The 72,089-nt window shown below is 36.5% G+C and overlaps 2 pseudogenes; both read right to left on the bottom strand.

Moving 5' to 3' along the window:
- Nucleotides 1-38,282: 38,282 nt before the first annotated feature.
- Nucleotides 38,283-39,424, bottom strand: LOC110292405 (serine/threonine-protein phosphatase PP1-gamma catalytic subunit-like; annotated as a pseudogene).
- Nucleotides 39,425-51,032: 11,608 nt separating this feature from the next.
- LOC115030862 (heterogeneous nuclear ribonucleoprotein H2-like) lies at nt 51,033-51,526 on the bottom strand (annotated as a pseudogene).
- Between the last annotated feature and the right edge of the window lie 20,563 nt (nt 51,527-72,089).

The raw sequence follows: 72,089 nt of genomic DNA, 5'->3' as shown, positions 1-72,089 counted from the left end.
TTGAGAGTTGGGGAAGTAGAGTTCACCTTCTTCCTTCCCCCAGGGAAGATAATTGGTGGTTATCAAATTGTCAAATGATCACCACTGAAAAAATATTCATACAAAATGAAGTATATTGACCAAGTTGGTATATTGGTTTTATATATATATATATATATATATATATATATATATATATATATTTGAATGAGACAATAATCAAAGAAAAAAGAGGCTATGAATATTTTAAAAAGAACAATGTGTGGTTGTTTATGGGAATGCTTTAAAAGAGGAAAGTAAATGGGAGAATGATATAATTAAATAAAAAAATTAAATAAATAAATAAATAATATAAATAAAATAATAAAATAAAATTTTCTACTATTGTCAAATTTATCCTCTAATAACCATCATGCAAACACAATTGACATAACACATAATTAAAAGTATAATATTTATTCTGGAATCTTGAGATATGAAATTACTCTAATTTTACAGAAAAGTAGAACAAAAAAGAAAAGAACAGAAAGGAAAAAAGATAAGTAAACTGATATTTGACCTATGGAAAGTATAGTAATTTATCTAATTAGTACTATGTAAATCTTAAAATGCCATACCCTCAGAAGCATTTTCTTCATATATTAATTTAAATAGGACTACTTAATCAGGACAACACTATTAAAAGCAATGTTAATTTTTATATAGTATTAAAAGTAGCAATTTTCTTCAAAAGAAAGCACAGATTCATTAAAGAATTCTTCTGTAATACATTCAAAATTAATGCCTTTTATAAAAACAAATTGGTTACCTTCTAGGATTTTTAGAGCTTCACACTTTATATTTAATTTTATAAACTAAAATTTCCTCTATTGGTGAGATAATTTTAAAAGCATTGTACTTAGGAGAAAGAAATATTTTAAATCTTGTGCCAAGTACAGGTTTATTCTTCAGGGAACTACTCTAGACCAATGCAAAGCAATTTATGGCTTGCTCTAAAGATTTGAATGGAAATTTCTACAAGGAAGCCAATGCACAAGAATAACAGCTGTATTGAAGAACTCTCAACATTAGTAATCATCAGGTTAATGCATTTAAAAGTTCCAATTGATGTCATCTTAACTCCTTTCCTAGGGGAAAGCAAACTAATTGGTTATCCATATCAACTACTTATGACTGAAAATATATCCATACAAATAACATTTTCTGCAACAAACTGGATGTGTTTTTTGTAGATTATATATGTGGATTACTTGCCTGTACATGATTATAATTATGTTTTTATAAGAGTATATAAGTCTATCTCTTGCCTTCTTGCTCTGGCTCTGTCCTGTTGTCCCTTACCCTCTCTCTTATCCTCTGCATGTGCTCATGGCCAGCCTCTACTCCTCTACTACTCTCTAGTCTCTCGCTGCCTTTCTCTGTCTCTGCTACCCTCCCAACTTCCCTTCCCATGCTCCAAATAAACTCTATTCTATACTAAAAAAAACAACCAAACAAGTATATATGTATATAGAATATATACATGTGCAACATATGTATTCACATGTATAAAATATATGAACAAATATACATATATTGCACACACACACACACTATATATATATGCAGATGTTAAATGTTTGCCACAACGTACACAAACGAGCTACTAATAACAACTATACACCACTGGTGATGGTGTCATGTTACAGCTGCTATGGAAAGAAACTATATGGAATATCTGCTTCAATTCTACAGAGAATTAACATCACAGTGAATCGATTTGATACACCATTTACAGTTTTAGATTTTTATCTCAAAGAACTCAAGTTAGAATTTTAAAAAGCTTTTCATATTCATTGCAACTTGAATTTGAAAAGGTATTTGTGTATGTAGATGTTCTCACTCCATACATACATATGGACATATAATCTATGAATATATTGTATGTGTGTGCATTAAAGAATACAGAATAATATTTGGTTTTCAAAAAGAAGGAAGTTTTGAAATATCTCTTATTAGAGTTAACCAAAGGACAATATGCTAAGTAAAATAAACTAGTCAGAAGAAACATATTTGTAATTCCTTTTATAGTGTTTATCAAAATCACCAACTTCATTAAAGCAAAGGAGGTAATGGTGATTTCAAGAAATTTGCCATTGAAAGGTGGAAATACAAATTATTTCTAAATATACAGAAACCTGAAATTACAAAATTAAAATAAGTTCTGGAAATGTGCTACATAATATTGTGTTGGTTATATTGTAGCAAAAATAAAGTCTGTTATAGTCTTTAAAATATAGACTTTCAAATCAAAGATTGAGAGCAGATTACATTTATAACCTTCTTAATAAAGAGAAATACAACTGGGAAATTTTACAAAGGAAGTACATTAACCCTATGGCATAAAATGAAGACTCATTTGTCATTAAAGGACTATAGCCGACTATTTAACAATGATCAGACTTTTCAAATTAACCTCCCCTATGTTAAGAAAAATATTTATTACATCAGGGATGGTGATTACCCCAGTTGTTCTTACATAATTTTTATTTCTTTTACACTCCATATTTTATTCCCTCCTCTCAATTCACTCTCTGATTGTTCCACATACCATACCTCCTACCCACACCCCTGTCTCCAGATGGATGTCCCTACCCCCCACCCCACCTTACCTCTAAATTCCATGGGGTCTCCAATCTCTTAAGGTTTGGGTGCATCATCTCTGAATGAACACAGATCCAGAAATCCTCTACTGTATGTGTGTTGGGGGCCTCATATCAGCTGGGATATTCTGTCTGTTTGATGGTCCAGCATTTGAAGCTCTCAGAGGTCCAGATTCTTGAGACTGCTGGTTCTCCTTTAGGATCACCCTTTTCCTCAGCTTCTTTCAGCCTTTCTTAATTCAACAACAGGGTTCAGCTGCTTCTGTCTATGGGTTGGGTGCAAATATCTGCATCTGACTCTTTCAGCTGCTTGTTTGGTCTTTCTGGGGGCAATCATGATAGGTCTGTTTTTGAGTGTGCTCCAAAGTCTTGGTAATAGTGCCAGGCCTTCGGACCTCCTTTGTGCTAGATCACACTTTGGGCCTTTCCCTGGACCTTCTTTTCCTCAGGCTCCTCTCTATTTTCATCCCTGTAATTCTTTTCCAACTAAGGAATCTCAAATGGCTGAGAAGCACTTAAAGAAATGTTGAAAGTCCTTAGTCATCAGAAAGGTGCAAGTCAAATCAACCCTGAGATTCTACCCTACACCAGTCAGAATGGCTAAGAACAAAACCTCAGGTGACAATACATGTTGGAGAGGATGTGGAGAAAGAGGAAGACTCCTCCATTGTTGGTGGGTTTGAAGACTGGTACAAAAACTCTGGAAATCATTCTGGAGATTCCTTGGAAAATTGGAAATAGATCTACTTGATGATCCAGCTATACTGCTCTTTGATTTACAGCCAAAAGATGCCCCATCATGCCACAGGGAGACATTTTCCATTATGTTTATAGTGGCCTTATTTGCGATAGCCAGAAGCTGGAAACAACCTAGATGTGCCACAACAGAAGAATGGATACAGAAATTGTGGTTCATTTACACAATGAGATGCTTCTTAGCTATTAAGAATGAGGACTTCCTGATTTTTGCAGGCAAGTGGAGGGAACTAAAAATTTCATTCTGAGTGAGATAACTCAGATGCAAAAGGATGTGCATGGGATATACTCACTAATAAGTGGATATTAGCCATAAAAGTACAAGTGCCTAAGATACATTCCACAGAACTCAAAAAGTTCAACAAGCTGAAGTGCCCAAGTGAGGATGCCTCAGTAGCACTTGGGCAAAAGAAGAAAGCCTTCACAAGTGGGGAGGGAGGGAGGGACCTGGGAGACAAAGTTGGCAGGGTGGGGAGGTGGGGGAAGAGGGGAACCTCATCTGATATTGAGGGAAGGAAAAGGACTGAAGTACTGACTGCCAGCAGAAAGAATGGAAACAGGCAACCTTGGGAAATAGGAGGTTGGTGGAACCCTCCAGAATGCACCAGAGACATGGAAGGTTAAAGAGATTCTCAGGACACAAAGATGAACCACCCAACAGCAGGGAGAGGAAACTCATAGAGCCTACTTCCAGCTCAAAGACAGAATATTAAATGAGGGTTGGAGTTGCCATCCAACATTCACATCTCTAACACATAATTGTTTCCCAGATATTCTTTTATTGGTGAAAATATTTTTTGCTATACCATTTTTTGTTTTGTTTGTTTGGTTTTGTTATTCCAGCTAAATTTAAGAATTGGTCTTTCTAAATATAAGAATTGAGGTGGAATTTTGATGAGCATTGCATTGAATCTGTAGATAGCTTTTGGCAAGATGGCCATTTTTATTATATTAATCCATCCAATCTATGAGCATGGGAAACCTTTCCATCTTCTGATATTTTCAATTTCTCTTTTCAGAGACGTGAAATTCTTTTCTTTTTAAACTTTATTTTTATTAGTTTTTTTAAAATGTTTTTATTGGGTATTTATTTCATTTACATTTCCAATGCTCTACCCCACCCACTCGTCCATGCACCCACTCCCACTTCTTGGCCCTGGCATTCCCCTGTACTGAGGCAGGTAAAGTTTGCAAGACCAATGGGCATCACTTTCCACTGATGGCCTACTAGGCTATCTTCTGATATATATGCAGCTAGAGACATGAGCTCCGGGAGGTAGTGGTTAGTTCATATTGTTGTTCCACCTATAGGGTTGCAGATCCCTTTAGCTCCTTGGGTACTTTCTCTAGCTCCTCCATTGGGGGCCTGTGATCCATCCAATAGCTGACTGTGAGCGTCCACTTCTGTGTTAGCTAGGCCCCAGCATAGTCTCACAAGAGACAGCTCTATCTGGGTCCTTTCAGCAAAATCTTGCTAGTATATGCAATGGTGTCAGCGTTTGGAGGCTGATTATGGGATGGATCTCTCAGTATGGCAGTCTCTAGATGGTCCATCCTTTTGTCTCAACTCCAAACTTTGTCTCTGTAACTCCTTCAATGGGTGTTTTGTTCCCAATTCTAAGAAGAGGCAAAGTATCCTCACTTTGGTATTCGTTCTTCTTGAGTTTCATGCGTTTAGCAAATTGTATCTTGTATCTTGGGTATTCTAAGATTCTGGGCTAATATCCACTTATCAGTGAGTACATATCATGTGAGTTCTTTGGTGATTGGGTTACCTTACTCAGGATGATGCCCTCCAGGTCCATCCATTTGCCTAGGAATTTCATAAATTCATTCTTTTTAATAGCTGAGTAATACTCCATTGTGTAAATGTCCAACATTTTCTGTATCCATACCTCTGTTGATGGGCATCTGGGTTCTTTCCAGCTTCTGGCTATTATAAATAAGGCTGCTACGAACATAATGAATCATGTATCCTTCTTACCGGTTGGAACATCTTCTGGATATATGCCCAGGAGAGGTATTGCTGGATCCTCCAGTAGTAATATCTCCAATTTTCTGAGGAACTACAAGACTGACTTCCAGAGTGGTTGTACAAGCTTGCAATCCCACCAACAATGGAGGAGTGTTCCTCTTTCTCCACATGCTCACCAGCATCTGCTGTCACCTGAATTTTTTTATCTTACCCATTCTGACTGGTGTGAGATGGAATCTCAGGGTTGTTTTGATTTCCATTTCCCTGATGATTAAGGGTGCTGAACATTTTTTCAGGTGCTTCTCAGCCATTCTATATTCCACATGTGAGAACTCTTTGTTTAGCTCTGAGCCCCATTTCTTAATGGGTTTATTTGATTTTCTGGAGTCTACCTTCTTGAGTTCTTTATATATACTGGATATTAGTACCCTATCTGATTTAGGATAGGTACAGACACTTTCCAAATCTGTTGGTGGTGTTTTTGTCTTATTGACAGTGTCTTTTGCCTTACAGAAGCTTTGCAATTTTATGAGGTCCCATTTGTTGATTCTTGATCTTACAGCACAAGCCATTGCAGTTTTATTCAAAAATTTTTCCCCTGTACCTATATCTTTGAGGCTTTTCCCCACTTTTCCCCACTGTTTCAGTGGCTCTGGCTTTATGTGGAGTTCCTTAATCCTCTTAGATTTGAACGTAGTACAAGGAGATAGGAATGGATCAATTCACATTCTTCTACATGATAACTGCCAGTTGTGCCAGCACCATTTGTTGAAAGTGCTCTTTTTTCCACTGGATGGTTTTAGCTCCCTTGACAAAGATCAAGTGACCATAGGTGTGTGGGTTCACTTCTGGGTTTTCAATTCTATTCTATTGGTCTACTTGTCTGTTGCTATAGCAGTACCAAGCAGTTTTTATCACAATTGCTCTGTAGTACAGCTTTAGGTTGGGCATCGTGATTCCACCAGAGGTTCTTTTATCCTTGAGAAGAGTTTTTGCTATCCTAGGTTTTTTGTATTCCAGATGAATCTGCTGATTGCCCTTTCTAATTCGTTGAAGAATTGATTTGGAATTTTGATGGGGATTGCATTGAATATGTAGATTGCTTTTGGCAAGATAGCCATTTTTACTATATTGATCCTGCCAATCCATGTGCATGGGAGATCTTTCCATCTTCTGAGATCTTCTTTAATTTCTTTCTTCAGAGACATGAAGTTCTTATCATACAGATCTTTCACTTCCTTAGAGTCAAGCCTAGGTATTTTATATTATTTGTGACTATTGAGAAGGGTGTTGTTTCCCTGATTTCTTTCTCAGCCTGTATTTCTTTTGTGTAGAGAAAGGCCATTGATTTGTTTGAGTTAATTTTATATCCAGCTACTTCACTGAATCTGTTTATCCGCTTTAGGAGTTTTCTGGTGTAATTTTTGGGGTCACTTATATGTACTATCATATCACCTGCAAAAAAGTGATATTTTGACTTCTTCCTTTCCAATTTGTATCCCCTTGATCTCCTTTTGTTGTTGAATTGCTCTGGGTAGGACTTCAAGTACAAAGTTGAATAGTTAGGGAGAAAGTGGGCAGCCTGGTCTAGTCCCTGATTTTAGTGGGATTGCTTCCAGCTTCTCACCATTTTATTTGATATTGGCTCCTGGATTGCTTTAGATTGCTTTTATCATGTATAGATATGGGCCTTGAATTCCTAATCTTTCCAAGAGTTTTATCATGAATGGGTGATGGATTTCATAAAATGCTTTCACAGCATCTAACGAGATGATCATGTGATTTTGGTCTTTGAGTTTGTTTATATAATGGATTACATTGATGGATTTTCGTATATTAAACCATCCCTGGATCCCAGGAATGAAACCTCCTTGATCAGGATGGATGATTGATTTGATGTGTTCTTGTATTCAATTAGCGAGAATTTTATTGACTATTTTTGCATCAGGGAAATTGCTCTGAAGTTCTCTATCTTTGTTAGGTCTTTCTGTAGTTTAGGTATCAGAGTAATTGTGGCTTCATAGAATGAGTTGGATAGAGTACTTTCTGCTTCTATTTTGTGGAATAGTTTGTGAAGAACTGGAATTAGATCTTCTTTGAAGGTGTGATAGAACTCTGCACTAAACCCATCTGGTCCTGGACTTTTTTTGGTTGGGAGACTATTAATGACTGCTTCTATTTCTTTAGGAGATATAGGACTGTTTAGATAATTAATCTTATCCTGATTTAAATTTGGTACCTGGTATCTGTCTAGAAATTTGTCTATTTCATCTAGGTTCTCCAGTTTTTTTTTTTTTTTTTTTTTTTTGAGTATAGCCTTTTGTAGAAGGATCTGATTGTGGTTTGGATTTATTCAGGATCTGTTGTTATGTCTCCCTTTTCATTTCTCATTTTGTTAATTAGGATCCTGTCCCTGTGCCCTTTGGTGAGTCTGGCTCAGTGTTTATCTATCTTGTTGATTTTCTTAAAGAACTAGCTCCTTGTTTGGTTGATTATTTGAATAGCTCTTCTTGTTTCCACTTGGTTGGTTTTGCCACTGAGTTTGATTATTTCTGGCTGACTACTCCTTTGGGTGAATTTGATTCCTTTTGTTCTAGAGCTTTTAGGTGTGTTTTCAAGCTGCTAATGTGACCTCTCTCTAGTTTCTTATGGAGGCACTCAGAGCTATGAGTTTCCCTCTTAGAAATGCTTTCATTGTGTCCCATAAGTTTGGGTATGTTATGACTTCATTTTCATTAAATTCTAAAAAGTCCTTAATTTCTTTCTTTATTCCTTCCTTGACCAAGGTATTATTGAGAAGAGTATTGTTCACTTTCCACATGAATGTTGGCTTTCTGTTATGTACTTTGTTATTGAAAATCCGTCTTAGTCCATGGTGATCTGATAAGATGCATGGGACAATTTCAATATTTTTGTATCTGTTGAGGCTTGTTTTGTGACTAATTATATCGTCAATTTTGGAGAAGGTACCATGAGATGCTGAGACGAAAGTATATCCTTTTGTTTTAGGATAAAATGTTCTGTAGATATCTGTTAGATCCATTTGTTTCATAACTTCTGTTAGTTTCACTGTGTCCCTGTTTATTTTCTGTTTCCATTATTTGTGCATTGATGAAAGCGGTGTGTTGAAGTCTCCCAATATTATTTTGTGAAGTGCAATGTGTGCTTTGACCTTTACTAAAGTTTCTTTAATGAATGTGGCTGCCCTTGCATTTGGAGAATAGATATTCAGAATTGAGAGTTCCTCTTGGAAGATTTTACCTTTGATGAGTATGAACTGTCCCTCCTTGTCTTTTTTGATAACTTTGAGTTGGAAGTCGATTTTATTAGATATTAGAATGGCTACTCCAGCTTGTTTCTTCAGACCACTTGCTTGGAAAATTGTTTTCCAGCCTTTCATTCTGAGGTAGTGTCTGTCTTTTTCCCTGAGATGGGTTTTCTGTAAGCAGCAGAATGTTGGGTCCTGTTTGTGTAGCCAGTCTGTTTGTCTATGTCCTTTTATTGGGGAATTGAGTCCATTGATATTAAGAGATATTAAGGAAAAGTAATTGTTGCTTCCTATTATTTTTGTTTGTAGAGTTGGCATTCTGTTCTAGTGGCTCTCTTCTTTTATGTTTGTTGAAGGATTACTTTCTTGCTATCTAGGGCGTGGGTTTTCATCCTTGTATTTTTTTTTTCTGTTATTATCCTTTGAAGGGCTGGATTAGTGGAATGATAATGTGTGAATTTGGTTTTGTCACGGAATACTTTGGTTTTTTCATCTATGGTAATTGAAAGTTTGGCTGGGTATAGTAGCCTGGGCTGGCATTGGTGTTTTCTTAGTGTCTGTATAACATCTATCCAGGATCTTCTGGCTTTCATAGTCTCTGGTGAAAAATCTGGTGTAATTCTGATTAGTCTGCCTTTATATGTTACTTGACCCTTTTCCCTTACTGCTTTTAATATTAATTTTTTATTTAGTGCATTTGTTGTTGTAATTATTATGTGTCGGGAGGAATTTTTTTTCTGGACCATTCTATTTGGAGTTCTGTAGGCTTCTTGTATGTTCAAGGACATCTCTTTCTTTAGGTTTGGGAAGTTTTCTTCTATAATTTTGTTGAAGATATTTGCTGATCCTATGAGTTGAAAATCTTCATTCTCATCCACTCCTATTATCTGTAGGTTTGGTCTTCTCATTGTGTCCTGGATTTCCTGAATATTTTCACTTAGTATCTTTTTGCGTTTTGCATTTGCTTTGATTGTTCTGCTGATGTGCTCTATGGAATCTTCTGCACCTGAGATTCTCTCTTCCATCTCTTGTATCTGTTGCTGATGCTTGAAGCTATGTTTCCAGATTTCTTTCCTAGTGTTTGTATTCCAAGTGTTTCCTCGCTTTGGGTTTTCTTTATTGTGTCTACTTCCCTTTTTAGGTCTTATATGGTTTTGTTCAATTCCATCATCTGTTTGGTTGTGTTTTCCTGGTTTTCTTTAAGGACTTCTACCTGTTAGGTTGTGTTTTCCTATTTTCCTTTAAGGACTTCTACCTGTTTGGCTGTGTTTTTCCTATTTTTCTTTAAGCACTTCTGTTTGGTTGTGTTTTCCTGTTTTTCTTTAAGGACTTGTACCTCTTTAGCAGTGTTCTGCTGTATTTTTTTAAGTGAGTTATTAAAGTCTTTCTCGATGTCCTCTACCAGCATCATGAAATATGATTTTAAATCCAATTCTTGCTTATCAGGTGTGTTGGGGTATCCACGACTGGCTGAGTTGGGAGTGCTGGATTCTGATGATGGTGAGTGGTCTTGGTTTCTGTTAGTAAGATTCTCAAGTTTGCCTTTAGCCATCTGGTAATCTCCGGAGTTAGTTGTTATAGTTGTGTCTGGTTAGAGCTTGTTCCTCCCCTGATATTGTTAACCTCTATCAGCAGACGTGGGAGACTAGCTCTCTCCTCTGAGTTTCAGTGGTCAGAGCACTTTCTGCAGGCAAGCTTTCCTCTTACAGGGAAGGTGCACAGATATCTGGCATTCAGACCTCCCTCCTGAGAGAAGATGAAGGCCTGAAAAAGAACCTGTCCCAGAAGCCGTTAGTTTCTGTAGTCCACACTCTCACATGCACAGACTAGTCTCAGAGGGATCCAGGAACCAAGATGTCTTCCCCAGTTGCTCCTGCATAGCCCTCCCGGGCAGAACGGACACTTCTCCTCTGGTAGGGAAGGTGCCCAGATGTCTGGAGCCCGAAATGGAGTCTGTCTCAAAAGCTGTCAACTAGGGACCTTGGGGGTGTCTGCCAACTCTGTGCCTAGGTGACCCAGTGCTGGCACTGATTGGAACGGTCTTGTGACCCTGGTCAGCGTTTCCTGCTTTCCTAATGCTGTCTCAGGTCCTACGCGATTGGCTTGGAACAGAAGTTGTGTTCCACTCACTGGTGGTCCTAAGATCTCATGGAGAGTCCTCTAGGGGACCTTGGGGGTGTCTGCTGACTCCATACCCAAGGTGACCTGGTGCTGGCACCAACCAGAAGGGATTTGTCTTGAAATTCTTGAATATAGAACTTTCACTAGTTTGGTTAGAGTCACACCAAAATATTTTATTTTGTTTGTGACTATTGTGAAAGGTACAGTTTCTTTTTCATCCTGTTTGTCCTTTGGGTGTAGGAAGGCTACTGCTTTCTTTGAGTTAATTTTACCCCCAGCCTATTTGCTGAGGTTGTTTATCAGTTTTAGCAGTTTGCTGGTTGAATTTTGGGGGTCATTTAAGTACACTATCATATCATCTACTAATAGTGATATTTTGACTTCTTCCTTTCCAATTTGTATCCCTTTGACCTCCTTCTATTTGCTCTAGCTAGAACTTTAAGTAGTATATTGAATACATAGGGAGAGAATGAGCAGTCTTGTCTAGTCCCTGAATTTACTGTGATTGCTTCAAGTTTCTTTCCATTTAGTTTGAAGTTGGCTACTGGTTTGCTGTATATTGCTTTTACTATGTTTAGGTATGGTCTTTGAATTCCTGATCTTTCCAAGACTTAACATAAAGGGATGTTGAATTTTGTCAAATGCTTGTTCAGCATTTGACAAACAATCAATGAGGTTTTTTTTCTTTGTATTTGTTTATGCAGTGAATTATGTTGATGGTTTTCCCTATATTGAACCATCCCTGCATCCCTGGAATAAAGCCTACTTAATCATTTTGATTTATTCCTGTTAGGTTTTTGAGAATTTTATTGAGTATTTTTACATTGATATTCGTAAGGGAAATTAGACTCAAGTACTCATTCTTTGTTGGGTCTTTGTTGGGTCTTTGTGTGGTTTTGGTTTTAGCACAACTGTGGTTTCATAGAATGAATTGGGTAGTGTTCCTTCTGTTTCTATGTTGTGGAATAGTTTGAAGAGTATTGGTATTAGGCCTTCTTTGAAGGTGTGATAGAATTCTGCACTAGATTAGTTAGGGAAGCAGAAACCGACCTGAGTAGGGCCACAGGCCTCATCCGGCCGGACCAGCACTGAGGTAGCTAGAGCGCAGGGTCGGCTGACACCCGCCAGCTACCCACGACCCCCGCCACAGGATTTTGAGATTGCTGGTGAGTGGAACACAGCTTCTGCTCCAGTCCAATCACACGGGACCTGAGACTGCTTTGGTTGGGGAGGCAGAAATCCGGCCTCAGTAGGGCCACAAGCCTCTTCCGGTCAGAAAAGCACCAGGGTAGCTAGGGTGCAGGGTCGGCTGACACTCGCCAGTTACCCACAACACCCACCACAAGATTTTAAGACTTCTGGTGAGTGGAACACAGCTTCTGCTCCAATCCAATTGCGCGTGGGACCTCAGACTGCATCAGTTAGGGAAGCAGAAAACCGGCCTGAGTAGGACCACAGGCCTCTTCTGGCTGGACCAGCACCAGGGTACCTCCAGCTACCCACGACCCCCGCCACAGGATTTTGAGACTGCTGGTGAGTGGAACACAGCTTCTTCTCCAATCTTTAAACAGTGACAACGACAACAACTAACCCCAGAGATTACCAGATGGCGAAAGGTAAACATAATAATCTTACTAACAGAAACCAAGACCACTCACCATCATCAGAACCCAGCACTCCCACTTCGCCCAGTCCAGGGCACCCCAACACACCGGAAAAGCTAGACACGGATCTAAAAGCATATCTCATGATGATGGTAGAGGACTTCAAGAAGGACTTTAATAACACACTTACAGAAATACAAAGGAACACTGGTAAACAGGTAGAAGACAATAAAGAGGAAGCACAAAAATCCCTTAAAGAATTGCAGGAGAACACTGCTAAAGAGTTACAAATCCTTAAAGAAAAACAGGATAACATAATCAAACAGATAGAAGTCCTTACAGAAAAACAGGAAAACACATCCAAACAGATGATGGAAATGAACAAAACCATACTAGACCTAAAAAGGGAAGTAGACACAATAAGGAAAACCCAAAATGAGGCAACACTGGAGATAGAAACCCTAGGAAAGAAATCTGGAACCATAGATACAAGCATCAGCAACAGAATACAAGAGATGGAAGAGAGAATCTCAGGTGCAGAAGATTCAATAGAGAACATCGGCACAACAATGAAGGAAAATGTAAAACGCAAAAAGATCCTAACTCAAAACATCCAAGAAATACAGGACACAATGAGAAGGACAAACCTACAGATAATAGGAGTGGATGAGAATGAAGATTTTCAACTCAAAGGACCAGCAAATATCTTCAACAAAATTATAGAAGAAAACTTCCCAAATCTAAAGAAAGAGATGCCCATGAACTTACAAGAAGCCTACAGAACTCCAAATAGACTGGACCAGAAAAGAAATACCTCGCGACACATAATAATCAGAACAACAAATGCTCTAAATAAAGGTAGAATACTAAAAGCAGTAAGAGAAAAAGGCCAAGTAACATATAAAGGCAAGCCTATCAGAATTACACCAGATTTTTCACCAGAGGCTATGAAAGCCCGAAGATCCTGGACGGATGTTATACAGACACTAAAAGAACACAAATTCCAGCCCAGGCTACTATACCCAGCCAAACTCTCAGTTAACATAGATGGAGAAACCAAAGTATTACACGACAAAACCAAATTCACACATTATCTCTCCACGAATCCAGCCCTTCAAAGGATAATAACAGAAAAAAGCCAATACAAGGACAGGAACCACGCCCTAGAAACAACAAGAAGGTAATCCCTCAACAAACCTAAAAGAAGACAGCCACAAGAACAGAATGCCAACTTTAACAACAAAAATAACAGGAAGCAACAATTTCTTTTCCTTAATATCTCTTAATATCAATGGACTCAACTCCCCGATAAAAAGACATAGACTAACAAACTGGCTACACAAACAAAACCTAACATTTTGCTGCTTACAGGAAACTCATCTCAGAGAAAAAGATAGACACTACCTCAGAATGAAAGGCTGGAAAACAATTTTCCAAGCAAATGGTATGAAGAAACAAGCTGGAGTAGCCATTCTAATATCTGATAAGATTGACTTCCAACCCAAAGTCATTAAAAAAGACAGGGAGGGACACTTCATAATCATCAAAGGTAAAATCCTCCAAGAGGAACTATCAATCCTGAATATCTATGCTCCAAATACAAAGGCAGCCACATTCATTAAAGAAACTTTAGTAAATCTCAAAGCACACATTGCACCTCACACAATAATAGTGGGAGACTTCAACACACCACTTTCACCAATGGACAGATCATGGAAACAGAAACTAAACAGGGACACAGAGAAACTAAGAGAAATTATGAATCAAATGGATCTGGCAGATATCTACAGAACATTCTATCCTAAAACAAAAGGATATACCTTCTTCTCTGCACCTCATGGTACCTTCTCCAAAATTGACCACATAATTGGTCACAAAACAGGCCTCAACAGATACAAAAATATTGAAATTGTCCCATGCATCCTATCAGATCACCATGGACTAAGGCTGTTCTTCAATAACAAAATAAATAATAGAAAGCCAACCTTCACGTGGAAACTGAACAACACTCTTCTCAATGATACCTTGGTCAAGGAAGGAATAAAGAAAGAAATTAAGGACTTATTAGAGTTCAATGAAAATGAAGCCACAACATACCCGAACTTATGGGACGCAATGAAAGCATTTCTAAGAGGAAAACTCATAGCTCTGAGTGCCTCCAAAAAGAAACTAGAGAGAGCACACATTAGCAGCTTGACAACATACCTAAAAGCACTAGAACAAAAGGAAGCAAATTCACCCAAGAGGAGTAGACGGCAGGAAATAATCAAACTCAGGGGCGAAATCAACCAAGTGGAAACAAGAAGAACTATTCAAAGAATCAACCAATCAAGGAGCTGGTTCTTTGAGAAAATCAACAAGATAGATAAACCCTTAGCCAGACTCACTAGAGGGCACAGGGAAAGCATCCTAATTAACAAAATCAGAAATGAAAAAGGAGACATAACAACAGATCCTGAAGACATCCAAAACACAATCAGATCCTTCTACCAAAGGCTATACTCAACAAAACTGGAGAACCTGGATGAAATGGAGAAGTTCCTAGACAGATACCAGGTACCAAAGTTGAATCAAGATCAGGTTAATGATCTAAACAGCCCTATATCCCCCAAAGAAATAGAAGCAGTCATTAATAGTCTCCCAACTAAAAAAAGCCCAGGACTAGATGGGTTTAGTGCAGAGTTCTATCAGACCTTCAAAGAAGATCTAATCCCAGTTCTTCACAAACTATTCCACAAAATAGAAACAGAAGGTACTCTACCCAACTCATTCTATGAAGCCACAATTACTCTGATACCTAAACCACAAAAAGACCCAACAAAGATAGAAAACTTCAGACCAATATCCCTTATGAATATTGATGCAAAAATCCTCAATAAAGTTCTTGCTAACCGAATCCAAGAACACATCAAAACAATCATCCATCCTGACCAAGTAGGTTTCATCCCAGGGATGCAGGGATGGTTCAATATATGGAAATCCATCAACGTAATCCAGTATATAAACAAACTTGTTAGATACGGAAAAAGCATTTGACAAGATCCAACACCCATTCAAGATAAAAGTCTTGGAAAGATCAGGAATTCAAGGCCCATACCTAAACATGATAAAAGCAATCTACAGCAAACCAGTAGCCAACATCAAAGTAAATGGTGAGAAGCTTGAAACAATCCCTCTAAAATCAGGGACTAGACAAGGCTGTCCACTTTCTCCATACCTATTCAACATTGTACTTGAAGTCCTAGCAAGAGCAATTCGACAACAAAAGGAGATCAAAGGGATACAAATTGGAAAAGATGAAGTCAAAATATCACTTTTTGCACATGATATGATAGTATATATAAGTGACTCTAAAAATTCCACCAGAGAACTCCTAAGCCTGATAAACAGCTTCGGTGAAGTAGCTGGATATAAAATTAACTCAAACAAATCAATGGCCTTTCTCTACACAAAGAATAAACAGGCTGGGAAAGAAATCATTGAAACAAGACCCTTCTCAATAGTCACAAATAATATAAAATATCTTGGCGTGACTCTAACTAAGGAAGTGAAAGATCTGTATAATAAAAACTTCAAGTCTCTGAAGAAAGAAATTATAGAAGATCTCAGAAGATGGAAAGATCTCCCATGCTCATGGATTGGCAGGATCAACATTGTAAAAATGGCTATCTTGCCAAAAGCAATCTACATATTCAATGCAATCCCCATCAAAATTCCAAATCAATTCTTTAACGAATTAGAAAGTGCAATCTGCAAATTCATCTGGAATAACAAAAAACCTAGGATAGCAAAAACTCTTCTCAAGGATAAAAGAACCTCTGGTGGAATCACCATGCCGGACCTAAAGCTCTACTACAGAGCAATTGTGATAAAAACTGCATGGTACTGGTATAGTGACAAACAAATAGACCAATGGAATAGAATTGAAGACACAGAAATGAACCCACACTCCTATGGCCACTTGATCTTCAACAAGGGAGCTAAAACCATCCAGTGGAAGAAAGACAGCATTTTCAACAAATGGTGCTGGCACAACTGGTTGTTAACATGTAGAAGAATGCGAATCGATCCATTCCTATCTCCTTGTACTAAGGTCAAGTCTAAGTGGATCAAGGAACTTCACAAAAAACCAGAGACACTGAAACTTATAGAGGAGAAAGTGGGGAAAAGCCTTGAAGATATGGGCACAGGGGAAAAATTCCTGAATAGAACAGTAATGGCTTGTGCTGTAAGATCAAGAATTGACAAGTGGGACCTCATGAAACTGCAAAGCTTCTGCAAGGCTAAAGACACCATCAATAAGACAAAAAAACCACCAACAGATTGGGAAAGGATCTTCACCTATCCTAAATCAGATAAGGGACTAATATCCAATATATATAAAGCACTCAAGAAGGTGGACTCCAGAAAGTCAAATAACCCCATTAAAAAATGGGGCTCAGAACTGAACAAAGAATTCTCACCTGAGGAATACCGAATGGCAGAGAAGCACCTGACAAAATGTTCAACATCCTTAATCATCAGGGAAATGCTAATCAAAACAACCCTGAGATTCCACCTCACACCAGTCAGAATGGCTAAGATCAAAAATTCAGGTGACAGCAGATGCTGGCGAGGATGTGGAGAAAGAGGAACACTCCTCCATTGTTGGTGGGATTGCAAGCTTGTACAACCACTCTGGAAATCAGTCTGGTGGTTCCTCAGAAAATTGGACATAGTACTACTGGAGGATCCAGCAATACCTCTCCTGGGCATATATCCAGAAGATGTCCCAAACGGTAAAAAGGACACATGCTCCACTATGTTCATAGCAGCCCTATTTATAATAGCCAGAAGCTGGAAAGAACCCAGATGTCCCTCAACAGAGGAATGGATACAGAAATTATGGTACATTTACACAATGGAGTACTACTCAGCTATTAAAAAGAATGAATTTATGAAATTCCTAGCAAAATGGATGGACCTGGAGGGCATCTTCTTGAGTGAAGTAACACAATCACAAAAGAACTCACACAATATGTATTCACTGATAAGTGGATATTAGCCCAAAACTTAGGATACCTAAGATATAAGATACAATTTGCTAAAGGCATGAAACTCAAGAATAATGAAGACCAAATTGTGGACACTGTGCCCCTTCTTAGAATTGGGAACAAAACACCCAGGGAAGGAGCTACAGAGACAAAATTCGTAGCTGCGATGAAAGGATGGACCATTTAGAGACTGCAGTATCCAGGGATCCATCCCATAATCAGCTTCTAAACGCTGACACCATTGCATACACTAGCAAGATTTTGCTGAAAGGACCCAAATATAGCTGTCTCTTGTGAGACGATGTCGGGGCCTAGCAAACATAGGAGTGGATGTTCACAGTCAGCTATTGGATGTATCACAGGGCTCCCAATGGAGAAGCTAGTGAAAGTACCCAAGGAGCTAAAGGGATCTGCAACCCTATTGTTGGAACAACATGATGTACTAACCAGAACCCCGGAGCTCTTGTCTCTAGCTGCATATGTATCGAAAGATGGCCTAGTCGGCCATCAATGGAAAGAGAGGCCCATTGGACTTGCAAACTTTATATGCCCCAATATAGGGGAATGCCAGGGCCAAAAGAATGGGAATGGGTGGGTAGGGAAGTGGGGGGCGCTATGGGGGACTTTTGGGATAGCATTGGAAATGTAATTGAGGAAAATATGTAATAAAAATATTAAAAATTAAAAAAAAAGAATTCTGCACTAATCCCATCTTGTCCTGGCCTTTTTTTGGTGGGGAGACTGTTAATAAATGCTTCCATTTCTTTAAGGATTATGAGATGTGTTTAGATGTTTTATCTGATCCTGAATTAACTTTTGTATTTGGTGTGCACCTAGAAAATTGTCCATTGCATCCAGATATTACAGTTTTGTTAAGTATAGGATTTTATAGTTGCATCTGATGATTTTTTTGAATTTTCTTGTTTTTTGTTGTTATATCTCACTTTTCTCTCCTGATTTTGTTAATTGGGATATTGTCTTTGTGCCTTCTTATTTGACTGGCTAAGGGTTTAATCCATATTGTTGATTTTCTCAAAGAATCAACTCCTGGTTTTGTTGATTGTTTTTATAGTTCTTTTTATTGATATTTGCTTAATTTCAACCCTGAGTTTGATTACTTACTGCTGTCAACTCTTCTTGGGTGTATTTGCTTCTTTTGGTTCTAAAGCTTTCAGGTGTGCTGTCAAGCTGCTAGTGTATACTCATTCCAGTTTCATTTTGGAGGCACTCAGAGCTGGGGTAATCACCATCCTTGAATGCAAGTTGTACTGCAGAGCAATAGTGATAAAAACTGCATGATATTGGAACAATGACAGACAGGTAGATCAAAGGAATGAAATTGAAGACCCAGAAATGAACCCATACTTCTATGGTCACATCTTCTTTGACAAAGTAGCTAAAACTGTTGAGTGGATAAAAGACAGCGCTTTGAAAAACTGGTGCTGGTCCAACTGAGGGTCAACATGTAGAAGAACGCAAATTGATCCATTCTGATCTCCCTATACAAAGCTCAAGTTCAAGTAGATCAAGGGCCACCACATAAACCAGAAACATTGAATCTAATATAAGAGAAAGTGAGGAAAAGCCTCGATGCTTGGTACAGGGGAAAATTTCCATAACAGAATACCAATGGCTAATGCTCTAAGATAAACAACTGACAAATGGGACCTCATTAAATTGCAAAGTCTTTGTAAGGCAAAGGACAGTGCCAATAGAACAGAACTGCAACCAACAGACTGAGGAAAGATCTTTACCAATGCTACATCTGATAGAGAACTCTATTAAATATATACAAAGAAATCAATAATTTAGACTCCAGAGAACCAAATAACCCTATTAAAAATGGGGAACAGAGCTAGAAAGAGAATTCTCAGCTAAGGAAACCTGAATGGCCAAGAAGCATCTAAAGAAATGTTCAACATCCTTGGTATTCAGAAAAATGCAAATGGCTAAGATCAAAAACTCAGGTGGCACCAAACGCAGATACTATTGCACATGCCAGCAATATTTTGCTGAAAGGATCCTGATATAGCTGTCTCCTGTGAGGCTATGCCAGTGCCTGGCAAATACAGAAGTGGATGCTCACAGTCATCTATTGGATGGAACACAGGGCCCCCAATGTAGGAGCTAGAGAAAGTACCCAAGGAGCTGAAGACGTCTGCAACCTTATAGGAGGAACAACAGTATGAAATAACCAGCAGCCCCCAGAGCTGTGTCTCTAGCTGCATATGTAGCAGAAGATGGCCTAGTCAGCCATTATTGAGAAGAGAAGCCCCTTGGTCTTGCAAACTTTATATTCCCCAGTACAGGGGAACGCCAGGGCCAAGAAGTGGGAGTGGGTGGGTAGGAGAGGGGGAAGGTATAAGGGACTTTTGGGATAGCATTTGAAATGTAAATGAAGAAAATATTGAATATAAATATTTCAGTAAGTCTTGAGTCCCAGAAAACCAAAAGCAAAACAACAACAACAACAAACAAACCAAAAACCAAAACAACTCAGGTGGCAGTAGAGACTGGCAAGGATGAGGAGAAAGTGGAACCATCCTCCTTTGTTGGTGGAATTGCAAGCTAGTACACCCACTCTGGAAATCAATCTGGTGATTCCTCAGAAAATTGGTCATAATCCTACCTGAGGACTCAGCTATACTACTCCTGGGCATATACCCAGAAGATGCTCCAAAATATAATAATGCCACATGCACCACTGTGTTCCTAGCAGCCATACTTATAATAGCCATAAGCTGGAAACAACCCAAACATCACTCAACAGAAGAATGGATTCAGAAAATATGGTACATTTAAACAATGGAATACTATTCAAATATTAAAAACAATGGCTTAATAAAATTCACAGCCAAATGGATGGAACTTGAAAATATCATCCTGAGTGAGGTAATCCACTCAGAAAAGATCACAGGACATGCACACACTGATAAGTAGATATTAGTCAAAGACTGTGGAATACTAAGCATTCAACTCACAGAGCACATGAAGATCAAGAGGTAGGAAGACCAAAAAGTGAAAGTTTCAGTCCTACTTAGAAGGGTGAATAAAATAATCAAGGGAAGTAGAAGGTGGGAGAGATTTGGGAAGAAGAGAAGTGGGGGAAGAGGAAAACAAGGGAAGAATCAGGTGTGGGTGAAGATGGAGGCAGTATACAGAATTTCAAAAATTTGCAGGAGGGAAACCTGGAAAAGGAATAACATTTGAAATGTAAATAAATAAAATATCCAATTATGAAAAGAAAAATATATCTGCACAAAAAACTAACATCCCTGAATTTTAAAAAAAGTCATGAGAATTGCATTCCTTTTTTGTTAAATAAATAAATGTCTAGAGAATTCTGCCTGATGATCAGGGTTATCAATGAAAAATGCAATTTGATTGCTAGGGGAATAATTATTATTCAATATCCTATATATAATAAAAGCTTAATTAAGAAAGAAACAATTCATTTTGCATATTCCTAGCTTTATTACTGAATAACCTGCCTCCTAGGAAGCTTTTCTATGTTTAATAAATTATGGCTGGATATTTTGTCTATTTACTCACTATAGGTATAATGCTGGAAAACACGAAATGATTAAGATGACATTTATGTTTCTCTGAAACATAAATTCTGAAATCTCCAAAGGCCAGAGGAAAGAATGAAAGAAAAGGAAAGAAAAGAAAAGAAAAGAAAAGAAAAGAAAAGAAAAGAAAAGAAAAGACAACAAAGAAACAAAGAAAGAACTGTTTCTGTTCAAGGTTCTTGAGGATAATTTCACAGAAAAAACATTTGGTTGCATTCAAGACTGAGTAGGAATTAACTGAGAATTAGGTAGTTTATATTAAACACAAGTATCTTGTTTATTGCTTATCATTTCTAATTGGTTCAAATATATGAATTTATTTGTATGGTTATACATCTTTTTTATTAGATATTTTCTTCATTTACATTGCAAATGCTATCCGCTTTCCTAGTTTCCTCTCAGAAAGTCCTCTATACCCTCTCCCCTCCCTGCTTCCCAACCCACCCACTCCCACTTCCTGGCCCTGGCATTCCCCTGTACTGGGGCATATAATCTTCACAAGACCAATGGCTTCTCCTCCCATTGATGGCCAGCAAGATTTTGCTGACAGGGCCCTGATATAGCTATCTCTTGTGAGGCTATTCCAGTGCCTGGCAAATACAGAAGTGGATGCTCACAGTCATCTATTGGATGGAACACAGGGGCCCCAATGAAGGAGCTAGAGAAAGTACCCAAGGAGCTAAAGGGGTCTTCAACACTATAGGAGGAACAATATAAACTAACCAGTACCTCCCCAGAGGTTATATATCTTTTGATGAGTAAATTATGATTTAAAGATAAAAGAAAATTTTTCTGATATTTATAACCTTTCATATTCATTAATATATGCGGAGAATATCAACTCATAGTGCTTTCTGCTTCCAGTGATGTCAAAGTTTACTGGATGTAGTAATATATATTATATAATATTATTACTACATGAAAAGCATCATGTTTTATTATGACACATTCTTCTTCTTCTTCTTCTTCTTCTTCTTCTTCTTCTTCTTCTTCTTCTTCTTCTTCTTCTTCTTCTTCTTCTTCTTCTTCTTCTTCTTCTTCTCCTTCTCCTCCTTCTCCTTCTCCTTCTCCTTCTCCTTCTCCTTCTCCTTCTCCTTCTCCTTCTCCTTCTTCTCCTTCTCCTTCTCCTCCTCCTCTTCCGCTTTCTTCTTCTTCTTCTTCTTCTTCTTCTTCTTCTTCTTCTTCTTCTTCTTCTTCTTCTTCTGTTGGGAACTAAAAGGGGGCCCAGGGGAAGAGGGGGAAGTGGAAGACCACACAATGCCAGAGCTCCACTTATTCTCTGGTCAGTCAAGTGTGGGAGGGTTGCTATCTACCTTCCACTCATCTTTGGGTGAGCATCTAAGCCTCTGACCCACTTTTCGGGGGGTGACAAAGGGGCACCCCTACCTAGGAGCACCGGAGGTATTTTGCTAAAGCCACCAGGGTTATGGGAGAGAGGGGTGAGGGAAGAGATGTTTCCAACACCAGTGAGAGTGAGATCAGCAGATTTTGACTGGAGCAGAGACTCTCTATGGTTTTAGAGCTTTATTGTAGAGAGACAGGGGGAAAGAGAGAAGGTCGGAGAGAGTTAGAGCAAAAGAGCAAAAGACAGAGAGAGAGAGAGAGAGAGAGACAGAGAGACAGAGAGAGAGAGCTAGAGAGAAAGAAAGAGGGAGAGAAAAGAGGAGAGAAGACAGAGAAGAGAGAGGAGAGAAGACAAAGAAAGGAGAGAGGGGTGAGAGTGAGGGGTAAGAGGTAAGAGAGGGGGAAGTAAGAGAGCAAGCAGGGGCTCAACAGCCTTTTTAAAGTATGCTGTCTTATCTTATTGTTGCTAGGTAACTGGGGAGGAGTTTAGCTTGAAGGTCAGAAGCTTAGAACATTGCCTATGTGACTTCTAGACATGCTTCTCTTGTGGGGGCTGAAGGGGCAGTAACTTAGGTGGGAGCCGATTTCCAGGAGCATGAGGGGATGCCTACCATGTCATGAAGGGGAATTATCACCCTTTGGGGTTCAGACTTCAGCTCAACTTAAGACCAGCCTGTCTGTGCATAGCCCAATTCCCCACATTCTTCTTCTTCTTCTTCTTCTTCTTCTTCTTCTTCTTCTTCTTCTTCTTCTTCTTCTTCTTCTTCTTCTTCTTCTTCTTCTTCTTCTTCTTCTTCTTCTTCTTCTATTATTATCTATCATTATATACTGATTATTATTATTATTAATCTTTTTGTACTGTCCAATCCTTATCCCCCTCCTGGTCTGCCCTTAGACTGTTTCTCATCCTGTACCTCCTCCCCTGTCTTTGAGAGGATTTCCCCACACCCTTAACCCCACTCCATAGACATCCCCCCACTCCCTGGGGCCTCAAGTCTCTCCAGAGTTATGTGTGTCTTCTCTCAATGAGTCCAAACCAGCCAGTCCTCTGGGAGGACATCCATACTAGGCTCCTGTCTGTAAGTACATCATAGCATCAATAATAGTATCAGATCCCATGTTGGGCTTGTCCCTGCACCTCCTTTCCCTCAATCTCATCTCCATTTTTGCTCTTGCCATTCTTTTAGACAGGAACAATTCTTAAAGTTTTTGACTGTGGGATGGCAAGCCCATCCCTCCACTTGATGCCCTATCTTCCTACTGGAGGTGGACTCTACAAGTTCTATCTCCCCACTGAAGGGCATTTCATCTAGCTTTCCTCACTTTGAGTCCTGAGAATCTCATACCTCTCAGGTCTGTGGTGAATTCTAGAGGGTCCCCCACTTCCTACCTCCCAAGGTTGCCTATTTCCATTCTTTCTGCTGCCCTGCAGGGCTTCAGTCCTGTTTCTCACCAGCCAAATATCTGATCATGTTCCCCTTTTCCCTCTCTGTCCCCTTTCCCACCCAGGTCCTTTCCTCCCTCTGTCCCCCCGTCCCCCAACACACACACAATTTCTTTCTTTTTCCTCCCAAGTGGGATTGAGAAATCCTCACTTGGAACCTGTGGCTTGTTAACCTTCTTGAGTTCTGTGGACTGTATCCTGAATATTCTGTATCTTTTAGCTAATATCCACTTATTAGTGAGTACATGTATGCCATTTTGAGTCTTGGTTACCCCACTCAAGATAACATTTTCTAGTTCCATCCATTTGCCTGCAAAACTCATGATGCCCTCATTCTTAATTGCTGAGTAGTATTCCATTGATGAAATAAACCACATTTTCTGTATCCAATTTTCTGTTGTGGGACATTTAGGTATTTTCCACCTTCTGGCTATCACAAATAAGGCTGCAATGAAAACAGTGGAACATGTGTCCATGTGGCATGGTGGGACATCTTTTGGGTATAAACCTAAGAGCAGTATAGCTGGACCTTCAGGTATATCTATTTCCAATTTTTCAAGGAACCTTCAGATTGATTTCCAGATTTGTACCAATTTTCAATCCCACTAGCAATGGAGGAGTGTTCCTCTTTTTCCACATCCTTGTGAGAATCTGCTATTGCCCGAGATGTTGATCTTAACCATTCTGAATGGTGAAAGGTGGAATCTCAAAGTTGTATTGATTTGCATTTCCCTGATCTATAAGGACTTGGAACATTTCTTTAAGTGTTTCTCAGCCATTGGAGATTCCTCTGCTGTGAATTCTCTGTATAGTTCTATATTCTATTGTTTTGATTGAGTTGTTTGATTTTTCATGGTTAGCTTCTTGAGTTCTTCACATATTTTGGATATTAGCCCTCTATCAGATATGGGGATAGTGAAGTTTTTTTCATAATCTATAGGTTGCCGATTTGTCCTATTGCCTCTGTGTCCTTTGCCTTTCAGAAAAACAACATTTTTTAATAGCAGAAATTTCCATATTGATTAAGACCATTAATATTATTAATCCGATTTTACGTATAATGGAAGGAAATTACTCAGGTTTTAAATTCTGTGTAGAAATAAAAAGAAAGAAAATAATCAGAGAATCGTGGGTATGTACAGTCAGTTAACTAAAATGAATAAATAGCCTTTGTGATGACTTGAAATGTGAGTAGTACACATGCAATTGATAATATTCTCTTCATAATTATCCCAGTTTTAGTGCTCTTTTGGATCATTTCTCAATGAGGAGATTTCATAAGTGACCTAATTTGGGATAGTTTTAATTAAATATACTCTGTGCTGCAAAATTTTCTTTATATCCAAGATAGTTAATATTAGACTGGAGTACATAAAGAACGTAAGGAGCCATATATGACATATACAATGTTTGCTCAGAAAGTGATCATCCACCACTCCAGATTTCTTTGCTCCAATAAATTTTACAAATGATTAAAGGAATGAGGGTTATAACAAATGTATACATTTCATGGGATAAGGAAAAAGCTATTATAGCCCTTATTGATGTTGTTATTAGAATAAAAGTCACATACCATATATATGTTAAGATAGGAAGAGAATGCCATGAGTCAAATTTTGATGTAATTGATTGATATTTTTCTTTAGATTTTTTTATTTATCTGAAACACATCCATTTTTAGAAAGCCAATACTGATGAACCCCAAGAGAAGGTTCAGTGATTGAAAGTATTTACAATGCAAACTTAGTGACCTAAGTTTTATCCCCACATATGTGGTACATAGTAGCAAGCTTCAACTTCTCTCCAGTACCCCTTCAGGCCTTCAAAACTAGGAGCACCTGGGAGACATTTACACATTATTTACCAAGTTTGCAACCAGCTTCAGATGCAGCCTTCTAGTCCATAGAACACAATTTCTGTGTGCTGACCCTGAAGAAATACTTGCAGCAGATTTCATCTTGTTGGTACTCATCTCTTATTAATCACACAGATTTTTTGTGTGCCAGAATATGGTATCAATTGTACTTAAAAAGTAAATATTTCATGTCATTGGCCTGTTAGTTATAGCTAGTTCTTCAGCCTTAGAACCAGAAACTACAGGTATTTATTCAAAAATATCAAAAAAATTCCTGTGATAGCATTTATGAGCAACATTTTTCCATAAGCCAAGCATCCATAATAAATTCTTTTCTCAGCATCTGTATCTTCTAAGATCCCACAGAATAGCCCATTAGATTCTCAGCACTTAAAGGCTTTTCCAATCCAAAGACATCAAGCCCTTACATAATGGTCACCAAAACACACAACAACATCCCACATTCCTAGGTATCAATTTATGATATATTACGCTTTTTGTACTTGGAAAATAACACTGTAAAAATCCAACTTTGGAAGTGAAGAATTTTTTTTCAGTATAAAAGCTACAGCCCATCATCAAGAGAAATCATGACAGGGACTCAAATAGGTCTGTAGAAGCACCCTGTGTACTACTTTCATATTCTGTTAGAGGTAAAAAGGACATTGATCTCATAGAGCATCAAGGAACCATGAATGTTAAATACATGGGGGCTTCTCCTCAAAAGAGTAGTTACCTGATTCCTGCCCAGAATTTTGGAAATAGATATTGTTAACAACAGGGTAACCATTTTGCTATCTGTGGAGGTACAACTTCCCACCTTATGCTGTAGAAACAGACCTCACGCAAACAACTCAGACTGTTTATCCTACACTTCCTCCCTATATATTTATCTTTACCTCCAAGTTAATAAAACACATCCTTAGGGGAGATGTCATACTTATTTTATTGCCTGTATGCTATTTGTGAGAAGCTACACTAAATTCTAGGTCTTTTTAGCTATATTGCCCACCCTCGTGGTCACCTGTGAGTTTCTAAGTAGTCTTTTACTTTAAACTTTATTTTGAGTTTGGAATTGGAATGATTGTTACCAGGAAGCTTTTTCCTGAACTGTGCTGTGTTTTAAATATGCTTTCCCAAGTCTGACCCAGATTGAAGAAGTCAATGTGAACTAAGCTTTATTTCTCAACTCTTTGGACACCTACAGGGTCCCCTTCAAATTTTTATGGCTGAGTCAGCATAGAATGTTTGAATGTTTGGTTGGTGATATGGGACTTGACTTTATTGTCCTCTTTTAGATCATATGGATAGAAAAAAAAACCTGAAGAATTAACAAAGTATTAGGTTGAAAGCAGTGGATAAAAACAGACCTGGACTTTGTTGCAAGATTGCAGCCAAATATAACATCAAAATAAGTAAAATTGTAATGCTTACTTCAACATTTGAAAACAATTATTATTTTATATGCATTTTTAAATTTATTTGAAAACGTGTTCTAAAAGATGTTCATACATAGGTACTTTCCACAAAGATAACTTGTAAAAATAAATATTCAGTTCTTATACTTTGTCCCTTCTATTCATTTCTTCAATCCACCACAGACTCTTCCTCACTTGTAAACTTCAGTGGATATTCCTTAGTAAATATTTAATGAACAAGCTAGAAAATAAAACACACTTTTAAAATAAAAATATAATTAAAGTAGAAAGCAACACATCTTTGTTTTTCAGTCTTTCATTAAAAAAAAAATTATTAGGTATTTTCTTCATTTACATTTCAAATGCTATCCCAAAAGTCCCCCAGTCTTTCATTTTTTATAAACAGAGTTTTACAATACAGAGATTCTCAAGCTCCATTAAAAAGAAGCATCCAGAGCAGGTAAAAGCATAAAGATAGAGATTGTGATTCTCAGAGTTTGGAAATAGGGGGAATGAAGACTGATAAACTGAACTGTTTGTGGGTTCCCTTCAGGTGTGCTGAAATGGTTTTGCAAATGTGGTGATAATCATAAAATATTTTGAGTATACTTAATATAACATCATTGTGTACTTTTAAATAGTTATTAATTCATTTTTCTGTATGTGGACTTAAATTGCAAAACTGAAGAATAAAAGATCCTGTTTGAAAGAATTGCAGGGACAAAAAATGGAGACGTCCCTGAAGAAAAGGAGCTCTAGCGACAGGCCCAAATTGATCCAAATCAAGGAGAGACCACAAGGCCTGACACTGTTGCTGATGCCATGGTTTGCTCACAAAAAGGGGCCTATCATGACTGCCCCTGAACGACAAGCAGGTGAAAGTGTCAGATGCAGATATTTACACCCAACCAATGGACAGAAGCTAGAGACCCCTGTAATTGAATTAGGGAAAAGCTGGAAGAAGCTGAGGAGGAGGGCGACCCTATAGGAAAACCAGCAGTTTCAATTAACCTGGACCCCCCAGGATCTCTCAGACACTGAGCTACCAACCAGGCAGCATATACCAGCTGATGTGAGACTCCCAACACATAAACAGCAGAGAACTGCCTGGTCTGGACTTAGTCAGAGAAGATGCACCTAATCCTGGAGAGACTTGGGGTCCCAGGGAGCAGGGAGGTCTGGTACAGTGGGGTGAGCTGTGGTACATCTTCTTGAAGATGGGGTGGGGAAGGAGGTATGGGATGTGGAACAGTCAGAGGGTGAACTGGGAGGGGGATAAAACATGGACTGTAAAAAACAAAGAATAAATAAAAAAGAAGGGGTACAAATCTCTTAGAGTTGATGGACACTCTTGAATTAGCTGCCTCACTTATTTCTTTATTTAAATATCAGAAATTATCATGGAAATTGTAAATGATTTTTGAAGAGCACATGAACAAAACTGATGGGTTCCTTATGTTCAATAAATTACATTTCCACAGTAATATTCACATTTACATTCTCATCACTATTGTCAATAATTTTTATTAAATTTCACTTTAAAATAGGTGTAAAAATAAACTTTTGGGTCAGGTATTCTGATAAGAAATTTTCAACAGCATTAAGTCTTAATGCTGATCTATCAAAAAGAAAGTTAGGTTTATTTTTCTTTTATGAAAGTGTTTCATCATTTTAAAACCAGAAAGCCTAAGGACAGATATTTCAAATATTACATTCAAGTTTAATTTTTCTCAGTAATGAACTCTTTTCATGCATGCAATGTAAAAATTAACCACACTATGACAATTCTCCTTTTTTAGAAGCTTATAGAATGAGGGCATTATTTATCTTCTACATCTGATACTTCTATTAAATGTAATTTTAGTAATTCCTTTTCATATTTTAATTGCTCAGTATATGAGAGATGAAAATTGAAGAGAAGGTTCTATATAGATTTATTGTGATTATTTAAGAAACTGGTAGAGTCCTAAGTCTGATGGTAAATATTAAGTAAATAGTAAGATCTAATTCCTGTGCTAGATTACTTGTCAATCTTCTCTTTGAGTAATGGATACTTGATAACTCTGTATGTGTGTGTGTGTGTGTGTGTGTGTGTGTGTGTGTGTGTGTGTGTGTGTTTATACAATAATTGGGACCAATATGTTGCAAGAGTCAAGTGGGCAAATTTCATTGCATTTTATAGCATTTACTTCTCTTGCAGAAGACTGTCTCAATTCCCAGTTAATACATAGTGGCTTACAATTTATTAATCTAGTTCTAAGGGTTCTTGTGCCTAATTCTGTCCTCTGTAAGACTGCATAGATAACACATATAAATACATCCAGGCAAAGCACTTGTGCAAATTTAAAACGAAAATCTTTTAAAAATGTAAGAATAATAGAGATATGATATATAAACTGAAATGTGAAAGTTTCTAGCACAGTGCAACAGATTTTATGAAACAATGATATTGTGGGCCAGTGGAGGAATTCTGAAAAGAGATTTAATATAGAAGAAAGGTATTTACAGCAATGGTGAAGATAATGAGCACATGAAACAATGATAAATTCCAAGACATGTATAATGATTTAACCATATTTTACTATAGTTCATTACTGTTTTTATACATGGAGACCTATATTATCTTGGAAAATAAATAATTTTATTACTTCTTTTCAATCAGTTGTGGTGTGTGTATATGTATGTGTGTGTGTGTGTGTGTGTATGTTTGTGTCTGTGTGTCTGTGTATCTGTGTGTTTATGTGTCCATGTATATATAGGTGGTTCTTGCAGAGTGAGTGTACCTCTATGTGAGTAGTTGGGGGTCAGAGGAGGATTTGGGTTCTGCCTCTGTTCATTCTTCATCATTTCCTTGAGAAATTATCTCCCACTGATCCAAGAACTTGGTTTATGGTCTACAACCAACAAGCATAGCCATCCTCTTATGCCTGTTCCATCTGTCAAGGTATTGCATTTGTAGATGGGTGGTCAATCGTGGCTTTTTAGATTATTGCCAGCTCTAAACTAAGGTCATAGTGAATGAGTAGCAAGCAGTGCATACCTGTTGAGACTTCTCTGTAATGCCACCATTTACTCTCCCTCTTCCTCACACATTTTTTCTTTATTTTGAGAGCTAAGTAGTAGGGAGAGGGGAGGTTTAGGCTTTGTTCCTCATCCTAGGTATGTTATCTACAAGAATCCCTTTATATACGTTCTAAATGTTTTAAAGTCATTCTGTCAAGTCTTCCTTTGCTAGGAGTATATTTCATTTTGAAGAAAATTCTGTCCTTAAATTCTCATGATCAAAATGTAATTATTAAAATTAACATAAACTATTATTAAGTTTAATCATTTTATTAAATGAGAATATGAGAAATTCATGAACCTAACTGATGTATAAAAAGCGTATCAAAGCTTAAATTCTTCATGAAAAGAATGGACAACTATGTCATAATGAAGTATCCTATCCTTAATTTAAAATGAAGATAAATGTTCTCAATGTATCCATCAGTCGTTGTTCATAAACCTTCCATACTACCTTATAGTCCTGAACACCAATTATAATCAACATAACTTGCAAAGCATATTTTTTAAAAATAACTTCTCAAAAAATTTTAAACCATTACACTGACGTAATTGAAACTAGCTGTGACAGAAAGGTGTTTGAATATACTAGATAAAGATGCTTGGGAGAGAAAGATACAGCTTTCAAGGAAAAGAATATTTTGTGAGATTCATAAAACAAAGACTCTGGCTGTGTCCTTGCTATGCCTCAGAAAGTTCTCACCTGTGAGTGAAAAATAAGGTGACTCATCCATGAAGAGATGAGAGAAAGAGAGTAAACAGCAAGGGGACAAATTATAAACATTAGCTGTAACTGGAATTCACAGAATTTTGTCATGAACAGAAGTATTGTCGAAGTCTTGCTCCTTTTGTTAGCTAGCATCATGATTTTCACCAGCACAACACCATGGCTATATTACATGAAATACTATATGCATTTATGTTTGACAAAGTCTGTTATTTTCCAACATGCTGTATTCTCATAGATTTTCTGTTTCTGTGAAATAGCAAATCATAATTCTTGAGAATTCATAGATTTTCTCTCCTGTGTCTCTCTAAGGTGGGTCCACTCAGGAGAGCACAGGCCAAAGATACAGCAGAGCAGCTGGGACAGGGTACTAAGGGCCTACACATATGCAGCCAGGAGGTAGAGCTGATCCTCAGTCCTCTGTGAACCTTCCCTGTTAGAGGAGAACCTGCTTCCAGGAAGTGTCTGACACTGGGACTCAGGTGAGATAACCATTTTCTCTCTGGTGACTCTAAGATGGGTCCACTCAGGAGTGCACAGGCTGCAGAAGCAGCAGAGCAGCTAGGACAGGATCCTACAGGCCTACATCTGCAACCAGGAGGTGGGGCTGTTCCACAGCCCTCTGTGTCTTGCAAGGAGAGAGCTGGTCTCCTAGGAGTGTTGACACAGGCTTACAGAGTCACAGGAGAAACAAACTCCAGCCAGAGACAGCTAGAACATCTAACACCAGATATTACCAGATGGAAAAAGGCAAACATAAGAATCTTACTAACAGAAACCAAGACTACTTGGCATCATCAGAACCCAGTTCTCCCACCACAGTGAGACCTGGATACCTCAACACACTGGAAAAGCAAGATCCGGCTTTAAAATCATATCGCATGATGCTGGCAGAGGGTTTTAAGAAGGACATTAATAACTCCCTTAAAGAAATATAGGAGAACACAGCTAAATAGGTAGAAGCCCTGAAAGAGAAAACATAAACAAATACCTTAAAGAAATACAGGAGAACACATGTAAACAGGTAGAAGCCTTAAAGAGGAAACACAAAAATCTCTTAAAGAATTACAGGAAAATACAACCAAACAGGTGAAGGAATTGAACAAAACCATCCAGTATCAAAAAATGGAAGTATAAATAAAAAAAGAAATCACAAAGGCAGACAACTCTAGACATAGAAATCCTAGGAAAGAAATCAGGAGCCATAGATGCAAGCATCACCAACAGAATACAGGAGATGGAAGAGAGAATCTCAGGTGCAGAAGATTCCATAGAAATCATGGACAAAACAATCAAAGAAAATAAAAAATGCAAAAAGATCCTCACTAAAAACATCCAGAAAATACAGGACTCAGTGAGAAGACCAAACCTAAGGATAATTGGAATAGATAAGAATAAAGATTTTCAAATTAAAGGACCAGTAAATATCTTCAACAAAATTATAGAAAAAAACTTCACTAACCTAAAGCAAGATATCCCCATGAACATACAAGAAGCCTATAGAACTCCACCTAGACTGGGCCAGAAAATTTTGAATTTTCTTAAATGCTTTCTCAGCATCTAATGAGATGGTCATGTATTTTGTTTTGTTTTGTTTAGTTTCCCCTTTGAGGGTTTTTTTAAATACTGGAATTAGTAGTGCGTTATTTATAAATATTCTGTCATATTATTTTATTTTGGTTTAAGCTATTAGTTTGGTTGTCATTTGTTACTTTAGTCTACGTTTAGATTTATGTAGCATTCTATTATAAGAAGAAATAATATATTGATCCATTCCACCTTGATTGACATTTGTTTTATTTTCAAACTCTTTCTATAACAGTTGGTGGGTAAAGCCATTGTTATAGTTTCTGTAGAGATAAATTTAGGAGTGTAAACCAGTGAATATTTACCAAGATTTTTTTTATCAATTTATTTCCACATTAATATTTGTTATTTGTTATATATATATATTTATCTGTTAAGGATAAATGGACCACTCAAATTCGAAAGTTTTAGAAGAACTCAGTTAAAAGCGTATTTAGGCTAGGTAGAATAAAAGAGAATTCCGTAAGGGATAGTGATCAACTTTAAGATTAGAACAGCAAAATATTGCTATGTCTTCTCACGACAAAGAGATGAGTCGTTCTTGCAAATTGATGAGAGTTAGTATATTGATAGATAGGTTCAGCTGATCTGTCTCATGTCTTTGGTGCTAAGTAGAAAGCTGTGAGATTCAATGACCTTAAAAGACAGGGACACTGTTAGAACACAAGCTACTCTGACCTCATTCTTCTTCTATTTTAACATCATTCATGTGAATATCAGAAGGTTATACAACTAAGTAGTTAAGGGGCATGGAAACATATTAGTAATATGTACATTTTCCCTTAACTTCAAAACCTAGGTGTTTTAGTTATTGTTTTATTGCTGTGAAGAGACAGCATGTCCAAGGCAAAATTCACAAAAGAAATCATTTAATTGGAGCTGGGTTACAACTTCAGAGGTTCAGTGAAATAGCACTGTGGCTATAAGCATGGCAGCACACAGTAGATATTGTGATTGAAGAGCTGAGACTGTCTTCTGCAGGCAGCCAAGAGAAGACTTTATTCTACACTGGGCAGAGCTTGAGTACAAGGAGACCTCAAAACCATCTACCCCATGCCATACTTTCCAAGACAAATCCACATCTATTCCAAAAAGGCCGTACTTCCAATAGTGCCAATCCCCATGGGTCAAACATATTCAAATCACCACACCAAGTTTTTTCATCTATTTATTCTTTTCACAAATATTTGATGGCTTTAACATTGCCATTTTAATCAACCTAGTATGTAGGACCTAGTCTTCGATGATTTCTAACTTGAGTATTTTTTATGATTACAATAGACATTTTTAAAACTTACTGTTTATATTTTCTTGCACAATGAATATAAATACCTCTTTCATGGCACAGGCTTAAAAATTTATGTGGACTTTTGTTAATGAAATGAAAAATATACTTTTGTATTGAAATTGTAAGTGGTCTATTCTTTGTGATTTTTTTAAACATATGAATTAACTCCAAAAAGTCATTTGTGTGTGTGTGTGTGTGTGTGTGTGTGTGTATACTCAAATACTAGTTTTCACTATAACATTTGGATCAATGTCTAAACTAGTGTGATTCAAGTATTTTTCTATGGATAACAATTGTGTTATTTATTTGTGGAGAAGTAGTTCACTTATCCGGGTTATCAGGTTTTCTATAGAATTAATTGATATGTTGTTTGTTGTGTCCTGTGGGTGTAAAGTTCTCTTATCTATTTGTTCCTTTGGATTTGGTAACATATTGTCTGGATTATTACAACTTTAGAACAAAGGAGTCTTTAGTAGAATCTCATGTCATTTAGTGCCGCAGACCCTCTGGGCCCCTTTGTCTGCATGGATCTCTAGTCGCAGGTGGGCAAAGTGTTGGATGAAATGACAGACAGATACACACAGGAGAGGTTGTGTAGAATCTTAATGTAATTTGTCAAATCGAGCATCAGACTTTTTATACAGAAGAAAATAGGGAAGTTGGGTAACACACCCGCAAGGTACAAAGAGGTTACTGGATTCTTTCACAAAACAGAGGAATACAAACACAGAAGGTCTAACAGGAACCACCTGGGATAGAATTCATTGTTAACAACTGGGAGCAAAAAGAGCTCTACCTAAGATTCACTTCATCTTAGAAGCCAGGGTCAAGGGCTTTGTGCCCTTGACATACTTCCTATTTTAGTCTATTGTATAGTCCACCTTCCCCCTAGGCCATTGCAAATACATGTGTATGGGTGTAAGTCAGCTATCTATAGTTCTAAGTATCTACTCTGGTTCCTCCTTAGGTCTCAAACTTCCTTCTTCCTAGATGATGGTAAATTCCTGTGTAGGGCAGTGACCTAACTTTTTTCAAAGTGATAATGTAATGCCAGAGGTAATTATTCCAAGCCTATGGTCTGCTCAAGGACTTTCTAGGATGTTGGAACACTGGTGAAGGCTTAGCTATATAAGAATTCAATCTTTTTTTTTTTTTAAAGATTTATTTATTTATTATATGTAAGTACACTGTAGCTGTCTTCAGACACTCCAGAAGAGGGCGCCAGATCTCGTTACAGATGGTTGTGAGCCACCATGTGGTTGCTGGGATTTGAACTCTGGACCTTCGGAAGAGCAGTTGGGTGCTCTTACCCACTGAGCCATCTCACCAGCCCCAAGAATTCAATCTTATAAGGCACTTATAATAAGATAATACTAAAAGAGAGCACATGGATCCATACACCAGACTAACGTGGGAATAGAATATGAGTATATGGGTTAAAGAGAACGCCAGACTCCAGGAGGTGAGTTTCTGTGAAACTCTCTGCCTCGTAAGTGGCTTCCAGGCCTCTCTGCCTGTCAAGCTGACTCGACCGGAGTGTGTGGCAATTTAGATCAGTGGTTCTTAATCTTGTTCAGGTTGTGGTAACCCACTACCATAAAATTAGTTTGTTACTATTCCATGAATATAATTATATTATGAATATAATTTTGATATCCTTATGAATCATAATTTAAATATCTGCTATCCAGGATATTTAGTATATGACCTCTATGAAAGGGTCATGACCCAACGGTAAAAAAATTACTATTCTAGAATGTTTATCAGTAAGACTTAAGTTAGCAGACCTTCCTTCTCCCCAACACAGAGACAGCTTGACTCCCAGGTGCTCTGACACAACCATGCTCACAGAAGACACACCTATGGAAATAGATCATATCTACCCTGCCCTCGTAGAGACGTATCTTCCTTACATCCCAAAATTTGACCTGGGACAATGCCAGCACTCTAGATACCCTCTCATACCCAAAGACAGCTTGACTCCCATGAACTCCATCACAACCAGGCTCAGAGGATCACAAAAGTGAAAGAATCCAGTCAGAGACAGCAAGGCCAGTTAACAATTGATATAAGCACATGTTGAAATGCAAATGCAAGAACATATGAAACAGAAACCAATGCCATTTGGCACCAACAGAACTCAGCTCTTCCACCACAGCAAGCCCTGAATACCCTAACACACCTGAAAAGTAAGATTCTGCCCTAAAACCCCATCTCATGAAGATGATAGAGGACCTTAAGTAGAACATAAATAACTCCCTTAAAGAAATACAGGAGAATACAGGTAAAAAGGTAGAAACCCTTAAAGAGGAAATCCATAAATACCTTAAAGACATACAGGAACACACAACTGAACAGGTGAAGGAATTGAACAAAACTATCCAGGATATAAAAAATGGAAATAGAAACAACAAAGAAATCAAAAAAGAAGGCAACCCTGGAGAAGTAAAATGTAGGAAAGAGATTATGAGTTACAGATGCAAACATCACTACAGAATACAAGATATAGAAGAGAAATCTCAGACATAAAGAATACCATAGAAGATACTGCAACAACAGTCAAAGAAAATACAAAGTGCAAAAATCTCCTAACACAAAACATACAGGAAATTTTATACACAATTAAAAAAACAAACCTAAGAATAATAGGAATAGAAGAGAGAGAAGATTCCCAGTGCAAAGGGCCAGGAAACATCATCAATAAAAGTATAAAGAAAACTTTCCTAACCTAAAGAAACAAATGGTCATAAATGTACAAGAAGCCTACAGAACACCAAATAGATTCTTCCAGAAAAGAAATTTCTTCTGTCATTTAATAATCAAAACACTAAATGCATAGAACAAAGATAGAATATTAAAAGCATTAATGGAAAATGGCTAAGTAACACATAAAAGCAGACATATCAGAATTACATCAGATTCTCAACAGAGACCCTAAAAACGAGAAGATCTTGGGGAGAGATTACATAGACCCTAAGAGTACAAATGCCAGCCCATGCTATTATATCCAGCAAAATTCTCAATCACCATAGGTGGAGAAAACAAGATATTCCATGAGAAAATCAAATTCAAACAATATTTTCCAACTAACCCAGCCCTACATAGAATAAAAAAAGAAAATTCCAACACAAAGAGGGCAACTACAGCCAAGAAAAACCAATAAACTAGTCATCTCACAATACACCAAAAATAAAAGAATCACACAAGCGTGATACCACCACTAACAACAAAAATAACAGCAACCAACAATCATTGATCTTTAATATCTTTCACCGTCAAGGGACTCAATTCCCAATAAAAAGATAGAGGCTAACAGACTGGATACATAAACAGAACCTAGGATTTTATTGCATGCAGGAGACACATCAGTGACAAAGACAGACACTACTCAGAATAAAAGGCTGAAAAAATTTCCAAGCAAATGGTCCCAAGAAACAAGCTGGAGTAGCCATCCTTTTTGTTGTTAGTAATCTTCACTTGATCTTAGCCAAAAGGCCGAGAAGCGATGTTGTTAGTAATCTTACATTTAATAAGTCTGAAAACATTCTCAACACATAGCATTCTACACAGGCATCTGTGGAAAAAGATCCATTTTAACACGTCGTTGTTTTAAAAGGTCATAGATATATTGTGAGTTCTGTATAAACTCGTGGACAGCAAGTTATTTCCTTTTGATTTATAAGCCTCAATGTCACTGCAGAATAAAGAATGTAATCAAAGAAATCATTATTGGTCACTCGTATAGGACAGTGTTGTTTCTATAACTTAGAGTTGTCTAGACAGATCAGTTCGGGCCTGATTCAAGTGTAAAACAATTACTCAGTGAATAGATTATATGGAAACTGTACAAAGTGTCATTAACTTCCATCATTAATAGCTTACCAAGCACCAAATCACTATTGCTAGTTGAAATAACCTCTTTCTGAGTCCCCATGCCTGTATACACAGCCATCTCATGTCCAGGGCTTGCCAATAGAGTCCAACAGAAACTTTGGTTTTAGAAAGGAATCACAGACATTGAAAATAATGGCTTTAATCATCATTCAGTGTACTTAATGAGGGAATGTGCTTCAGATAGTCTGGGCAGGGCAGACAGCAGGTCACTCCTACTAGGGACAGCTGCAGACACCATTTTGTACATGACAAGACAATGAGGGAAAGTAGTCTCTTTCAAACAAACTTGAAAAAATATTCACAGTGGTTTGCATGAACAAAATGCATTTATGACTTACAACTCTCTTTATATCATAAAGAAAACAAGCATTTATATTATTTATGATTTATGCTAATTTTTTTAAAAGATCAATTGTATACTTTCCCCTCAGACAGGATAAACTGCCAGGGTGTACAACATAACACCATCATCAGAGTCGTCTGCCAAAGAAACAGATTAAAAACAAACAAACAAACAAACAACAACAAAATGCTTTCTTGAGAATTGCATGGCTTTCCTCAGCTGCTATAACCAGCAAGTGCCAGCAGTAGTAAAAATGGAGAAGGGCCTGACAGGTCTACCTGGGTAAGCTGACAAGCACATATTACAGTTTAAAAAGGAAGGTTATGTACACTATGTTACAAGTCCCCAAAAGGTAGGGTCAAGTGACATTTATTTCTTTGTTTGCTTTGTGATCATGGCCTGTGGTGGTGTGACAGGTCTCATAATATTGGGCTTATTTTTCTCTACAGGCTTTAAAATCTGTAAAAAACACATGAGGGTTTCATCCATACTCATCATAGAGCCTGCATTGTCAAACTCGCCACAGTAGTTGGGTGCAGAAAACTGAATGACTAACTGCCTCTTTGCAAAAAACTCATACCCATCTTTAACCATCTGATGGGATCTACATATAAGATCCAAATCATGCTTATGGAGAAATTTTGGAACTAATTCTTCACCAAATGTGAAGGACACTCCTCTGTCATTTTCACCCCATCCCAAGACATCTTTATTGAGGTCAGACCACAAAAGTTCACAACGAAGATGTTGATCTGGTACATCAGTTGGTCTCATATGATTTGCCAAATCTGCTCCATATATTGAAGATCTGGTGAGAAACCTCCATAACAGCAGAATATCTTCTCATTCACAATGGCTGCTATTGGTAACCAGTTAAAACAGTCTATGAACATTTTCCACAGCTTAATGTTGTATCTTCTTTAACATTCATCATAAAATCCGTAAATTCTATTGATGCTGATGCACTCATGGTTCCTTCTGATAAGAAAAATTTCTCCAAATACTTGATTTTGTAGGCCAACAAGAGACAGATAATCTCTAGTGTCTGTTTGCCCCTGTCCATATAGTCCTTGAGAAATAAATAGTTGCTTTCTGCAGGGAAGCTACCACATTCAAACAGATAGAGCAAATTAGTACTGCCTGTGGATGCCACCACATATCTTGAGTAGTGCTTTACGTTTTAAAAGGATAGGCTGACTGAGGAAGATCTCCAGAGAGTTTAGACAGAGTCCTTGAATTTTGTTCTCCTGGAGCTGGCCATTCCTGTCTGGCTTGAGCTCTCACTTCCAGCAGCCAGTGGATGATACTGCAGATGTTGAGATTAGAGATATCCGCCCATTGTTGTCCGGTCACCAACCCACCCCAGTCTCATACCCCAATCTCACTTGTCCTCCTCTCTCACTTCTTGAGCACCAGAAAGGAGAGGTGATGGTGGTGGTGGCAGCAGCAGCCTTGGCACCCTGTGTCCCCTGCTTCCAAGCTGACCAGCTCCTGGCGTCTTCCTCCTCCATCAGTGGAACCATGAGAAGAACAAAATGCTGGAGTAACCATTCAAATATCCAATAAAAGAGACTTTCAACCAAAAGTTATCAAAAAAGATGGGGAAAGACACTTCATATTCATCAAAGGAAAAATCCACAAAGATGAACTCTCAATTCTGAACATCTAAGCCCCAAATGCCCAGGGCACCCACCTTTGTAAAAGAAAAGTTAGTAAAGTTGAAAATGGACATTGATCCTCACAGAAGAACAGTGGGAGACTTCAACACCCCACTCTCACCAATGGATAGTGCATGGAAACAGAATCTCATTGGAGACACAGTGAAACTAACAGAAGTAATGAACCCAATGGATTTAGCAGATATCTACAAAACTTTTCACCCTAAAAGAAGATAATATACCTTTTTCTCAGCACCTTATGGTACCTTCTCCAAAATTGACCATAATCAGACACAAAACAAGCCTTAACAGATACAAGAAGATTGAAATTATCCCATGCAGTCTATCAGAACACCAGAGAGTAAGGCTGGCCTTCAATAACAACAAAAACAACAGAAAGCTCACATACTCATGGAAACTGAGTAACACTCTACTCAATGATAACTTTGTCAGGGAAGACATAAAAAAGACATTAAAGACTTTCTAGAAATTAATGAAAATGAAGGTATAGCATACTCAAACTTGTAGGACACAATGAAAACAGTGCTAGGAGGAAATTCCATAGTACTGAGTACCTTTATAATAAAATTGTAGAGACCCTACACTAGCAACTTAACAGAAAAGGGGATTACAGCTGAATTACCCAACAGCAGGTAGATAGCACCTGAAGAGATCACTTCCCCAGTAGAAGAATGTGGCCAACCACCCACCTTAAAATTTTTAATCCAGAATTGTCCCTGTCTAAAGGAAATGCGGGGACAAAAGTAGGACAGAGACTAAAGGAAAGGCACTCCAGTAACATTCCCTCCATCTAGCACCTAAGACAGATGCAGATACTCACAGCCAACCATTGGGCTGAGCTTGGGGACCTCAATGGAAGAGTTAAGGTAAGGGCTGAAGGAGTAGAAGGGAATTGCAACCCCATAGGAAGAACAACAATATCAACGAACCTGACCCCTCATATCTCTCAGGGACTAAACTACCAACCAAACAGTATACATGGGCCAGTTCATGGCTCCCATTACATATGTAGCAAAGGGCTGCCTCATCTGGCATCAGTGAAAGGGGAGGTGCTTGTTACTATGGAAGCTTGATATCACAGAGAAGGGGGATGCTAGAGGTTTAAAGAAGCAGTGGCGTATGTGAGGGGGCATCCTCTTAGAAGCAAAGGAGACAGGTATGGATTGGGTGGTTCATTATGGGAAGACCAGGAAGGGAGATAATATTTAAAATGTAAAAAACTAGAATTATTAATAAAAAAGACTTAATATAAAGAAAAAAAACCTAAGTTAGTAAGTCTTCTGAAAACTTCTTTTGTTATATTGTTAATACCTGAATCAAAACTATAATCTAATGAAATATATTTTATCATTAAAACCCTGATATCATTCCATTTATTTAGACTTTCCTTTGTATCTTTGCAAAGGTTTTATAAATTTCTGCAAAATTTCCTTTATATAATTTTAGATTTGTTCTTACATAGTTTAGTTTTGTGGCTATGTTAAATATTACTTTACTTCAGCTTCTATTTGTTTTTATTGGATATCTTATGTATTTACATTTCAAATGTTATCCCCTTTCCTGATTTCCCTTTTGTAAATTCTCTTTCATCATCCTCTCCCCCTGCTTCTATGTGGATACTCCCAGGCCCACCTCATCACCTTAATATTCTCCTACACTAAGGCATCAAGTCTTCACAGTACCAAGGACCTCTCCTCCCAGTGATGCCCAACAATGCCATACTCTGTTACATATGCAACTGGAGCCATGGGTCCCTCCATGTGTACTCTTTGGTTGGTAGTTTATTCCCTTGGAGCTCTGGGGTGTTTCGCTGGTTGATATTGTTGTTCTTCCTATGGGGTTGCAAACCCCTTCAGCTCCTTCAGTGCTTTCTCTAACTCCTCCATTGAGGACCCCATGCTAAGTACAAGGGTTGGTTACAAGCATTTGCCTTTGTCTTTATCAGGCTCTGGCGAAGCCTCTCAGGAGACAGCTATAACAGGTTCCTGTCAGCAAGGAACCTTGGCATCCACAATAGTGTCTGGGTTTAGTGTCTGTATATGGGAAGCATCCCCAGGTGGGACAGTCTCTGGGATGGCCTTTCCTTTAGGCTCTGTCCCACACTTTGTCCCTGCATTTCCTTTAGACAGGAGCCCTTTTGGGTTAAAATTTTGGAGATGAGTAGGTAGTCCCAATCCCCAACCAACTGCCTTGCCTAAACTGTGGATATGGTCTCCCTCTCCTTTGTTGGGCAATTCAGCTAATCTCATCCCTGTTGGATCCTGGGAGCTTCTTGCTTTCCTGGCATCTGGGACTTGCTGATGGTTACCCACATAAACCCCTCTCTAATTGCTACACAGGTCTGTTCAAATCCCTGGCCCTCTGTATATCATCCTTGTTTTCTCTCATTCTTGATCCTGCACAACATCTTCCTCCTCCTTCTCCTTACATCCTCCCAAGTACCTCCTACCCTCTACCTCCCATGAGTATTTTGTTCCCCCATCTGAAAAGAATTGAAGTATCCACATTTTGGTCTTCATTCTTCTTGAGCTTAAAATGATTTGTGAGTTTTATCTTAGGTATTCCAAGCTTTGGGGCTAATGTCCAATTGTCAGTGACTGTATAGCATGTGTGTTCTTTTGTGATTAGATTACCTCATTCAGGATGGTATCTTCTAGTTCTATCCATTTGCCTAAGAATTTCATGAATTCATTATTTTTAATAGCTGAGTAGTACTCCATTATGTAAATATGTCACACTTTTTGTATCCATTCCTCTGTTGAGGGACATCTAAGTTTTTTCCTGCTTCTGGCCATTATAAATAAGGCTGCTATGAACATAGTGGTGCATGTGCCCTTGATAATTCTTGTAGCATCTTTTGTGTATATGCCCAGGAGTGATCTCAGGTAGTACTATGTCCAGTTTTCTGAGGAAAAACCGTACTGATTTCCAGAGCACTTGTACCAGCTTTCAATCCCACCAGCAATGGAGGAGTATTTCTTTCTTTACATCCTCGCCAGCATCTGCTGCCACCTGTGTTTTTGATCTTAGCCATTCTGACTGGTGTGAGGTGAAATTTCAGGGTAGTTTTGATTTGCACTTCCCATATGGCTAAGGATGTTGAACATTTCTTTAGTTGCTTCTTGGCCATTCAGTATTCCTCAGTTGAGAATTCTTTGTTTAGCTCTGTACCCCATTTTAAGAGTGATATTTGGTTCTCTGGAGTCTAACTTCTTAAGACCTTTGTACATACTGGATATTAGCTTTCTATTGGATGTCGGATTGGAAAGATCTTTTCCCATCTGTTGGTTGCTGTTTTGTCCTATTGACAGTGTCCTTTGCCTTACAGAAGCTTTCCAATTTTACAAGGTTTCTTTTGTCCATTGTTGATCTTACAGCATAAAATTAACTCAAATAAATCAGTAGTCTTCCTTTATTAAAAAATAAACAGGCTGAAAAAATAGGGAAAAAACACCCTTCACAATAGTCACAAGTAATATAAAATACCTTGGTGTGCCATTGACCAAGCATGCTAAAGATCAGTATGACAAGAACTTTAAGTTCCTGAAAAAAGACATTGAAGATCTCAGAAGGTGGAAAGAACTCCCAAATTCATGGATTGGTAGGGTTAATATATAAATATTGTCATCTTGCTGAAAGCAATTTACAGATTCAATGGAGTCCTCATCAAAATTCCAACTCAATTCCTCATAGAAAGAGCTAATTACAAATTCGTTTGGAAAAACTAAAATCCCAGAAAATTGAAAATTTTTCAATAATAAAAGATCTTCTGGAGGAATCACTTTCCCCGACATCAAGCTGTATTACATTAATAGTGATTAAAAAAAACCTGTATGTTATTTGTATAGTGTCAGGCAGGTAAATCAATGGAATAAAAATGAAGTTCCAGAAATGAACCCATAAGCCTATGGTCACCTTCTCTTTGGCAAAGGATCTAAAACCATCCAGTAGAAAAAAGACTGTATTTTCAACAAATGGTGCTGGTTAAACTGGAGGTCAGCATGTAGAAGAATGTGTATGGATCCATTCTTAACTCCTTGTACAAACCTCAAGTCCAAGTGGATCAAGGACCTCCACTTAAAACCAGATACACTGAATATAATAAAAGATAATGTGGGGAAGAGCCTCGAACACATGAGCAGAACACCAATGGTTTATACTCTAAGATCAAAAATTGATAAATGAGACCAACTTTGATTTGTCAATGTGTTCAGAATTTTATTAACATTTTTAAATTAATTTTAACATTTAGAAAACTTATAAACTCCTATAAATTGAAAGGAAATCATATTTTCTTTGATCTATAATATGAAATTTATTGTTTCCAACAGAAGTTGTTTCTTTTATTTTATTCCAATTATGTCATGTATATATCTCTTAAAGTTATTGTACTGACTTGTCAAGTCTACAAAAGTATAATAATACTAATTTTTGTAGCAGTTCCTGTTTTAGTTGGAAAGGTGTAATAATTATATTTATGAGCAATAATTAATATACATTTACCACTAAATAAACTTCATTTTATTATTAATTTTTAATACTAATTGAATAAAAATTATATACACTTTGTAAGATTTGTTCATTTGTTTTTTCTACATTTCTGGAATAAAATAAAATAGATAATTAGGATTATTTTAAAACCAGTCTTATGAAAAATTACCAAGTAATTATTTCAGTTAAAAATTAAAATTCATATTAAGCCATATTTCTAAATGTTTTGTTGTTGTTTTTGTTTTACTGTTTAAGAATTCTACAAATAATTTTTCATGTCTGGATATTCAAAATTAAGTCTTATTTTACAATTGTGATGCATTGATTGCTTCAAATATTAAATGTTCTCTTAGGGATATTGAAGACAATAAGAAATAATTTATAGTCACACTCATTCTATTCCATGCCATGGTATAGTAACTGTCGTATACCTGTTATACTCAAGTATATGATAAATCTCAAAATCTCTAATTGCATAGTACACAATTTTTTCTTTGATCCTGAATCTACTTCAGGAGCCAAGTGCCAGATGAGTATAGTACTTACATAGAATTTTGGTAATCTAATCACCCTGTTAAATGAATATAAGAACCAAGAATATCAAATATGAATATTATATCTAACAGCTGTCTAAAGTATTAATATTAATCTATTTTTATACTATATTATCAATGTAAAACCCAATAACTTTCCAATTAGTCAATAAAACTAATTGAGAAAGGAATAATGGGGGAAATGAGGGCAAATAATCACCGACAGAAAGGCTAAATGCTTCTGTAAGAAAATCTAAAAATCTCCAAAAAAAGGAATCAAGGAATATAGTAGAGATAAAAATTTCCATATTCCTGAAGTACAGAAGCAATAGTATTAAAATCTCTATATAATTGTCAGCAACATAAGAATTCAATACACACATTATCAAAATATCAATGATATTCTTTAGTAAAAAATGAGATGTTACCATTCATATAAAAGAATAATTAGCCAAAGTAATTTGATTATATGAGCAACAATGGATATATTATAACATCTGAGTTTAAAGTATACAACAAAATTGTAGATTAAAGATGAAACCTAATCCTGGCACTGTTACTGAGACTAAGAAACTATGGTTTCACAGGTCAAAGGCCCCAGGAAGGAACCTACTCTACATATTCTGGTAAATGAACATAGTATTATTTAAATGACTTTATGACCTCTTTTATATTTATAGGCTAATGCATCTCTCAACCTTTATGAAAGAAGCTTCTTTAAAAATAAATTGCAATTAAAGCAGAAACACTGAAGTGGTCAAGGTGTAAAGACTGAAAGATTATGGAGTGCTTGGTACTCAGTGGGACATCTGTTTTAATCTCCCCTCTCCAAAAGTTCAGCTATTATTTTGAAAGAGAGTATAAAAGCTGTGTAAAAGCATGAGGAAATGGATGACTAAAAGGAAACTGTTTTATTGACACAACAGGATAATTACACATATGAACTCACCATAGTTGTGATGAGTTTACAAGTCTGTGTAAGTTTAAGACAGACTGTCTTCTCTTCGTGGAGATGAGAATTTGGTATGGGATTCCACCCATAGCTGAAGAACTAGAGTCAGTTGATAGCTGCTCCTAGAGGATGGATCGGTTCTTTTAAGTGTATGACGTTTTGAAGGTTGACTACACTGTAATGGAAGGCCACATCTGATAGACAATAAGAGTAGCAGATATTGAAACTGGAAGAGAGAGAGAGAGAGAGAGAGAAAACACAGAATTCAATGGGTGAGTAAGAGAGAAGTATATTTATGAAGAATTGGGAAAGGTAGTGAATGTGATCAAGTGCATTATAAAAAATAATTTAAGAACTAATAGAAGGAATAATAAAATATCATGCATGGACACATTATTCAATAGAATAAAAAGCAGTAATAAATTAAAATAGCCACAAATTTTGAAGAAATTATACAAACACACAATAGAGGAGAAAAAACCTCATTAACAAGTTGCATTACTCAATATATATATATACATATATATATATATGCATACGCATATACATATATAAACCTTTATAGAACTAAAATCAAAGCCTTGAATAATAAAATATGCCTATGAACTTAATGAGATTCAAAACTGAGACTACTAGATAAACACAAAGGAAACAATTCTAGATACAAACGTAGACATGAACTTTATGACCCATCCATTAATATCATAAGAAACAATTCCAAGTGTTGCCAAATAAAATGGCATGATATTAGAAAGGTTCTTCACAGCCAGGAAAGTAATTAGTTGAGGTAAGAGACAAACTACAAAATGGGATAAAATATTTCAAGCCACTCATTCACAAAGGATTAACATTTAGACTATAGATAGAACTAAAACACCCAAACAACACTCATACAGATAACTAAATCAATAAATGGGCAGTGAACTGAACACAGTTCTCAAAAGAACGTAAGTGGTCTGTCATTATATAAAAACATGTTTCATACCTTTAGTCTTCAGGGAAACACAAATAATATATGAATTGAGAATTATTTTATTCCTATTAGTACAGCTATTATCAATGAATAAACAAAGAAACAAAAACACTTCCCATTCAAATATATGGAAATAAAGACACTTCAATGATCTTTAGTGAGAAATGTAGATTTTTAATAGTGACTATGAAATTTCACAAACTATTAAAAATCAAAATACCAGATGTTCCAGCTATACTATTCCTGGGTACATACCAAGAAGGTTCAAAGATACATAGCCATGCTTAGTGTAGCACCAGACACAATTACCAAATTAAGTATGTATCTTAGATGCCCATCAGTAGATTAATAGCTAAGGAGGATTTGGTTTATAATAAAATATATAAAGTATAATATGTTGTTTTTCAAAAAATATGAATATATATATTTATTCACCACAGATCACAGATAAGGTATCAATGAAAAACCAAAACTAAATGAAAAACAAAAACAAAAACATATCTCTTCAAGTACTTCTTAGTGAACCAATAAGTTTACTGGAGTTAGTAACAAAAACATGTGTCCGAAGGGCAGCTAAATGACTGAATGTCCTTCATGTATGGCAACTTCTTAAGATCCTGCATCTCTACAGCTTCCTGAGAAGAAATGTGTGTTCATTTTCCAAAGGAAACTTGCCTGTCCCTCACATTTGTTACTATTCATTTAATCTTGGAGATGTGGCTCGGGACCTCATAAGTTTCAGGAGCTTCCTGATCCTATTCAGTTTTATTTGCTTCCTGAAATTTCCTTCCAGGAGGGAATACATACACAGTCCAGTTATTTTATTCACTATGAAAAAAGGTATTATTTTCATAAAATTGAATGATTTAATTAATGATCAACATGTTAAGACAAATAAACTGTACCTGAGACAACATGTACTGAATATTTTCAGTTTTATGAAGAATTTAGGGAAAAATAGACATGAAATAAGAGATTATAAAAAATGTAGCAAACAGTAAGTGAAGCTCTAAGGTGGTATAAGAAGTTAATAGAATGTGTATGATGAAAATATTTTATAACCATGTTCCAAAAATGTCACAATAATTACTTTATATAATTACCGTGTACTAATAAAATCTTTTACTGTCATTTTTCTCGATCAATCAGTATATCAAATAATTTGCTCATCAAACTTCCAGATTATTTTATCAGAAAGTAATATAAAAATACTGAATGACAATAAGAAACAGAACGTCCAGAATTTCTGTGATAATTCTGAAGGAAAAAAAAAAGATGAAACTTAAAACATTAGGAACACATATTCTTCTCTAGTATTGAACACATGATGTTTATGCAAGAAAGTAATATAATGTCTTTGAAATCCTAAAATAGATCCACAGTTTATTCTTACCAGTTATCTGAGAAAAATAGAGACTGAAGTGGCATGAACAATTTTAAATTCTTATAAACAGAATTCAGCCACATAAATACTATGCTTCACAATACGCCAAGTAACTGCAAATGAACTGAAACTTAACAGAAGGTTAAAGTAAAAAGTTTTAAAAAATCACATAGGGACAGAATGAGTTTAAAGTATGCTCAAATTTATAAAAGTGACAACATTTATTAAAATATAAATTTAATTCAATGAAGAATGTGAGTTTGTTGTTAAAAATAGGGAATATGAACATTTGGAGTTAACACAGATTTAATTAAAATTCATGACTTAGAGAAGAAGTTATTGATTATGGACCATTAGTTCTTATTTTAATTTGAATCTCATCTACAAAAAAAAAATAGTACCTAATATTTTAGTCATTATGTAAAGAATTTTTCAATGCTTGTTTTGCTACAATTCCAATTACTCATTTTTGTTTGTTTGTTTGTTTTGTTTTGTTTTTTGGTTTTTTTTTCCTGTAGTTTAAAAATACAGGTTTACTTTTTCTGGAGCATCTAGTTGTTGTGGGTTGTATGATAAATATATATTTAACTTTTAAAAATTGTCAAAAGTGATTTTATTTATTTTCCATTTTTATTACTATTATATTGGTTTCAGATGTATTCTTTCCCCTCAATACTTGATGTGATCATTCTCTTTAATCTTAATAAAGTAATGTACCATGAAAATAATCTTCAGAGCCTGAAGAGATAGATTTATTTACCTTGGTTAGAAATCAGAAAATATTTATATGTATTGAGACATTTGACATCTTGTAAAGAGATATTATTTCTTCTGCCAAGTAGAAAAAAATAAAAATCTTAAGTATATAATAAAAAGGGAAATATATATCCAGTTAAACTGTGCATTAAATAGACATGGACACATTACTATGGGTATGGATTTATTAAACTACTCTTCTTAAAAACACTGATGGGAATAGGAAATTTACATAAAATTGTAAAAATTTCTTGGGCTGAAATGGCCTCAAAAAGAATATCCAAATGGTTAAAATCTGTATCAAATCATTAGGGAGGAACACATAAATTAGGCTACTATTAGATATCATTGTACAGCTACCAACTTTTCCTAAATCAATCACATTTTCTAAAGTATTGGCAAAGAATAATGTAACTGACACAGTCACACAGTGCTAAGAGAATCCACATTGACTGAAATCTTGCAGGAAATTGTTGACTTGAACATGTGTGAAATCTTAGCAACATGGAATGTTCTCATATAGCTGATATGAACAAGAAAAGCAAAAATCAAGAATTACATTAAATTAAAACAATATATTATATTGTAATTTATATATTTTTTTAATATTTTAATCCTCTTTTTCCTATCTCCTGACTCCTTCATGATTCCTACCAAACTTACTACCTCCCCACTTATAGTCTTCTTTCCTTTTCTGTTTCAAAAGAGCCCAATCTAACACAAACAAAAACAACAGCAATAACAAAACCCAAAGAAGTAAAAACAAAACTTACAAAATAAAAACCACCAAAATTTCCACAAAACAAAAATTAAAACAAGTAAAAAATGATCAATAAGACAAAAAAAAAATCATGAAAGAAACAAAAACGAAACCAAAACTCCACAAATTTTCATTGTGTTCATTTTTGTTTGCTAACTATCATTGAGAATGTGGCCTTCCCTGAGTTTTGTTTCATATACCCCGTTGATACACCACTGGAGAAAAACAATTTTCACATTGCCAGCAGATATTTTTAAATAGTTCCTTATTTAGGGGTAAGACCCAGGTACACTTTGCCCTTTCAGTACTGGGATCCTATCTGGCTAGAATATCTGAAGGTCCTTTTCAGGCTCACAATCACTCCGAGTTTACATGTGCATCAGTCCTGCAGTGTCTGGAAGACCCTCTTCCCTTGGAGTTAAACTACTTACAGCTGTGTGCTCCAAATTCTCTGCATTGTCTTCACTCTGCATTGTCCAGTTGTGGATCTCTTCTCATATTACTACAAGAAGAACCTTCTCTGATGTAGGTTGAGCAAGACTCTAATCTATTGATGTATGATTTTTTTAAATGTATACAGAAAATAAATGAATTAAAAATAGATTTTGAATTGGAATACTGTTAGGCATGTAATACAGAATTTTTGGGGATCACTACTAGCACATTGTTCTTCAGCAAACTCGCTGATTTTAACTTCGTAGTAAAATTATCACAATACTTCAAATTTTATATTTATAAAATGCATGCTTATTTTAAATATGCTGTACATAATTAAAGGGATTTAAAATCCATAGAAGTCAAGATATATAATGTTATCTCTGTGTATGGATTATTTTTCAAGTAAAAGGGAGTCAAGCTCCATCTTTTTGACAAGGTTCATTTAGCACAATACACCTGAAAACAAATCACAATACAATAAGAGACTGAAATCAAGGCCTCAGAATTTCATACAAACACCAAGACCAAAAATCCTAAAAAGTAATGGTGTTGCCTCTCAAAACTTCTCCCTTAACTTAAAGAAAAAAGAGCTTAAATCTCACGTGCCTTACAGGTTATCAAATGAATGTAGAATTAACAAACTTGCCAAATACTTCACTTTTAATTGTAGACAAAGCTCCTATAGTTTTGCAAAAGGCATGTCTTTTCAACATGTATCAACAGTGTTCAATATATATGTATATATATACATACATACATACATACATACATACAACATTTAGCTGGTGTAGCCTAAATACACTTACTATGTATGTACATCCTACAGTAACTACAGAAAGCTAGGAATTAAGTTTAACAGTTACAGTTCACTCAACTTTGCCCTATCATCTTAGGTGACTGTTATGTTCAACAATGAACCTTCTTTGATCAATGCCAATGTTCACTTAAGAGAGCATGCATAAAACCACAAGGCTGGATTTCAAAAACTATTAAACTGAAGAGTTTTAAAACCTTTCTTTTTGACCAAGGGTCAGTGATCAAAATCAGTTACATTCCCCATTCACCACTCATACTAGACATGCTAGACACGCCTCCCATTCTACCTACCCTCATCAATGCTCAGCATACACTACTTTAGGAGCTGCTACTCACTGCTCCTTGGCTACCTATGCAATGTTTGATGGAAAATCACTGGAGTTTTCCTGGAAAACTTGGTCATATCTGCTTATGCTGCTCTGGCCACTGTAGCCAACTACCACTCAACTGCTGACTGGCTGGCTGGGTCACCATAACTGTACTGGATTGACAAGCCCATGCCTCCCATCGTTTGGCTACCATAAGCACAACCACATGCTCCAGCTGTAGAATTCAAGAAGAGTTCTACATATCTGTGTAGCATATTTGCTTTATCTTTTTACATATATGCTATAGCATCTTCATGGGTTCCAAACTCAACATCTGCTTCACTAGTTACTCTGACATCAGGAACAATCTGAATATGTACTCTCACAGGGTTGAGTGGTGAAAAAATACATAAATGTCATTCTCAGTATCTCTGTATGGTAATTCACTCATGTGTACACAGTGCTCCATTATACTCTGGAAAGTAGAGCAACCATTCCCATATCTGTGATCAGACATTCCTGTGCTCTTTCTTTTCTTTTCCTTTCCTTTCCTTCCCTCTCCCTCTCCCCTCCCCCTCCTTCTCCCTCTCCCCCTCCCCCTCCCCTTCCCTCTCTCCCATTCCCCTCTCCTCTCCTCTCCTCTCCTCTCCTCTCCTCTCCTCTCCTCTCCTCTCCTCTCCTCTCCTCTCCTCTCCTCTCCTCTCCTCTCCTTCTCCTCTCCCTCTCCTCTCCCTCTCCTCTCCCTCTCCTCTCCCTCTCCTCTCCCTCTCCTCTCCCTCTCCTCTCCCTCTCCTCTCCCTCTCCTCTCCCTCTCCTCTCCCTCTCCCCCTCCCCCTCCCCCTGCCCCTCCCCTCTCCCTCTCCCTCCTCTCCCCCTCCCCCTCCCCCTCCCCCTCCCTCTCCCCTCTCCCTCTCCCCCTCCCTCTCCCTCTCCCTCTCCCCCTCTTCCCCTTCCCCTCTCCCTCTCCTCTCCCTCTCCTCTTCCTCTCCTCTCCCTCTCCTCTCCCTCTCCTCTCCCTCTCCTCTCCCTCTCCTCTCCTTTTCCTCTTCCTTTCCTTATGAATACCATGGTCTTGTTAGCACTGAAAGAAAATAAGTCTTCCTCTGCAGATGCCATGAGTCAATGGCTGTGGCCAAAGCTAACCAACTGTCATATTGAGAATTCTGCTATACTTACCTTACAAAGGATCATCCAGTTTGACTTATTAATGACTTATAACCCTGGATATATGGGCAGATAGGATATAATATTCTCTCCTGAATATCTTTATGACATCTAAAAACTCTTAATGTGCCTGGAAAGAGGCTAGAATATGTGTAGTCTGGAGAAATTTTGAGTGGCGTCCTCATCTATGTAATGACTGCAGGAAGCTCTATTCCCTGATGCCTTTGACTTTTCAGTTTTGCAGATTTAGAGTGGCTACTACCCTGTAAGGAACCCTCACCTATATTTTATCAGAAACAAGCACAATAAAGCAATTGGTTCTCCAGAGTGCTGATTTGTGGAATCTTGTGGTCGTTTCTTCTTAGGACCTGAGGAGAAGGGATGGAAATCACTCAAGTATCCCTCGGTGAAGGAATTTTAGTAACAGCTGCTGTTACTGTCACAGAGTTCATACTCCTTCAGGGAAAAAAATATCCTTGGGGAACATATGTGAGAACAATTATTTTTAAGTGAAACATTTCATTTTTGAAGATATTCCTGCTGGTTCAGTTGATTTATATCCCCATTCTTTATTTAGAAAATCATATCATTAAATTAATTTTTACATTTTTCAAATTACTCAACTTGTAGAATGTTGCAGAAATTTACAAAAACCATTCCCAAATTCAAGGCTGCAAGGTTATTTTGTTGGGAACTTATTGATCCTCATGCACTTGACTTTATGTGCTTTGAAGGTTATGCATGCTAAAATTTCTTTGCCTGTGTTTTTTTGTATGGAGTCTTAGGGACTTTTATTACTTAATTTTCTAATTTTGGAAAAGATGTACAAATGCTTTCTGAGGTAATTATTGACCATGTCTGCAGCTAGCCACTTGAGGAAAGCATTCATGTTCATACTCTTCACTCATCATTGTGCTTGTCAGTAAAATGTGCAATAAATATTGAATAAAGAGGATAGCATTAATCGGGGATACATTTAGACCTTCATCTAAGTACATTACTCATATTTTAAAGCAACCATGTACATTCTCTTCATCAGTTATAGATAATCTTTTGCTGATCATAGAGTAAGAATTAACATACTCTATGCTTTAGTGTTAAAATGGTATCTCTAAGTATGGTCTCATTCCCCAAGAAGAACAATGCTTCTGACAAGATGGAAGTTACCACTGAGGTTTCCCTGGTGTCAGGCTGGTAGCCAACTCACTTGAAGAGATGAGAATAAACACTTGGATGCAGATTGGCTTTACGAACTTGGATCAGACTTTGAGGGAGTCTATTGTGAGGTGGCCCATTGTCAGTATATTTTTAAAAACAGGTTTTAAATTTAGGAAGAGGTTTCAAGGCATCAGTCAAGTTCTAGGTTCATAATAAAGCTTAACATTTGCCTACATAGTAACTTCTTTACAAAGTTCATTTTACCACAAGGGTGGGGCCTAATGTTGAAGGGCTCATAGTCTAGTGTAAACTCTGCCTAAGATAGAATTGAGGTGAATATGCTATAAAGATCATGATACATCTCCCTTAAGGATGGGTTATATATATATATATATATATATATATATATATATATATATATATTCTTTATATGTTAAATATTTCCCTCTCTCTCTTCTCTCTCTCTCTCTCTCTCTCTCTCTCTCTCTCTCTCTCTCTCTCTCTCTCTCTCTCTCTCTCTCTCCTGTCTCTGTCTCTCTCACTCCCCCCCCCATGCACATGGTTTCTCCTAAAAATGACAGAGTAGATATAGCCACAATACCACAACAGAATGATTTGATAAACAAGGTGTGAACACCTTAGAGATAAGGATAAATGTTTCTGGGATAAACATTCTTGGAATTTGGGTGACACCTACCTTTAAAGCAAATATTGGGTAGGTCTTCCACCACAGATAGCAAAAAAGGTAACAAGGTCATTAACAAAATCCACTCCCAGTTTTCTGGATGGAATGCAGGTATTCGATTTTATCTCATTCATTAAGGAGAAAACACTGCATGATTAACATTCCTGTTTCTCTTGGTGCTTATCTGTGAATACAAGGCCCTCCAAACCTTCTATGTTATTTCCTTAGAAACATTTCTTCTGAAATCTGAATAGTAGCTAAGATAGTCATAGTCATCTGGATCCCACACAACTGGGGGCTGAATTTAAAAAGGAGGGTTTTAGTGTTTTCTATCTTTTATTTATTGAAAAATTAAGCTAAAATATGATTACATCACTTCTATTCATTGACCTCTATCTGACTCTTCCCATGTCTCCCTTTACTCCCTTTAAAATGGACTACTTTCTTAATACATACATACATACATACATACACACATGACATGCTGAATCCATTTAGTGTGATTTGTATATGGCTTATAACTTGGCATACAATAATCAAACAACTCCGTGCTCATCCTTGGAAGAGGCTAAATCTCCCTCTTTTAGCAGCCATCACTGTTCACACCTTGTTTATCAAATCATTCTGTTGTGGTATTGTGGCTATATCTACTCTGTCATTTTTAGGAGAAACCATGTGCATGGGGGGGGGAGTGAGAGAGACAGAGACAGGAGAGAGAGAGAGAGAGAGAAGAGAGAGAGGGAAATATTTAACATATAAAGAATATATATATATATATATATATATGATTTTAGGAAAATATAAAGTAATTCATTTACTTTAGTATTTATGAACACACTTAAAATCATTTGCAGCCCTGTCTCCTGGATTGACCTTCCTCTTCCCTTTTTAATTAGAGATTTCCTTCCATTTTCCCCTTTTCTAAGAAACTATGTCTGAAATGAAATAGCTTAATTTCATCCAAGTAGAATCCATTATAATGAATCTAATCAAACATTTACTACCGTGAATGTTTGTTGCTCAGAAATATGTAGGCCCAGGATGCTGAAAATAATACACATTTTAGAGAATGTCTAAAACTTTCTGCCACATAACTAAACCTCCAAAGGTTCTAACTTTTATTGTTTAGTAAATTCAGATAGTCTAAAATTGTGTGATTTTTACAGCATCATTTAGTATATTTGAGGGCTATTTTATTGAATTGGCTTTTCCTGTCCTGTTATTTTATCTAACTAAAATTATAACAAAGTTCTGCTAAAGATAGTTCAGCATTTTATTTCCTGAAGGGACATTAGGAAAGAGTTTCTGTGTAGGCTTACATATGTTTCCTTACTGAGAAAATGATGAGGATAATATAACTTAATACGCTTATTTTATAATTTTATGACTATGTTTTTCTTTTCTTTTGGCATGGTTTCAAAAATTACATTAAATCTTTTTTAGTTCCGTATAGGATTTTCCTGTATCTTATACTAAAATTTTCTTCTATTAAAAATTAATTTCTGAGTAGTACTCCATTGTGTAAATGTACCACATTTTCTGTATCCATTCCTCTGTTGTGGGACATCTGGGTTATTTCTTACTTCTGGCTATTATAAATAAGGCTGCTATGAACTACTCAGCAATTTAAAACAATGAATTCATGAAATTCTTAGACAAATGGATGGGTCTGGAGGATATCATCCTGACTGAGGTAACCCAATCACAAAAGAAGTCACTTGATATGCACTCACTGATAAGTGGATATTAGTCCAGAAACTTAGAATACCCAAGATACAATGTGAAAAACACATGAAACTCAAGAAGAAAGAAGATCAAAGTGTGGATACTTCGCTCCTTCTTAGAATGGGTAACACAATACTCATGGAAGGAGTTACAGAGACAAAGTTTAGAGCTGAGACGGAAGGAAGGACCATCCAGAAACTGCCCTACCTGGGGATCCTTCCCATATACAACCACTAAGCCCAGACATTATTGTATATGCTAGAAAGATTTTGCTGACAGGACGTTGATATAGCTGTCTCTTGTGATGCTATACCCATTCCTGGCAAATACAGAAGTGGATGCTCACAGTCATCTATTGAATGGAACACAGGGCCCCTAAAGAAGGAGTTAGAGAAAGTATCCAAGGAGCTAAAGGGGTCTGCAACCCTATAGGAGGAACAACAATATGAACTAACCAGTACCCCCTGCCCCCCGAGCTGTGTCTCTAGTTAGGAGAGGCCCTTGGTCTTGCAAAGATCGTATGTTTCAGTACAGGGAAATCGAGGGCCAGGAAGTGGGAGTGGGTGGGTTGGTGAGCAGGGCAGGGGTAGGGTATAGGATATAGGGTATAGGGTATAATGCTTTGGGGATAGCATTTGCAATGTAAATAAAAAATATCTAATAAAAATTAATTTCTAGCAATATATCTTCTGTGTTATAAGTACTTCTCCATGTACTAACAGATAAGTATAGGTCTCACACCACCTCAAAGACCTTGTTTCTCACTACAAATGGCAGCTACCACAGTGATATATAAATGGTCAAAAGGCAGAAAATGTTTTATGGTCTGATTCCCAGCCCCAGTTGTTACATATAAACTTCTATGCCTAAAAGTCTGGGAAACCACCGAACCATAGACAGTCAGATCCAGAGATTTAGATTAATAATATTTTTACCTGAATTAGACTCATATAATGGCCCTACATGTGAGGTGAAGATGAGAGGAAGAGATTTTACAAATTTCTACCCCTTATAGGAACAGCACCATATCACCAATGCCTATAAAAAATGGGAATCAAGTTTAACTATGAGCTAGCTTCCTGATACATTATGCAATTTCAAGTGATAAAAAGAAGACAAATACACTTAGATACACACACACATTACACTAATAACATGAAAAGAGTTCATGTATTTAAGACAGTGTTCGAAGAGATCTAGGAACTGTCAAAATGAAACATGGAAAGTGAAAATGATCAAATTCCATGTTAATATCTGTGTATAGAATTCTCAGAAATATAAAGGTTACAGGTTTTGATCTAGTATAATAATTTTAAACATATAGTTTCTTTTCTGTATTAATAATTTATAATATCACTATGTTGTCATATGTAAAATGTGGATACAAACAAGCTAATCTTAATAATGTGTTTTTAAATTAGAGAGGAAAGCAGTGACAGAAGCAGTCAGAAAGAAGAGCTGTCCCAGAAGTAGGCAAATGAGAAGTGGGAGAAACCGAATGCATTTTATAAACAATTAGAAGAGAGAATATAGCATGTAGAACATGAAATGATCTCATTCTTCCCATATTAAGGAAGGGCCCACATTAGATTATGTTTTGTGAGGACTGTGAGGTTTCAAAAATGAAACCTAAGGGGAATTCGAAACAACAGACCAACAAATTCTTTGACTAACTGTGAAAGCACCTTCTGGTATTTTGGGTTTGTTTGTTTGGTTGGTTGGTTGGTTTTTTGTCATCGTAATATCTCTTAACTAATCATATCTCCAAGTCACAGGTTCTGAGATAATATCAGGTGGTTATCTTTTCTGATGCTAACTTAGTTGTTATTTCTGAATTACAACGTCTGATACAAACTATATAAAAACCATTTCTAAAAGGAATATGCACCCCAGTCATGATATTAGAACTTTTGATGCCATCTGTGATCAAGAAACAATCAGTACTGATGTGCTGAATATTGTAATCAGTTTTAGAGAGTATTTCTTATAATATACAGAATACCTGTTAAAAATAATAATTGCTATGTGTTAATGCTTTTGAAACTCCAGGAGATGTTATCCCGTGGGTATGCTCTAACACTGGTAACTGTCCAAGAAATATCCCAGTGTCTTTATGTTATAAAAAACTTTAAGGAAGCTGTCTCTATGAATTCATTGTGTTGGAAATATCCTGGACAATAACTCCATCTTACAGAGCTCATAGCTTCTCCCCTGTGATTCTTCTTTTTTATTGGTTATTTTATTTATTTACATTTCAAATGTTATTTCCTGTTGTGGCTATTCTTGGTTGTCAACTTGACTATATCTGGAATAAAGTACAATCCAGAATTGGAAGGCTAACCTGTGATCCTAATCTGGAGGCTAGGAGATACAAGTTTCTGAACTGGGTCTTGGCATGGGGATCTTGAGGCATAGTGGCTATGAATCCCAGAAGATTAAGATAGGAGGATCTCCGAGTTTAAGGTCATCTGGGATTAAAGGCATCATGGCACACACCTTTTTAAATTTGGGTCACACTTTCTGCTGGAGATCTACCTAAAAACATTGGAAGAAGGAAGATTTACTCTCTTTCTTCTTTCCCTGTTTGCCTTGTGGGACTGAGCAATTGCTAGATCCTTGGACTTCCATTCACAGCTGCTGCTGACCATTGTTGGAAGTTGGACTATAGACTGTAAGTCATCAACAAATTCTCTTACTATATAGATACTACCCATAAGTTTTATGACTCTAGAGAACCCTGAGTAATACATTTCCCTTCCCAGTTTTCCCTCCACAAGCCCCCTATCACATCCCTCTACCACCTGTATCCATTTATTTACACTTCAAATGTTACCCCCTTCCCAGTTTCCCCTTCAGAAACACCCTATTCCCTCTCTCCTCATCCTGCCTCTATGAGGGTTCTCATCCACCTGCCCACCCACTCCCACCTCAGTGCCCTAGCATTCTCCTATTCTGGGGCATGGAGCCTTCACAGAACCAAGGGCCTCCCCTCCCATTGATAAGGCAGTCCTCTCCTACATAACCAGATGGAGCCATGGGCCGTTCCCTGTGTACATTTTGGCTAGTAATTTAGTCCCTGGGAGTTCTGGGGGCGGGGGGAGTCTGGTTGGTTTATATTGTTGTTCTTCCTATGGGGTTGCAAACCCCTTCAGCCCCTTCAGCTCATTCAGTCCTTTCTCTTGGTCCTCCGTTGTGGAGACCAGAGAATGTCAATGTGCTCAGTTCAATGTTTAGCTGCAAGCATCACCATCTGTACTAGTCAGGCTCTGGCAGAACCTCTCAGGGGACAGCAATGTCAGGATCCTGTCAGCAAGCACTTCTTGGAATCAGCAATAGTGTCTGGGTTTGGTGTCTGTAGATGGGATGGATCCCTAGGTGGGGCAGTCTCTGGGTGAACTTTCTATTAGTCTCAGCTCCACTCTTTGTCCTTGCATTTCCTTTAGACAGCAGCAATTCTCTGTTACTATCTTTGATATGGGCAGGCTTTTCCTCTGAAATTCTTTAATCAGAGAAGTAAGCGTACATTTTTATTTCTCTAAAGATAATGTCTTGCATTATTTTGTAACTGCAGATAAATTAGGAAAAAAAAACAGGGTTTTTTTGTTTGTTTTCTTTATCTAACATTTTATTGTAGAGAGTTGTTCAAGATTAAGATTTTGCTCTATCTACTTAGGTTACATTTCAGAACCTGCTCCAGAAAAGAGATATAAACTAAGCAGTAAGGACTATGGACTTTATATAGGAAAAAGGATGGACAACCATCACTTACTCATGAGTAAAAGGTTCTTTGCCTGCTCCAGACAACAGATATTTTTTTCTACTGATTATTCAAAAGCACAATAGACAATGTTTCTCTCTCTCTCTCTCTCTCTCTCTCTCTCTCTCTCTCTCTCTGTGTGTGTGTGTGTGTGTATGTGGTTTTATGCAGTGTATGTGAATGTGAGACTGCACATATGTGTGTATGGTGTGTATGTGTGTGTACGTTTATGTATGTATGTATGTATGTATGTATATATGTATATATATGTATATATGTATGTTTGTATGTGAAGGAGAGGGACAGAGATAGAGAGAGGTGGTAGAGATATAGAGGGACACAGAGATAGATTGAAATAGAGAGATATTCTTACACTTTCTATATGACACAAAGAAAATTGAGGGCCATGCATTTATAATTCTAAAGAGTTCTTGGGTTAATGTAGATATTCACTTTGTAACTCTATGTCTTATGGAGATTTTATTTTCAATTTTTACTATGACAATCAACAGTTTTGATAAATATTCTCAGGCAGAGCAAAGAGCATGAGATTTGATATTAATTCTTAGAGAATGTCAAGCAGTGCATTTAGTAATATGCATGTACCTCCTCCAGGTATTACCATATCCATTCTTACTTGCCTGAATTTCAACTTTGAATCTCTGCACACTCTGTTTTTCTTATTAATTGATTGAAAATATATTTTAAAATTACATTTATTTTTGTATTTTGATCCATTCCTGCATCTTTCAGATTAAGCCTGTTTGTAGAGGATAATGTTTTGAATGTTCTTGGATTCAGTTTGAGAATATTTTATTGATTATTTTTGCATGAATATTTTTGATGAGAGTTAGTCTTAAATTCTCTTTCCTTGTTTAGTATGTGGTTTGGGTATCAGGGTAAGTGTAGTCTCATAAAATAAATTGGGCAATATTCTGTTTTTATCTTATGGAATAATCTCAGGAGTATTGGCATTAATTTTTCTTTGAAAGTCTGGTAGAATTCCATGTTAAAATAGTCTAGACTTGGCTTTTATTCTTCTTTTTTTCTTTTTATATTGGGAGACTTTTAATGATTGCTTCTATTACTCTAATGGTTGTAGGTTTAATGAAATTGTTTGTTAGATCTTGATTTAGATTTGGTAAGTGGAAACTATTGAGAAAAATATCCATTTCAGTGATATTTTTTCAATTTTGTGGATTATAAGATTTTAAGACCTTATTATTCACTTGATGTCCTCAGTGTCTGTTGTTATATCCTTCCTTGTCATTTCTGATTTTGTTAATTTGGATGTTATCTCTCAACCTTTTAATTAGTTTGTATAAAAATGTATCTATCTTGTTGATTTTCTCAAAGAACCAAATGTTTATTTTTTTGATTCTTTGTGTTGTTCTGTTTGTTTCTACTTTGTTAATTTCAGCCCTTTGTTTGATTATTTTTTGGTCTCTATTCCTTTCCTTTGCTTACTTCTTTTTGTTCTATAGCTTTCAGGTGTGCTGTTAATTTGTTCTTGTGAGAATTTTCCAAATTTTTATAAAGGCAGTTAGTTCTATTAACTTTTCTCTTAGAACTGCTCTCATTGTGTCAAAAAAGTTTTGGTATGCTGTGTATCATTTGCATTGAGTTCTAGAAAGTTTTTAATTTCTTTCTTTATTTCTGCCTTGACCCACTTTCTTTCAGTATAGAGTTGTTTAGTTTCTATGAAATTGTAAGGTTTCTGTTCTTATAAATAAACTGAAAGATCATAATCTCAGTAGATGCTGAAGAAACCTTTGAAAAAATTCAACCCCAATTCATGATGAAAGTACTGTAAAGATTAGTGATATAAGGGACCTATCTAATCATAACAAAGACAATTTGAAGCAAGCCTATAGCCAACATCAAATGAAATGGAGAGAAACTAAATGCAATTCTACTAAAATCAGGAAAAGAAATATTTACCCATACTCTCAATATCTATTCAATGTAGTACTTGAAGTTTTAGCTAGAACAGTAAGAGGGAGTAACAGTAAGAGTAAGTAACTGAGGGAGATCAAAGCATACAAATTCCAAAGGAAATGCCATGCCATTGTTATTTGAAGACGATATGACACTGTACATAAATGACTCTAAAAATACCACTATGGTAGTCGTGCACCTGATAAACACAGCAAAGTGGCTGACTACAAGATTAAGTTTAAAAAAATGAGTAGCTCTCCTATACACCAATACCAAATGGATTGAGAAATTAATTAGGGAAACAACACCTTCACAGTAGCCACAAATCATACAAAATATCTTGGAGTAGTGTTAACCTAGCAAGCAAAAGGCTTTTATGACAAAATCTTCATCTATTTGAAGAAAGAAATATAGGACAGTATCAGAAGATGGAAAGAATTCCATGCTCATGGATCAGTCAGATTAATATAGTAAAAATGGCCATCTTACCTAAGCAATCTCAGATTCATCAAAATCATCATCAAAATTCCAACATAATTCTTTATCTTCTTGAAAAGACAAATATCAATTTCAGATGAAAAATTATGCAAACCCACTATAGCTAAAACAGTTCTGAATAATTAAAAAAATAACTACTGGAGTTATCACTATGTCAGATTTTAACTTTTACTACATAGTTATAATACTAAAATCCCAATGGTATTGGAATAAAAACAAACACATTGACTAACTGAATGAAAATGAAAACCCATAAAAATATTCAAACACCCATGGACACCTGATTTCTAATGAAGAAGCCAGAAATACACATAAAAGAGAGAGAGAGAGAGAGAGAGAGAGAGAGAGAGAGAGAGAGAGAGAGAGAGAGAGAGAGAGCCTCTTCAAAAAATGCTGTAGTCAAACTTGATATCTGCATTTAAATGAATATAAAAATTTATATTTATAATTCCACACAAAACTCAAGTCTAAATGTATTAAAGATTATATCATAAAATCAGACACAATGAAGCTGGTAGGGGAAAAAGTGAGCAACAATCTTGAATGCATTGGCATAGGAGACAACTTTCTGATCATAAAACCAATAACTCACACATTAAGGTCAACAATTAATAAATAGTTCCTCAGGAAACTAAAAATCTTCTGTAAGGCAAATGAGACTATCAGTGGGACAACCAAGCAGCCTACAGAAAAAGAAAAGACTTTTAGCAATTCATATCTGAGAGAGGTCCAATAACCAAAATATGTAAACAACTCAAGAATTTAGATAACAAAAACCTAACAAATTATTCAATTAAAAATGGAGTACAGGTCTATACAGGAAATTCTCAATAGAGGAACTAACACATGACTGAGAAATAGTAAGAGATGCTCAACATTGTTACCTATTAGGGAAATGTAAATCAAAACTACATTGAGATTCCATCTTTCAATTGTTGGAATGGTGAAGATCAATAACAGAAGTGACAGCTTATTCTGGTGAGGACATAGAGCAAGGGAGAATTCCCATTGCTGGTGGGAATGCAAATATATACAGCAACTATGGGAATCAATATGACAATTTCTAAGAAAATTGGAAATTGATCTACCTCAAGACTCAGCTATAGTACTCTGGGCATTTACCCAAAGGACGCTCCATTCTACCACAAGGACACATGTTCCACTGTGTTCATTGCAGCTTTATTCATAATAGCCAAAATATGGAAACAACCTAGATGTCCTGCAACTGAGGAATGGATAAAGAAAAATGTGGTACATCAGCACAGTGGAGTATTACTCAGATGTTTAAAAAAATAATAAAGCCATGAAATTTACAGGCAAATGTATGGAATTAGTAACAATAATCCTGAGTGAGAGTCAGAAGAATAAATATGGCATGTACTCACTTTTAAGCAGATATTAACTTTTAAGTAAATGATAATCAAGGTACAACTCACAGACTCAGAGAGGTTAGATGAAGAGAAGTGCTCTAGTGAGGACACATGGTCTTCCCGAAAGAAGGGAAATAGAATCAATTGTATAGGTGGACTAAAGGCAGGTGGACAGCAATGAGGATAGAAAGTTGCTCATACAAAGTGGACAGTAGGGCCCCGTGACTGATGACAATTGCCACACAGCTCATTGAATGTAGAGAGGCTTGGCTAATGCTTACATGGAGCCTTCTTCCCTATGGCTCTACGATGCTTTGTAGATGATTATCTACAGGTTATGGAAAGAGAAACTTGGACACCAACTCAGCCACAAACCCCTCAAGCTACAATCTGTCCTCTCTATAAGTACTAGGGCATTTGTGAGAGTGGTCAACCAATGTTTGTTTTAACTTTAGGTCCTTACCAAGAGAGTGAATTAATGCTGGACACTGAATGTATAGAAAGCAACTAAAGAATGGATAGTCCAGAAACTTGGGGTAAAACAAAAGAGGTACGGAATTAAATGAAATGATTCTCAATGATATCCTCCTAGACTCATAGAATGGTGGTTTATCCAGTCATCATAAGAAAGACTTCTTCATCAGCAAATGAAAGTGAGTGAAATGTCTCACACACTATTTTATGTGGAAATAAAGTCTAAAATGAAGTTCTCTATTGAATTCTGTCCCTAGGAGCTCAGGGATCTAGGTGGAAGAGAAGAAAAGATTCTAAGAGTCAGTGGGACTGGAGGACATCAGGAGAACATACCTCACTGAATCAGCAAATCAGGCCTTGTATGGGCACACAGAGACTGAAGTATCAAGCACAGGTCTTACCTCAATTCCTGTGCATACGTATTGTGGCTTCTGGCTTGATTTATTTGTGGAACTCTTAATAGAAGTGAATATGGCTTGTATTTGGTTGTTGTGTTATGAAGGTCTTTTCTGAAGTAAAACAGAAGGAGGTGGTGAAATAGAGGGGACTTGGATTAGTACAGGTAGGTGAAACTGTGGTTAGTGTGTATTTGCATGAAAAACGAAACTACTTTTTATGAAAAATACAAAAAAGAAAATATTGTGTCAAAAAATATTCTTAGATTAATTTTCTCCTCCCAGAATATCAAGATCCTCCTTTTGTCTACACTCACTAAAGTCCCTATCTTTTATTTCTCTCATTAAAAAATAAAAAATACACATAATATGATAATAATTTGAAGTAAAAACAAAGCAATAGGATAATGCAAAGAAACTAATTAAATTTTTATTATTTTATTTATTTACATTTCAGATGTTGTCCCCCTTCCCGATCTTCCCTCCTTAAACTCACCACCCCATCCCTTCTTCCCCTTTGCCTCTTTGAGGATGCTCACCCCTCTAGCATTCCCCTTTGATAGGGCAACTAGACTCCACAGGACCACTCTGCTACGTATATAGCTGTAGCCATGGACCCACTCATGTATATTCTTTGATAGGTGGTTTAGTCCCTGTGAGCTCTGAGAAATCTGATTAGTGCATATTGTTTTCCTATGAGGTTGGAATATCCTTCAGCTCTTTCAGTCCTTCCCTAACTCAACTTTTGGTATCCCCAGGCTCAGTACAATGGATTGCTGTGATAGCTATATCTGTCTTAATTAGGTGCTGGCAAAAGCTCTCATAGGACAGCACTACTGGGATTCTGTCTGCAAGCACTTTTTAGCATCAGCAATAATAGGTTATGGAGTCTGCAGATGAGATGGATCCCAATGTGCTGGCAGCCTCTGAATGGCCTTTCCTTCAGTTTCTGTTGCATTTTTTCTCCCTGTGTTTTGTTTAGACAGGAAAAATTCTGGGTTAATTATTTTGAAATGTGTGGGTGGCCCCATCTGTCCACTGGGGATCATCCACTGGAAGTGTCCACTTCAGATTCTAACTCCCTGCTGTTGAATATTTCAGCTAATGTCATCCCCATTGGGTTCTAGAGCATCTCACATCCCTGGCAACTGAGACTACCTAGTGTTCTGCCCCCTGCCCCCCACATATCCCTCTCACTGTTACATATTTCTATTCATTCTCTTGGTCCTCTGGACTTCCTGTCTTCGCATACCTGATTCTGCCTCCTTTTTCCCTCCCACTCCCCTTTCTCACCTAGGTCCCTCCCTCCCTCTACCTTCTGTGATTATTTCTAAGTGAGGTTGAAGTATTCACACTTTGGAGTTCCTTCTTGTTAAACTTCATATGGTCTGTGAGTTGTAATCTGGGTATTCTGAGGTTTGGGGTTAATATACACTTATCTGTGAGTACATACCATGCATGTCCTATTGATTATGTGTTATCTCACTCAGGTTAATGTTTTCTGGTTCCATTAATTTGCCTGCAAAATTCATCCAGTCATAGTTTTTAATAGCTGAGTAATACTCCATTGGGTAAATGTACCACATTTTCTGTATACATTCTTCCATTGAGGACATCTGGGTTTCTTTGTCAAAGATTGATCAAGTGAGCATTGATGTGTGCATTTATTTCTAAAATAATATAAATAAGGCCGCTATGACATAGTGGAGCACGTGTCCTTGCTATATATTGGAGTATCTTTTGGGTATAGCCTGGACTTCAGGTAGAACTATTTCCAACTTTAAGGAACCACTAGATTTATTTCCAAACTGGTTCTAACTATTTGCAATCCCACCAGCAATGGAGGAATGTTCCTCCTTCTCCATATCCTTACCAGCATCAGCTGTCACCTGTGTTTTTGATCTTAGCCATTCTGATTTGTGTAAGTTGAAATCTCAGGGTCGTTTTGATTTGTATCTCTGTGACGACTAAGGATGTTGAACGTTTCTTTAGGTGGTTCAAGATTCCTCAGTTGAGATTTCTTTGTTTAGCTCTGTACACCATTTTTAAATGGGTTATATTTTTGGAGGGGTCATCTCACTTCTTGATTTCTTTGTATATTTTGTATATTAGCCCACTATTGGATATGGGGTAAAGATATTTTCCCAACTGTAGGTTACTGTTATGTCCTATTATAGGGTCCTTTGCCTTACAGAATCTTTTCAGTTTCATGAGGTCCCACTTGTCAATTGTTGATCTTAGAGCATAAGCCATTGGTGTTCTGTTCAGGAAATTGTCCCCTGTGTCCATGTGTTCAAGACTCTTCCCCACTTTCTCTTCTATTAGTTTCAGTGTATCTGGTTTTATATAGATGTCCTTGATTCACTTGGATTTAAGCTTTGTACAAAGATAAAAATTAATTTGCATTCTTCTACATGCAGACCTCCAGTTAGACCAGCATCATTTGTTGAAAATGCTCTCTCTTTTTAACTGTATGTTTTTGGCTTCTTTGACAAAGATCAATCAAGTGACCATAGATGTGTGCATTTATTTATAAAATAATATTATTTCAACAACAATAATAATTTGAAATAGATACAGCAGAGTATGAGATAGTGCAAAGAAACCAACTAATTTTTTTTTAAGTCAAAGCAAACCTATAGGGGAAAAATTGTCCAGGCAAAACATTATGAGACGAAAATCTCCAAAAGATCACTAAGTTCATTTTCAGTTCAATTCTACTGATCATTATGTCTCTTCTAATACCTATACCATACTGTTCTAATAACCATAGATCTGTAGTACAATTTGAAGCCTGGAATGGTGATAACTCCAGCAGTTTTTTATTATTTATGAATTTTGCTATCTGGGAATTTTGTGTTTCCATATGAAGCTGAAAATTGTCTTTTTAGGTTATGTGAAGAAGTGAGTTAAAATTTTGATGGGTATTGCACTACATTTTCATATTGATTTTGGAGGCATGGACATTGTCATTATATCAATCCCACCTACCAATAAGTATGGAAGCTTTGGTCCTTGTTATCTTCTTCAATTTTTTTTTCAATTTCTGAAATTTGGTATTAAACAAATCTTTCATTTTCTTGGGTAGAATTAACCAAACATATTTTTGAGGCCGCTGTGATAGGGTGATTGTTCAACTGAGACTTTTTCAGCTGGTGTGTGGATTAATCATAGGAAGGAAACTAATTTTTATATGTTAACTTCATATTCTACTATTTTGCTGAATTTTTTTTCAGTTGTAGAAGTTTACTGGTGGAATTTCAAGGGTGATGCAATCATAAAATTTTCATGTAAAGACATTTCAATTTCTTTCCTTTCTATATTCCCTTGATCTCTTTTAGTTGTTTTATTTCTCATTAAGACATCAGGTACTATTCAATTAGTATGGAGAGTGTGGGCTTTCTTTTATTCTTGTCTTCGTGGAAATCCTTTTAGTTACTCTTCATTTAGGTTGATATGTTTTGTGGGCTTCCTGTAATTCTCTATTTTTTTTAGTCCCCTTCCAGAACTTTTAACATGAAGTGTGTTTGATTTTTGTCAAAGGCCTTATCTACATCTAATGAGATGATCATGCCCTCTCAATTTTTCTTTCAATCTGTTTTTGTGGGAGATTGCATTTATTGACTTCCATATATTGAAACACACCCACTTCTTTGAGTTGAAACCTACTTGATCATGGTGGGTGACAATTTAATTTATTCTTGGATTTACTATGCAAGTATTTTATTGACAAATCTTGTATCTAAGTTCAGAAGGGATATTGATCCTTCTTTCTGTGTCTAAGTATTTTTTACATATCTGAGTAACTTCGGACTTGTAATAAATACTATGCAATATTACTTGTTTCTATTTGTATAATACTTCGAGGGGTATTGGTATTTGTTCTTTGAAATTCTGATAGAACTCTTATGAGTTCATCTGGCCCTGAACTGGTTTTCATTGAGAGATTTTAATTATTGCTTATGTCTCACTAGGAGTTATTAATCATTGATTTTTTTTCAAGGTGTCAATTATGCTTTATTGATTCTTTGCTGTTTTTGATTGTTTGTTTTGATTTCAGCCCTGTATTTATTATTTCTTTCCATCCATTTATTTGGCTATTGTTTCTTTTCATTATTCTAGAGCTTTCAATTAGACACTGCACTATAGTTAGTTTCAATTGTGCCCTCAAGTTACTAATATGTGATGTTTTCAATATTTTATGTAAGCATTTAATGGTACAACCTTGGCTCTTAGAACTATATACTCATTATGCTCTGTAGATTTTGGTAAGTTTTATTTTCATTATAATTTACAAGTATTCTTTCGTATCTTTCTTAATTTTTGTCTTGACCTACTTTTCATTTAGTATTGACTTTTAGTTTTCATTTATTTTAAATCTTCTGTTGTTATTAATAACCAACTTTCTATATGGTGGTCAGATAAGATGCACAATGTTATTTCAATTTTTGTGTAATTATTGTGACTTGATTTATGTCAGTTTTAGATAAAGTTCCATGAGGTACAAACTTTTTTGTTTGCCTGAAATGTTCTCTTATATCTGTTATAACTGTGTGGTTATGACACCATATAACAACAGCATTTCTTTGTTAAGATTCTACCCAGATGACCTGTTTATTTATGGCAATTGATATTGATCCACCCACTATCAATGAGGGTCAGTTTGCGATTTATTTTCTGTACTAGTATTTCTTTTATGAATTTGTAATCCTAGATGTTTAGAATTGTAATATCACCTTAGAGAATTTTTTTGATATGTATATAGTGTCCATATCCCTGACCTCTATTTTACAAAACAATTGTGTGTGTGTGTGTGTGTGTGTGTGTGTGTGTGTGTGTGTGTGTGTGTGTGTGTAATAACCCAAATGCTCTTGACTCTCTTTTTAAACTAGGCTGACTACAAACTTTACAGAGTTCCACCTGCCTTTCTCTTCCAAGTGCTGGGATTAAAGGCATGCCTCACTACACCTGGTCTATTCCCACCTCTTTTCATTAGTCTCTGTGTCAATTTTTTCCAGGTAATAAAAATCAATTGATTCTTTTTTTCCATTTGCTTTGAATATCATTTTTCTTCATCTTACCCTAAAATGAACTCTAGCCTTGAAGTTTAGGTATTTTTATTGAATGGAATTTTTAATATTTAGTATTTGTTCCATATGTTTAGTGTTTTGATTACTGTCTGATGGGGAAATTCTTTCCTGGTCTTCTGTATTTGATACTCTGCATTCTTCTACCTTGATTAGTACCTTCCTGCATAACTTAGGGCAATTTTCTTCTATGGTTTTGTTAAAAATAACTTCAGTGCTTTTAACTTGTGTTTCTTCTCTTTCCTTTATTTCTATTATTTTTAGGTTTTCTCTTTTTATAGTATCCCATGTTTTCTGAATATTTTATGCTTGGAATTTGTTTATAACATTTTTCCATTGAGATGGCCATTTATTCCCTCTTGTCTTCAGTACATGAATTCTCTCACCCATTTCTCTCTCTTGTTGTGGCATACTTTCTCTTTCTAAAACTTATATCCAATTTGGGCTGCCTCTGTACTTTTGACTATATGGCCTTCTGATGATTTCTTTTTGTTACCCTTCTATTATTTCCTCTGTTACACATTGGAATACATATTCTATAATATCTTTTGTAGACTCATAGATAATTATATTTTCACCATAAATAGAAGCATGCATATCAAGAATATAATTCTTATATTCTTAAGCTGTGGGTCTCACTACTTTTATATTTGACCCTCTAAAATTCCTCATATATAACCATGTCCTTTGGCATCAGCGTTGTTTCCATATGCAGGGTGATTTTACTTAAACTCTATTAAGTATTTTCTGTCAAGTATCATTTAGCTATTTGCTTTTGTTCTTTTGGAGTGTATTACAGTTTTATTTGATTTTTTTAATACAGTTATAATAATCTTTTTAATTCATGTATTCTAATTATTCTTACTAAAGGTTGTTACTGCAGGATTAGTAACATTTGGAGATGGCATATTGTCTACCTTTCAATGTATTGTTTGTATGTTCACTTATTTATTTTTATTATTTCTGCAATTGGACTTGAGAGTCTGGAGCTGATTGGCTGACTCTCTCTCTCTCTCTCTCTCTCTCTCTCTCTCTCTCTCTCTCTCTCTCTCTCTCTCATTAAAGCCCTATTGTGTTCACAACATGCACATTAGGACTTAGAAACTCCCCATGTCCATAAAACATTCTCAGGTTATAAATAAAGACAGCACATAAACACCCATAGATTATTATGTAAAAGGCTTCTGTAGTTAGTTTCTAATTGACTCACTCTGTTTGATGTGTGGAATAATATTTGGAACATGGCCTTTGCTAAAATATATATACTGTTAAGAACTTTACCATTAGCAGAATGTATGGAGAGCTCAGTAGTTAATAACCATGGCTTCTCTTACAGAGAAACTGTTTGATTCTAAGGGTCCACAGGGGGACTCACAATCTTCTGAAACTTCATTCCAGTTCATATGATATCCTCTGTCTTCATAAGACAGAAAGCAAAATAGCCATATACATAAATAAATTAATAAAAGTGAGATTATTATTTATGACCTAATTAGTCAAAAATTAATTTATAATGACTATGTCTATATTGAGTACATGTCTATATTGAAGTACATAGATGTTAGGATCAATAAAGTGTATTAAATAACCTCAACACATATTTGTAATAATTAATTTCCAGTCTGTATTCCATAGATACAATCTACTAATATGTATGTAATATAATTTTGTTCATTTCTGAAAAAAATCGTGCAGTAGCTTTATTCTTCCCATCTGTTCCACACAGAGATTTGAAGAATAGCTTGTTTTTAGACATTAAAGCAAAACAAATGAGCACCTTATTCTGGCTTTTCTTACTTAAGAAAATTTTCTATGTATTGAGGAGCTAGGATTTACATAGTAATCCTCTCCAATAAGAATAATGAGAACAACATCAAGTATGTGCTGTCTTCGGCAGTTTTAGGAAATGGAAACTATATAGATTAGTGTACAGAAAAGAAAAAAAAATAATCAAGGAAATTATTTCTTGAAAACTTCCACCTACCAGAAAAGTAGCTGATTCTATAGTCAATATTCATTTAAAATATAGATTTTTAAATTTGTGTAATTGAAAATATTCATTTTAATTTCAGCTAGACTTGTACTTTTTTTGGAATCTGGCAGAATCTCCAATGCTACAGAGTCCAAAGACTAAGAAATTAGCTAATAAATGACATTTTGGTGAATTTTTTCTATAGGAATTTTAATCCAGACAACTTTTTTCAGGGTGTTACACACTTTTTTTTTTTGACCAGATGTTCTTGGGAGTTGTTCTTTTGAAATATTGAAGTAACACTGGGCATCCTTCCTCTAAATTATATTTTACTGCTCTTGGATCTCAAGCTAGGTACTGGTAGAGATATAGTTCAAACTCATGTTTGGAAAGACTGTTCTTTCAACTTGATCAATTCTCTGAATGATTTTATTGTTTTCCTGCTTTTGGGAAGGATGGCTATGGATTCTGTCTATGCTCTCTGCTTTGGATAACTCTCTTCTCCCCATTCACTGTAAAGATCCATCAAGAGAAAACTTCTGTGCAATAGCTCATAGTGCAATTCCTTCTGTCTTCTGAGAAGACATTTGAATTTTATAAAAATAATTCCTGTTTTATTGACACTTTTCTAGTATAAGGAGACTGGGTTTGAGGGGGGACCTGGACAGTAGGACATCTTGCTCATTATCATCCTCACTATGGGAAGATGCTATTTATAAAGATGAGAAGTCCTACATGAAGTTACAGGAGTTATGTATATCTAATGAAATATTTTCTGGAAACTAGATTAAGATTAGACAGTTTTAGGAAATAGGAAGCATCAATAAAGTATATATTTATACTCTAGAATATATGGAAAATAG

Source organism: Mus caroli, unplaced genomic scaffold (genome assembly GCF_978045245.1).
Source record: "Mus caroli unplaced genomic scaffold, Mus_caroli_1 scaffold_6, whole genome shotgun sequence".
Lineage (NCBI taxonomy): Eukaryota > Metazoa > Chordata > Mammalia > Rodentia > Muridae > Mus > Mus caroli.
This window is presented reverse-complemented; position numbering and strand designations above follow the sequence as displayed.